Source organism: Rosa chinensis, chromosome 1 (assembly GCF_002994745.2).
Source record: "Rosa chinensis cultivar Old Blush chromosome 1, RchiOBHm-V2, whole genome shotgun sequence".
NCBI lineage: Eukaryota > Viridiplantae > Streptophyta > Magnoliopsida > Rosales > Rosaceae > Rosa > Rosa chinensis.
Window position 1 is genome coordinate 31076446 of NC_037088.1, and position 72089 is coordinate 31148534.

Below are 72089 nucleotides of genomic sequence, written 5' to 3' on the forward strand. Positions count from 1 at the left end.
ATGTAACATCAAGACCAGGACGGACTAGTTTGGCATTGACAGGACCCTGCTTCCTCATCTGGACTTGGATACACGCCCAGAGTATATTCCCTGCAGAAAACCCTCAAATACATTCTTCTGGGGCATATGTTCTCTGCATTGTCTTCTTTAAAGATGAAAACATGTGTGTTTTTGAGATATATCATGCAGATTATTAGTTTCATCCCTCCCATTGTTTCATGTTGTTTCTTCTGGCAGGTTATAGCTTAATGAGGAACTGCTGGTTGGCTCTGAAATCTAGGTTCGGGACAGATGACTTAATTGATATGGTAAGTATTCATATTTACTCTTTGTTTCTTAGAGATTCATGTTTCCTAATCAAAATGCATTTGCAAGAACTTTGATTTAGTTTCTATAGTATCGAACCTTTGAATTAGTTGAGAGTGGGAGTGGCACAAAATATATTTTGTGAGCCCTCAAGTTATGTGGTACTAGAGTTTGATATTATATTCTATTCATGACAGAATCATGTTTACCACATCACTTCACTATGAAGAGGCTCAAAAGCTTCCCACTGAAAAAACAAAATGGCTGCCGGCAACTCTTTCACTCTTTCTAAATTTGATTACTGCCGAGAAAAGTAGCGTGTGACCTTAGAACATTAATATATCTCATGAAATTAGCCGCCATAAATAATTTTGGTTTAGTTGATACTGATGCTGGCTACTAAACTTGATGCCGACTTAACCCATGTAAGTTTACGTTTAAGTTTGCAACATTTTCTGTTGGATGATTTAGTCTTGATCTTATATTATCAAAATTTGGCCAAACTACCTGTGTGTTGGTTGTGTTAATAAATTCTAGTGTGTACTCTTCAGTGATGTTTAGATGTTCTTTTAGAATTGAAGTTCTGGAAAAGGAGCTCTAGCCGGGTTGTTATGTGATTGAATATAAGTTTCACTGGATTCTTTTAATCAAGTTACGTGAGAACTAGTTTAGCACTTCAGTGTTTCTTGCTTTAAGAAATTGTAATGGCAGCCATTCTGGATTATGAACATGCAACGATAGAAACAAATCTGTAGTAGAACAATTTTTCCTGCGGGAAAGAGATTAGGCAATGCTGCAGACATGACTATATATAGGAAACTCACTGAGCTTCGGAGAGAGAGGAACTCCTCCAATGGGCTTGTATATATATCTGGCAACAACATAAGCCACTTCAAAAAAAAGACTAACCTACATGCCTTCACAAAGAGTAGCAGCAAAGCCAGTTGCCCACTTCAAAGGGGCAAACAAAGATCAACAAGCTTGTTCCCACGAACCAAGCCACATCAAGCATCTATTTTCGGTGGCTCCCATTTGGCGAATAAAACCCTTCAGAGTTTCCGGTCCTAAAGTCCTGATCTCTGAGCATTCTATAAGGCAAACCCCGAACAAGAAAGCACTCTGAATCTGAGGCTATATTTTTAAAACCTTGGAGTGAATGTGCAAATGATGCATGCAGAGAGTGAAAAGCAACAATGGACATGGATGGTTTTCATGTCCACTGGTATTGCCCTAAGTTGGAGATTTGGTTTGTCCTCTCTGACCACTTCTAACAACACACATGAATATATCTACCCTTTCTAGTCACTTGAGTTATTAAGTCCTATTCCTGGACAATATTATGATATAACAATCATATTTGTAATGACCACCTAGAAAAGTTTCTAGCTTTGAGCTAAGACGCCATTTTTTTTTTATTATATATGGCTCCATAGTTTTCACAGTTTATAATGAATATATATATATATATATATATATATATATGACTGATTTTTCATGGTATCTTTTAGCTTACTGTGCCATATATATGCAACCTTGTTTCATGCAAATGTATTTGATTCCTTATCATGTTTCAGGATACTTCTTCTGAATTTGCATCTAGTTCCTAATCTCTTCAGTACCTAGTTTGGCTAGCAAATGAGTTCTAGGACATTAATCATTGACAGAACATTCCCTGTTTCGTGTTTGATAATTGAAATGTAGTTGGCAAGAACCTTTTATTTAGTTCATACTAATGTCATCTGACAAAAAGGAAATTTTATATGCCTTTTATGAGTATATGATACTGGAGTTTGAATTGCATTTGGAAACACAGATTTTCATGTACTCTTCTGCTGCTATTCTTCTCTGGTCTCACAAACCATTTCATTTAGGAACCTTTTGCAAGAGGTTGGCCTCTCGGTGAGCCAGAAATTTGGTGACAAGCTTGTCTCTGGGAGGCCAATTCTCTTTGATTATAGGAGCATCTGCAAAAGTCCTTTTCCATTCTGATAACAATGGAAACTCATCTTCTGCTATCACTTTCATGCTAGCTACCTCTTCAAACACATTCTCATATTCTGCAAGCCATCCAAGTGCAATATCTGCAAATCCAATATTCTCTCCCCCAAAGAATTTCTTCCCCTTTAGCTCCTCTTCCAAGTACTTCAAGTTCTCCTTGGCCTTCACAATACCTTCCTCTTGCTCTTTCCCTTCACTGTTGAAGGCTTCCCAAATAGATGGCAATACCTTCATGTAAAATCACAAACCTAATTAGATAATTGAAAAAATTGAATTCTCCATCAAAATTACTCATCTCTTGTATAGAATATTATTGATCTCAAAACTCCATACGATACTAGTGTTCAAGTAAATTCTGATTATGCTAAGAAATAGTAGTAGTTCAGCTGGGTTACCTTTTCATCACCAAATTTTGCCCAAAAGCGTGCAGCGGCTCTTTCGTGAGGATCTTCGGATAGCAAAGGGTTCTGTTTCCATGTTTCTTCAATGTATTCAAGGATCACAAATGATTCAGCAACTGATTTTCCATTGTGCACAAGCACTGGAACCTTCTTATGAACAGGGTTGTATTGAAGAAGCAAAGGGCTTTTGTTTGAGAGATCTTCAAAGATGGTATCATATTGGACAACTTTGAGCTTCAGTGCCCAGACTGTCCTCAAAGCAAAAGGGCTTGACCATGTTCTGAAGAGCTTGACTTCTGCCATTTTCTTGGAATGAGCTTCCATAGCGCAGCTTAAGGCCTTTTTATGCAGAACTTTGACTAGGGAACTTTGCTATTGTCTCCCTATACATCATTGTATTTATTATTCTCACCTTCTATGTTGCTATATATGACTTGGGCCATAGAAATGGGAAATGCTCATATAAAGTTTGATAGTTTAATAGGGAGCCTTATGATTAAGTTCAAAAAAGCACACTTTCGTTGACATCTCCTTTCGTCCTGTGACTTGTTTTCTGTTAATTGTTGTGAAAACACGTATTTAGTTTGGTTAATTTTACTAGCTATTCATAATTTTACAGCACCAGAGAGAAAGAGATAGTTATGAAGCTCCAAAATGATTGACAATTGGGAAATATATGGGGGTGGAAGTGAATTTTGAGAAAATGAAAGGATTAGGGTATGTAAATAGTGTTTGGAACTTTGGATGGTAGGTGCGATGTAACTAGAAGAAGGGTTCTGTTCGTTCCCTTTGAAATTTAAACATCCGTACTGTGCAGGCGGCTCTGGAAGAATGTGTCCCATATTCTCTTGTCAATATCTACAAGGTACTTTTTTTTTTTTTTGGTAATGGGGAATCATTTAAGCTGCCCCAAAGCAAGCCCGAACGGCTGAAAATAGAACAACAACATAAAGTCCGATGGACAAGCCCAATCGAACTAATAATAAAAGGAAACTTAATTTCCACCTATGCTCAAATAAAGAGCTAGTATAAGGAAATTAAACCTTAAAAAACTAAAAACTAGAATAGAGGCCCAATAAGAGGCCCGATACAATACAGAAACCCTAGCTATTGTAATCCATGTGCCGTCAACTGCAAGACGCCTTTGAAATGCCACCGGAAGCAGAAAAGCTTCGAGTACTATACTGATTGTCCGATGCGAATTGAATCCCAAAACATAAACCATGTGACACCCAACATCTAAGGGGAGAAGATCCCTCAAAACAAAATCATTCCCTCCACCACAAAGACACATCTCAAGAAAGAACCATGGCTGCAGAGATGGAACCGAGAACCAACATGTAGAACAAGAATAAGAACAAGGACGATGGAGAATGGGGTGTGGAAAACCCATGCGTGAGCACCCATACTTGCCGAGGTAAGTGACCTGCACTTTATAATCGCAGCCATACGAATCCTCTTGGAGGTTTGAGGTAGAGAGAGATGCCATGTTAGGAGGTCGAATGATCTTAGATCTGGAAACATATGAGAACAGTTGACAATGTGAAAAAAGGAAAAGAAAATTCGAGGAACAAGGTCCTCCTGATCTGGACATAGCCAGAAAATCACCACAAAGGGTACAAAATATCACCACAAGACCACAAGGGTGAGAAAGGATCTGAAAAAGCTTGAAAAATGGAGGTGAAAGGAACCTGTGATAAAGCCTTAACAATAGACCCGCCCCCAACTCTGAAGCCGTCGATCTAAATCCGGGTGGATCAAGATCTGGGCAAGAGAGAAGGGGGAGGGGGAAGTAGTTCTCAGATATGTTTTCTCTCTCTAAAACCTAGAGAGAGAGTGAGGATAAATGTATGTGATATGACGGGATCTACAAGGTACTTCTAGTCGTATAACATATGGTATTGAAAGCCTAAACTACTTGATCGGATAATATCTTTTAGATTTTATTTATTTATTTATTTATTTATTTGCATGAGAGATTGGGTTGGTGATATCTGAATGATCAATGCATACATATTGGTCTTACAAATTAATACACACTAGAAATGATTTTACTGTCCTCGCATAATCTTTTTACTTATAGTCAAGTACTTACATACAATTTCTAGGGTGTCAATGGTAATTGAAAAGTTGTGTTGTCAGAGATGTAATTATTTTCTCAATGAGGAAGATTACACAAGGTACAACCCCAATTACACAATTGAGAAGTAAATTATGTGATTAAGGACACATGCTCTATTTAGTATGAATATTAAAACTTACCATTTGAAGAACACATTTGTCTTCAATTTTGTAAAATAGTTCATAAACTAGTAAATGTTGTCTTAGACCTTGTAATTACAAAAAATAGGACAGTTATTACAATATTTTTGATCATTTGTCCTTACATTCGTAATAATCAATCCAAGAGATGTAACTATTTTCTCAATACGGAACATTACACAAAATACTACCCAGTTACACATTCGAGAACCATATTACGTGAATGAGGACACATGCTCTATTTGGTATGAAATATGAAGATTTACCACTTGTACAACACATTTGTCGTCAATTTTGTAAAATAGTTCATAAACTAGTAAATGTTGTCTTAGACCTTGTAATTACCAAAAATAGGACATTTATTATAATATTTTTTTTATCATTGGTCCTTACATTCGTAATAATCGATGTCAGAGATGTAACTGTTTTCTAAATACGGAACATTACACAAGATACCACCCAATTACACATTCGAGAACTTTATTACATGAATGAGGACATATGCTCTATTTGGTATGAAATATGAAGATTTACCATATGTAGAACACATTTGTCATCAATTTTGTAAAATAGTTCATAAACTAGTAAACGTTGTCTTAGACCTTGTAATTACCAAAAATAGGACAGTTATTACAATATTTTTGATCATTTGTCCTTACATTCGTAATAATCGATCCAAAAGATGTAACTATTTTCTCAATACGGAACATTACACAAAATACTATCCAGTTACACATTCGAGAACCATATTACGTGAATGAGGACACATGCTCTATTTGGTATGAAATATGAAGATTTTACCATATGTAGAACACATTTGTCATCAATTTTGTAAAATAGTTCATAAACTAGTAAATGTTGTCTTAGACCTTGTAATTACCAAAAATAGGACATTTATCACAATATTTTTGATCAATTGTCCTTATATTCATAATAATCAATGTCAAAGATGTAACTATTTTCTCAATAGTGAACATTACACAAGATATCACCCAATGACACATTTGAGAACTCTATTACATGAATGATAACACATGCTCTATTTGGTATGAACTATGAAGATTTACTACTTGTAGAACACATTTGTCGTCAATTTTGTAAAATTGCTCGTAAACTGATAAATGTTGTCTTAAATTGAAACTGAAAATTGATAAATTTGACATTACTCATCTATTTATAGTGTATTAATAGGTACTTAGTAAAAAAAATTTACTAGATCTGCTGTCATTTTGACATCAAACAAAGAGGTCAATCTTTTATATACTTACACTTCCCTAAGGGGAGCTCAACCACTAGAATATAAACTCTTTGAAATTTTTACATTGGTTGATATAGCTCATACCCATGAGAGTGAAAGAGCTGATAGATTGAACAAAAGTAAGTTGCGAAGGACTAGTTATGAGCGTTTTAAGTGGTACTTGGGGTGTGAAGGCCCGGAATTCTCAGTTAAATGTTTTGTAATTTGATGTTTGTTTAATTGTATGATGTATGAATTTTGGACATGATTCGTATGTGGCTGTGTGAGAAATTTGGTTCGAATGAGTTTATTTTTGAAACAAACGTTAATTAGGAGGGGTCACTAAAATCGACTTTTTGTACATATGTAATTTGGGAAAACTTCCTTCACGAAAGTTGTAGAGCTCGTCGATACAAGTTCGTACATATGCGGAACGCAAGAATCGGAGTTAGTATGAAGAAGTTATAGCATTTGGAAAAGTTGCCAAATTGGGTATAAATGGAAAGTTTCCAAATTTAGGGTTTTTGTTTTTGGCAGCCGCACGGTTTCTTCTCTCTCTCCTCTCCCCGAGCCGAAAACAGAGCTTTTCTTCTCCGGCTCTTTTCTTCCTCCTCCGGCCACCAAATCACACCAAAACACTTCTTTTAGCTTCACCTAGACCTTGCGCACCTTTCGGTGGCAGCCTTGTGCCGCCTCGTGGCCTGTAACGGCTGCGGGAGCACGGTTTCGGTTTGAGCCCGTTTTGAGTTCAACGTCGATTTCTCCTTGTACCGGCCACCAAAACTCGAGTTTCTTGGCTTGTTGAACTCATCTCAACCTCCTGATCAAGCTCCAACAAGGACAAAACCTGAAGTGAAGGTTTTCTCGTTCGTCGGAGCTCTCGCCGGTTTCTGTAAAATTTCCGGCCAAACCGGACTGTTTGAGGTATTTTCGACCACTTGCGTTCATTTTCTGACTTCGATCTAGTTATGAAACTTGCTCAAAATGATTAAACAAAGAGGAAAAGCTCGGCCCCGACACCATAGGCGGTGGTCGGCGGCGGCTCTGCCTCTAATTCCGGCTACCATTTCCGGCCACTTCCGGCCACTTCCGGCCATCTTACGGGCATTTTCTGCCCATTTTTGTGTTCTACATGTCGATACGATCATTTCAACATGCAACACTTAAATTTTGGATATCGTATGATTTAGTTATGAATTTTACGATTTCGATCATTTGGTTTGTAATCCGTGAGGATCAGGCCGTCCGATCGACTTGTAGTTCGTAGGACTGTCCCGATGACTTTGAGTGGTCACGGGTGAAGATCCGACCGTTGGATCTTCGTATAAGTGTATTTCTTGAATTGTGCATTAAGTTAAATATCGTTTTGATTAGGTGTTTGACGGATTTGTTAGCGGACGATTGTGAATCGTATTTTTGAGCTGTAAGAAGACGCAGCGGGAGTTTAGAGGTGAGTAAATCTCACGTGATTCATTTACGAACCAAATTTCATTATTTACATTTAATTTCTATGTGTGAAAAATGGTTTTGAGAAAATGAGTTTCTAAATATATAAAAAATGAATTTCACGGTTTTCTGACGTGTGATCCATAGTTGGTATTAGTGGTCATTCCTGAGTGGATGATTACGTATATATATATATATATATTTACGTGAATATATATTGATTGGTGTGACATTGAGGTGTGGAATTGTGATAACATGATTTTAATATGTTGATAAATGATTTTATTATGTTGTTAATATTGTGATAAATGTTGGTGATAAGCATGTTGATTTTGTGAGTTGAGTAGAAGATAGAGAATGTAGGATTCCGAGGATCGAATGGTCCAAGGATCTTTGGTTAATGATAATCGGAGTGTATGTGTTCTGAGGACAGGGAGGTCCAAAGTTCGACCGTTAACTAATAACGGGGATATATTGTTCTGAGGACATGAAATAGTCCAAAGTTCGCGAGTTACTGAGTTAACCTGGAGGTGCCGTTGCTTGACCCTAGGCTAAGGTGTCAAAAGTAACGAGGCGGTTAGAGCTCTAACGTAGTGCCAAAGTGGCGATAGTTGTGATTAGGTGCCAAAGTGGCGAGAGTTGTGATTTGGTGATTGTGGAAATGTGTTCCATGTTGTTTCCTGTGTGTTGGATTGATATTTCTTTGTGATTGTTGAGATTGTTGGATGTTTACTTGAGTTAATTAAAGGACTTGTGATTTATTAAATCAATCGTTCATTTCTTATTTACTCACGAGCTTTGCAAAAAGCTTATCGGGTTTTGTGTTGTTGCAATCCCGGTATACTATTCAAACGGTGTAGCGGATAATCCTGCAGGTCAGGATAATCAGGGTGGAGACACTACTACAAAATTGGGCAAAGGACACCCTCCATTAAGGGTGGTCATTGTTCACAAAAGCCACCAAAATCTTCATTAGCCACTATGCAGCCACCCAAAACTTGAGAGTGCCCTTTGTTCCAGTTTCCTTTGCTCTAAAAGGCACCAATACATTATCGGTGGAAAAACTTTTACCCACCTAACATGGTTATCACATCACCCCCTCACATTACTTGCCACGTCATCTTTTACACCATTTATGTCTTCAATTAGCAACTCTTAGAATGGTGGGAAACGTGCACCAAATATTTTTTTTTAAAAGGTGGTGCCATTTTTTTTTTCTTCATAAAAATGGCCCCACAGTAGAGATTTTCTTCTTTTTCCTTTTATCTTCCTGGTCATCATATTATAGCATTTCACAATACATGGTAATACACACTACTGATAATAACAAAATAATTAACAATAAAATACATTTAATGATTCCAAGTATACTGAACATCTGAAATTAAACATTAAGTTCGAGTACTAACACTTTGCGCTCTATGAAGACCCTCTCTGGTCTTTAGCTCTGTCCAACTTTCGAAGTCCCGCCTGCAAAATCTTAAACACTTAGTAGGCTATATATGGACTTATGTGTGAACATACACAACACCAAGTACAATCCTGTCACCATTTGTCTACATACTAAACCAAATCTTGAAAAGAAAAATATATATCAGTCTAATTCTAAGTGCCCCAAATTACAAAAGCATAATAACTTGTGATAAAGAAGCCACCCCATGTAGAAAAGCATAATAACTTATGGTAAAGAAGCCACCCCATTTTCTACATGATAACTTATGGTAAAGAAGCCACCCCATGTAGGAAAGTATAATAACTCATACGGTCATACCTGCAAGTGCAACCCTTCAAAGCAATTGAGAATTGAATAGGTACCTACAGTTCAGAAAAAAAGAATATCACAGCAATAAAAGTATTAGAGGATGGGGAGTCGATCTCATGAAAGCATTAACAAGTGTATAGAACTACAGTAAGTAATCATTGAAAATCATTTGCGACATTGGCAAAATACATAACCACCCAGGCACACATATCCCAAGTAAAACATTCAAGAACAGAAAACTTAATTCCAAGTAGAATAAGGAATCTGGAAACTCACATCCCAGACTACTTGCAGATTCACTGTGACCCATCAAAGAATGCACCAAGGTACCATCAGGAGCATTCCGTGCACATTCTACAGCTAAAAGGGTACCAGAAAGGAGAAAACATAAAAATGAACACATTAAGTGTGAATTTTACACCAGAGTCAGAAAACAAAGCAAAGATGGATGAAACAATAATCCACAAGTATATTACCTTCAACCAGAATGAACACAATTGCCCAGTGCAAATTGGACCATAAACTAAACGATCGGTCACATGAACAACAATAGGGGGCATATCTGTCAGAAGCAACAATACTTATTAGCTTTCTACATATCCAAGAAAAAAGATCAAAAAGAGAGTTGTGACCTCAGTCAAAAAGCAAATATGATGAAGAACAAAGTTCACAATGTAGAACACTCAAAAAAGAATTTGAAGGAGATGATACTTTTTAGCTATATATGGCCAAATTATAAACAGACAAACCGATCACACACCTGCTGATGACTCCAATAAGGCACATAAGAGAGTAATAAATGGAGTGATCATTAGTTTTCAAGTTTTCTTTCCAATGTACTTTTGGAAGCAACTTTTATGGTATTCATCATAACCTGCAATTTGAAACCACAAAATAGCAAATTTTCATAAGTTGATAAGTATAGACAGATGATACGAAAATCAAGGGAAAAGTACATTACAATAAAAAAAAAATCAAAGTACTTCAATTACTACACTAATATGATTAAAGGACCAGGCACCTTTCACTAGGCATATGAAATAAAAACAACTTATATAAATGCAAGTGTAGTGCATTAGGAAAGAACTACTTCTAAGAAAGAAATCATAGTCAAAACATCTAAAGAGACAAAATCCCAGATAAACAAAGACAATGGTCCAAAAAATTTACTGAGGATTCAAACACAGATTATTGGAAAGAAACCACAATAAGAATTTTTATTTACTACACTGCATTCTTTAATATAAATGTAATGTTTCCTATAGGTGACATGCACTACACCATGATACCTCGATTTCATGACATGTATAGCAACAGCCCCAATTCTGCAGAGTGTACTCCTGAGGTTGCATCCCTAAAAATAAATATGATACCCAATTCTAATGGTAAGCTGAATAACAAGGTTCTCTACCAATCAAAGTTTATAGCATACGTGTCCATAAAAACAACCAAAATTATAACCTAAATCTTCTATAAAACAAGTGCGTACAAATGAAACAAAATTAACCCAATATCATGCACCTTTAGAACACTGATAGGTAACAATGTAATCAAACATTAATGTCTAAATGCTGCCCTAATATATTAATTAAATCACCATTTATACTCCATTACAAATCACTACAACTCCCTCATGCTTAGATTTTCTCAGACATGAAAGCGGATTTCTTTGCCCATGGATAGTTAGAGTACCTTTTGCTATTAAGTGACTCATAGCATCAGAGAACAATAATTTCAAAATAAGTAATCAACCAAATATTTCAGAAATTGAACCAAACGGACATGCAGACCAGTAGACCCAATATAAAGTGATTTTTGCAGGAAAAATAATAAGCAAAATCAGACTTGCATAAAAGACATGTTAACCAAAACTATCTTCCTCCATATTGAGAACAAACATTTGGAAAATTAAAATAAAATTGAGAATTAATATTTTCTGTGAATCTCTAGATTCGGCTGTAGCAAAAACAACAGAAGAAAAAGAAAAGTAATATAACCATGCGGTAGGCTGGCTGGTTATCCCGAATTCATTTTCTATGGAAAAGGACTGATAGCGACACCAAAACAGAGATGAGGTAACCATTGAGCGAGAAAGCCAGAGACTAGGGACCGAGGAGAGTGGGAGATCCGGAGTTTGAGGCGAAGAACTAATCGGCGTCTGACTGATTTTTGAAATTTTTGTAGATCTAGAAAATTTTGGGGCGGGTGGTGAAGAACTTGGGAGGAGAGAGGAGAGAGATGGGAGAGTGTGTGTGTGTTAGACCTAGTCGATGAGAGAATACCAAAGGGAGACAGAGATGGGCACCGATATTTTCTTTTTTGGAATTAAAAAATTATTATAAATTCTTTTTTGGTCATTCTTGGTATTAAAAAATTAATGGGCCCTCTTTTTTTGTCAAATTCCCACCGTCGTCCGTGGCATACCCAAAAAAATAACACCGTTTTCCCCATCAGTGGCACCCAAATCACAAACAGCACTGCTTGAATATCAGTGGCCTCTATGGGTGCCCTTTGGGCAAAATTCTAGTAGTGAGAGCGAGCTGAGTAGGGCAGCACGGTTGACGTCAGCACTTGGTCTATTTTGGTGTGTTTTATAGACTCTTTTGAGCGTAACTTTTATTTATGGTGGTATTGTAATATTTGACTCGAGAGATAGTTTGCTACGAGTTTATATTATGATTTGTGAGACGCTGGTTTAAAAAAAAAATAATTCAGGACGTTATTTGTATTGGTTATTATTCATGTTTCGGATTTGAATTTGTTATTCAAAATTCGGGCGTGACAGTTTGGTATCAGAGCATAAGGTACATATTTGGTGATATGTTAATACCTTCCGAGTGATGGCCCGTCTGCAGCGGATCCCCATCATGTGCTCTTTGGTATTGACAATGTCATTGGGTATGTGGGAGTGTTAGGAGTTGTCTAGGACGTTAGGACGTATTAGGAGTTGAATTAACCTCAGTGTTAGTACCTTGGTTAATATGGACTTGTATTGACTTATGCTGTGTTTTAAGTGTTATACATGTATTAACCAGGCATGCTATGCTCCTTAGGTAATGGATATTGTGGGAGGCAGAGGTAGGGGTCGAGGTAGAGGTAGAGGCTGAGGTAGGGGCGAGATTCCTCGTGTTGAAGTATATGAGGAAGAGATGGAGGCGCCTTTTGTTGAGCAGCCTACCCCACCAGTAGCGGAATTTGTGGATGTTACACACCTGGCAAGAGTGGCCAAAGAGGGGATCTCCAAGCTGGGAGCTGTCCCTTTTAAAGGGGTACAGATCATTTGGAGGCTGATCAGTGGATCAGGAATATGCAGAACTATTTCAGAATGGTCATCTGTACTGATGTTGAGAAAAGGGAGATTACCACCTTCATGTTGCAAGATGAGGCAAGAGTTTGGTGGGAGTATGTTGAGAGGACTGAGGATGTGACTGCCATGTCCTGGGCAGAATTTGAAAGACGTTTCAAAGAGAAGTACTTTCCCAGAGCTGTAATAGAGCAGTTAGAGAAGGAGTTTCTTGATATAACTCAGGGAATGATGACTGTCAGGGACTATGAGGCAGAGTTCTCTCGGTTGTATCACTTTGTGCGACCATGGGACACACAGAGGTTGGCTGTGCATTTTCAACGAGGGCTAAATGATGATCTTTGTATTATTGTGGCATCGTTTGAGTTGCCAACTATGGCTCAGATAGTGGCGAAGGCAATGTTACTGGAGCGGGAGAAACCGCCTCGCCAGACTGTTCAGGCAGTTGAGAGAGATTCCCTGGGAAAGGGAAAGGCCATTGCGGGGAGCAGCAGTTCTAGAGATTATAGAGATGGGTCTTGGAAGCGACGACGGATTCATTTCCAGCCACAGGCTCCAGCTAGGATAACTTATTCTCATCAGGCCCCCGCCAGAACAACACATGCACCTATTAGAGCAACACATACCAGACAGGTAGCGCCAGCTACATTACTGACATGCTACAATTGCGGCGAACCGGGTCATGTTTCTAGGGTGTGCACAAAACCTAAGGGCCGAACGTGCTTCAACTGCGGACAAGCAGGGCACTATTTCAGGGAGTGTACCTGACCACAGGGTAGAGTACAGGGGAACCAGCAGAGACCACTACCACCAGCACCGGCTAGAGTTTTTGCTATTGGCCAGAGAGGCACGGGGGTGGAAGGTACGTTATCTGTTTATAACTACCTTGCTAGAGTATTGTTTGATACGGGAGCTTCCCACTCTTTCATATCTAGTTCTTTGGTAGATGTTTTAAGTTTGATTGCTATACCGCTTACTAGATCTTTGTGTGTTACATCGCCACTTTGCGTCTCTCTGGAGCTTAGTATGTTTTATGATGATTGTCCTATTATAATTTGTGGTAGAGAGTTCATTGCATCTTTGATTGTGATTCCAGATCACACATATGATGTGATTTTAGGTTTGGATTGGTTGAGTCCGAACTATGCAGTGATTGATTGTTTTAGAATGATTGTGTCTTTCCATGCCCCTGGGCAACCAGTGTTTCATTATCGTTGCCTGAGATCTGACGTCGCCATGAGGGCAGGGATCTTGGCACACATCGAATCAGTGGGTAGTACTTCAGAGATTGCAGGGATTCCAATAGTGTCAGAGTATGCTGATGTGTTCCAGGAGACACCAGGATTACCTCCGAAAAGGGTAATGGACTTCTCCATCGATGTGATACCAGGTACTGCACCTGTATCGAGAGCACCTTATCGGATGGCTCCAGCTGAACTTCAGGAGTTGAAGGTTCAAATTGAGGGATTACTTGCACAAAGGTTCATACAGGCTAGTGTTTCTCCTTGGGGCGCACTGTTGCTGTTTGTGAAGAAAAAGGATAATTCGCTTCGTTTATGTGTGGATTATCGGCAGCTGAACAAGGTGTCATCAAGAATAGGTATGCCTTGCCTAGGATTGATGACTTGTTCGATCAACTTAGGGAGGCCACGGTGTTCTCCAAAATTGATTTGAGATCTGGATATCATCAGTTAAGGGTGAAGGATGAGGATATTCCTAAGACGGCATTCAGGACCAGGTATGGCCATTATGAATTTCTTGTCATGCCTTTCGGTCTAACTAATGCACCTGCAGCATTCATGGACTTGATGAACCGCACGTTTAGTCCTTACTTAGATCAGTTTGTGGTGGTGTTCGTTGACGACATCTTGATTTATTCAAAGTCGTCCGACTAGCATGAGAAACATTTACGAATGGTGCTGCAGATTTTGAGAAAGGAAAAGTTGTATGCAAAGTTTGAGAAGTGTGAATTTTGGCAAAGGGAGGTCAAGTTTCTTGGTCATGTAGTTTCGAAGGATGGAGTTTCTGTGGACCCTTCGAAGGTTGAAGCAGTGATGGGTTAGAGTCGCCCTACTACCGTTACAGAGATTCGTAGTTTCCGTGGATTGGCAGGGTACTACAGGCGATTCATTGAGGGGTTTTCTAGTATTGCTTCGGCTTTGACCAAGTTGACAAGGAAGGACACTTAGTTCGTGTGGACTGATGATTGTGAGAAGGTGTTCAATGAGCTGAAGGCTAGATTGACTACAGCTCCAGTGTTGACTATTCCAACTAGTGGCGGTGGTTTAGTTATTTACAGTGATGCTTCGCATCAGGGTTTGGGCTGTGTGTTGATGCAGCATGGTAAGGTTGTTGCTTACGGCTCTAGACAGTTGAAGGTGCATGAGCGAAACTACCCCACTCATGATCTAGAGCTAGCTGCAGTGGTTTTTGCCTTGAAGATTTGGAGGCATTATCTATATGGTGAGAAGTTCGAACTCTTTTCTGATCATAAGAGTTTGAAGTATCTATTCTCTCAGAAGGAGTTGAACATGAGGCAGAGAAGATAGATGGAGCTCATCAAAGATTATGATTTCACCTTGGAGTATCATCCCGGAAAGGCCAATGTAGTGGCGGATGCTTTGAGCAGGAAAACTAGGGGAATTGTAGCATCTCTTATGGTTCAGGAGTGGCTTATGTTGGATACTGTATCTGAGTTTGACCTTAAGCCCACAGGATAAGGACAAGGAATCTTTCTCGGTAGTATCACTCTATAGCCGACTTTGATTTCTAGGATCATTCAGAGTCAGACACATGATGAGTTTGCTCAAATGGTGATTTCTGATATGATTCTTGATGCCAACGAGGAAGGTCCCTCTGAGTGGACAGTTGGAGCTGATGGTGGATTGAGATTTCGATTGAAATTGTATGTTCCAGGCGGTGATAACCTCAAGGATGAGGTCATGCGGGAAGCACATCGATCTCGATATACGGTACACCCAGGGAGTACCAAGATGTATATGGACCTACGAAGACAGTTTTGGTGGATTGGGATGAAGAGGGATGTGGCTGAGTATGTATCTAGGTGCCGTACTTGTCAGCGGGTGAAGGTAGAGCATCAAAGGCCTGCAAGAATGTTGAAACTTTTGCCGATTCCAGTATGGAAATAGGAAGAGATCTCCATGGACTTTGTGACCGGATTGCCTAGATCTAGACAAAGTTATGACTCTATTTGGGTGATTGTTGACCGATTGAAAAAGTCAACACACTTTCTTCCTGTGGCGAAGACTTACTCAGGTGATGCATTGTGTAAGTTGTGTCTTGATGAGATAGTGAAGCTTCATGGTGTGCCTGTAACGATTGTCTCTGATCGGGATGCTCGTTTCACCTCAGAATTTTGGCGTAGATTCCATAAGGCCTTTGGCACATCTTTGGCTATGAGCACTGCATTTCATCCACAAACTGATGGGCAAACAGAGAGAGTGAACCAGGTGATGGAAGATATGCTTAGAGCTTGTGTTTTGGACTTCAAGGGAAGTTGGGTGGATTATCTACCATTGGTAGAGTTTGCCTACAACAACAGCTATCACTCCAGTATCGGTATGGCTCCATATGAGGCTCTTTATGGTAGGCCGTGTAGGACTCCTATATGTTGGGCGGATGTTGGAGAGAAGGAGCTCTTGGGTCCTGCGCTTGTTTGGGAGACTACGGAGAAGGTTACGACCATCCGAGACAGGATCCGTACTACACAGAGTAGACAGAAGAGCTATGCCGATCTGAAGAGAAGACCGTTAGAGTTTGTGGTGGGTGACCATGTGTTCTTGAAAGTCTCACCTATGAAAGGTGTGGTGAGATTTGGCAAGAAGGGTACGTTGGCACCGAGATATGTTGGACCTTTTGAGATTCTAGAAAGGGTCGGAGACTTGGCATACCGGCTTGCTTTACTTGTTAGCATGTCCGGGGTACACAATGTCTTCCATGTATCTATTCTCAGGAAGTACATTCGAGATGAGACCCATGTGATTGATCATGGTGCTATCGAGGTGAATCCGGAGGTGACATTCGTCGTTGAACCTGTTTGTATCTTAGATAGGTCCACGAAGAGGCTTCGTAGGAAGGAGGTTGATTTGGTCAAGATTTTGTGGAGTCACCATGATGAGGGTGATGCTTCTTGGGAGTTGGAATCGGATATGAGATCGAGATATCCACAGTTGTTCGTCGATGAGTGTGCCTGAATTTCGGGACGAAATTCCTTTAAGGAGGGTAGACTGTGAAGACCCAGAATTCTCAGTTAAATGTTTTGTAATTCGATGTTTGTTTAATTGTATGATGTATGAATTTTGGGCATGATTCGTATGTGGTTGTGTGAGAAATTTGGTTTCGAATGAGTTTATTTTCAAAACAAACGTTAATTAGGGGGGGTCACTAAAATCGACTTTTTGTACGTATGTAATTTGGGAAAACTTCCTTCACGAAAGTTGTAGAGCTCATCGATACGAGTTCGTACATATGTGGAACGCAAGAATCAGAGTTAGTATGAAGAACTTATAGCATTTGGAAAAGTTGCCAAATTGGGTATATATATATAAATGGAAAGTTTCCAAATTTAGGGTTTCCGTTTTTGGCAGCCGCACGGTTTCTTCTCTCTCTCCTCTCCCCTAGCCGAAAACAGAGCTTTTCTTCTCTGGCTCTTTTCTTCCTCCTCCAGCCACCAAACCACTTCCTTTAGCTTCGCCTTGACCTTGCACAGCTGCCGGTGGAAGCCTTGTGCCGCCTCGTGGCCTGTAGCGGCAGTGGGAGCACGGTTTCGGTTTGAGCCCGTTTTGAGTTCAACGTCGATTTCTCCTTGTACTGTCCACCAAAACTCGAGTTTCTTGGCTTGTTGAACTCGCCTCAACCTCCTGATCAAGCTCCAAGAAGGACAGCACCTGAAGTGAAGGTTTTCTCGTTCGTCGGAGCTCTCGCCGGTTTTTGGAAAATTTCCGACCAAACCGGACTGTTTGAGGTATTTTCGACCACTTGCGTTCATTTTCTGACTTCGATCTAGTTATGAAAGTTGCTCAAAATGATTAAACGAAGAGGAAAAGCTCGGCCCCGACACCATAGGCGGTGGTCGGCGGCGGCTCTACCTCTAATTTCGGCGACCATTTCCGGCCACTTCCGGCCATCTTAAGGGCATTTTCTGCCCATTTTTGTGTTCTACATGTCGATACGATCATTTCAACATGCAACACTTAAATTTTGGATATCGTATGATTTAGTTATGAATTTTACGATTTCAATCATTTGGTTTGTAATCCGTGAGGATCAGGCCGTCCGATCGACTTGTAGTTCGTAGGACTGTCCCGATGACTTTGAGTGGTCACGGGTGAAGATCCGACCGTTGGATCTTCGTATAAGTGTATTTCTTGAATTGTGCATTAAGTTAAATATCGTTTTGATTAGGTGTTTGACGGATTTGTTAGCGGACGATTGTGAATCGTATTTTTGAGCTGTAAGAAGACGCAGCGGGAGTTTAGAGGTGAGTAAATCTCACGTGATTCATTTACGAACCAAATTTCATTATTTACATTTAATTGCTATGTGTGAAAAATGGTTTTGAGAAAATGAGTTTCTAAATATATAAAAAATGAATTTCACGGTTTTCTGACGTGTGATCTATAGTTGGTATTAGTGGTCATTCCTGAGTGGATGATTACGTATATATATATTTACGTGAATATATATTGATTGGTGTGACATTGAGGTGTGGAATTGTGATAACATGATTTTAATATGTTGATAAATGATTTTATTATGTTGTTAATATTGTGATAAATGTTGGTGATAAGCATGTTGATTTTGTGAGTTGAGTAGAAGATAGAGAATGTAGGATTCCGAGGATCGAATGGTCCAAGGATCTTTGGTTAATGATAACCGGAGTGTATGTCTTCTGAGGACAGGGAGGTCCAAAGTTCGACTGTTAAATAATAACGGGGATATATTGTTCTGAGGACATGAAATAGTCCAAAGTTCGCGGTTACTGAGTTAACCTGGAGGTGCCGTTGCTTGACCCTAGGCCAAGGTGTCAAAAGTAACGAGGCGGTTAGAGCTCTAACGTAGTGCCAAAGTGGCGATAGTTGTGATTAGGTGCCAAAGTGGCGAGAGTTGTGATTTGGTGATTGTGGAAATGTGTTCCATGTTGTTTCCTGTGTGTTGGATTGATATTTCTTTGTGATTGTTGAGATTGTTGGATGTTTACTTGAGTTAATTAAAGGACTTGTGATTTATTAAATCAATCGTTCATTTCTTATTTACTCACGAGCTTTGCAAAAAGCTTATCGGGTTTTGTGTTGTTGCAATCCTGGTACACTATTCAAACGGTGTAGCGGATAATCCTGCAGGTCAGGATAATCAGGGTGGAGAGCGAGCTGAGTAGGGCAGCAGGGTTGACGTCAGCACTTGGTCTATTTTGGTGTGTTTTATAGACTCTTTTGAGCGTAACTTTTATTTATGGTGGTATTGTAATATTTGACTCAAGAGATAGTTTGCTACGAGTTTATATTATGATTTGCGAGACGCTGGTTTAAAAAAAAATAATTCAGGACGTTATTTGTATTGGTTATTATTCATGTTTCGGATTTGAAGTTGTTATTCAAAATTCGGGCGTGACATGGGGTTTAAAGTTGACCCAGTAGATCAAGATCGAAACAACAAAAATATCTAAAATTTTTACCATAATCTTTTCTTCTTATCATGACAACATCTAACGGTCAATTTTGATAAATTCTATTTCCTCCACCTTGTTGCTCATGGAATGTATACTTATTTCATATATCTAATAAACAAGTTGACAATATTAGTAGCCATATAAGGATTTTGTGAAATTCAAAAAACTTAAATTGAAAATCAATAAATTTGATGTTGCCTATCTATATATGCATAAAGCTATGGTATGTTAACATTTCTCATACATCAATTTTTACCCCTTTAAGGACTCATGTTATCACTTTGAGGGCTAATATTACTATTTTTAGGACTCATATGGTAAACTAAGAAAATTTACCACTTTAAGGACTCATGTTACCACTTTGAGGACTAATATTACTATTTTGAGAACTCATGTGGTAACTAAGAAAATTTACCACTTTAAGGACTCATGTTACTACTTTGAGAACTAATATTACTATTTTGAGGACTCATTTTACCACTTTTAAGGCAATTGTATGCATGTCATACGTTAACATATTGTAGAATTTTCCATCTATATATGGCATATTAATAGGTACTATGTAAAAACATTAACTCGATCCGCCGTCGTTTTGACATCAACAAAAGCGGTCAACCCTTTATACACCTATACTTCCCTAAAGAGAGTTGGACCACTATGAGATAAACTTTCCAAAATTTTTACATTGGTTGATATACTTCTGTGAGGGTGATTTTGTGTTTTGGACCTTTTGCAGCAAGACCCTCTTGATTAAGTGAGACTAGGCCCAAAATTGTTCAAAGGTTGGATCTGAGAACAACTTCGTTGCAACCCGCTAGAAGATAACAGCAGCTATTGGACTAGAAGATAACAGCAGCTATTGGACTAGATGATAACAGCAGCTATTGGACTAGATGATAACAGCAGCGATTGGAGTAGATGATAACAGTAGCGATTGGAGTTAATTTCACAAAAATAGAACTTATAGGTAGATATGGTGTGGGAGCTAGATGCCTGAGAGTTTAGCAGAGAGAGAGAGAGAGTTCCAGCAATGGCATGATTTCTGAGTTTTGGGTTAAGGTTGATTGGGAGGAATTGATGGCTAGGGATTCAGAGATAGAGCTTGATCTCTTGCTTGATGTTTCTAGGTCGTTGTGGCTTGGTTTCCAACGGTAATGAACCCGCTTTTTATAGCGGAGATAGGCGGGGAAGATTCATGTTAAGAACCCAGGGTTTTGAAGGGGTATTCTCAATTTTGGTGGGATCATTCTAAAGCATTCAGTTTTTGTTTTCCCCATGAAACCAAAAGGGTGAAAGCTGGGTCTGGCTATGAAAGTGAAGGTCGATGGTGACGATCCCAGATTTTGTGCTACTGTGATCTTTGAGGGATTCTAATCCCTTATTTTCTGCTATTGTAATAACAAAGTTTGAGGGCTATTGGAAATTGAAACGGGATTGCTGGGTATATGAATCAAAGCTTCTCCATAGATTATGGGTTCTTGCCAGAAAAGGTGAATCATTAATCACAGCAGCAATTTTGATAGAACGACATTCTGGTTTGGGGAAGAAGATGGTTTCAACGGGCTTGGGCCAGAGGCTGTTGTAATAGGCTTTTGGTAAGGAGATAATTCTAATGGGCTTTGAGTTTTGCTGGGCCTGCTTTCATCTCTTTACTAGCCTTTGTTAAGATTTTAGCCCCTTAAGCATGAATTTTGGCCCCCAAGCCTAAGATTGTCAACGAGCCTTAACTTAACAATAGGCCTTACAGAATCCGTTACCTTCCACACCACACCCTTCCGTATCCCAAACGTAGCTTGGGTCTACGCGTATCACATGGTAAACTAGCGTGTCGGTTTCTTTTAAAATGCATGTTAGTCATTTGAGAATTTGGGCCTATCGTATCTCTTGCTAACTAGATGGCTTCCTTTGACATGAAGTGGGCTTGCTTGAAGGCCTGATTAGGTCACGAGGTTGATGACTCGTCCCTTTTGCTTGTCACTAGTTAAATTTGAACTTGTGGAAATTTGGATATCAACAACTTCATATCCACAAGAGTGTTAGAGCTGACAGATCAAAAAAAGAAGTTAAGTGCATATTATGAACAATAGTTTGGCACTTCAGTACGTATTTCTTGGTTTAAGAATTTGTAGTGGCAGCCATTCTGGATTATGAACATGCAACGACGGAAACAAATATGTTGTAGAACAATTATGGCGGGAAAGATATTAGGCAATGCTGCAGACATGACTATATATAGGAAACCCACTTAGCTTCAGAGAGAGATGACCTCCTCCATTGGGCTTGTGTGTGTGTGTGTGTCTTTATATATATATCTGACAACTACATAAGCCACTTCAAAAAAAAAAAAAAAAAAAAAAAAAAAAAAAAAAAACTAACCTACATACTTTCACAAAGAGTAGCAGCACAGCCAGTTGCCCACTTCCAAGTGGCAAACAAAGATAGGGCCGATCTTGAGGTTTTTGAAGCCCCGGGCAAAAAAAAATTTGGTGCCTAACTACCCATAGATAGAGATATAATTTTTTTTTCTTTCACATGTGAAACAGTAAAACTTTCAATGATAAACATTAGAGCGTAGAAAACCATGACTGCGACGTAGCAATTGTAAAGACGTATGCATCAACATATCAACCGGCAACTTCTGACTTCCAATTAATGCATCTGAAGATGCTATGTTTGTAGAGAGAGAGAGAGGGGGGGGGGGGGGGGGGGATTCCATTGTAGGGGAAAAGAAAAGTCTTCTAGTGTTCAGTATAGATTGAACCTGTGATTAATTGATTAAGGATGTTGAAAGCTGGAAATTGAAATCAGCAGTGACAGTACAATCGAGATTTTAGATTACAGCCATAAAAATTTACAATAGTTGTTAAAATAATAAAAAAATACCACAAAATGCCAGTAATAGAACTTCTAATGTCTAGAATTTCAACGAATTTAAAAATTGAAGAATACACACCATAAAAAAAAAAAAAAAAAATTTAAAGAACACCCAATTTAATTACACCTAATTTGATCTCTATTGCAGTCTGAATTGATGGAATGCCAAAAATTGTGTCTGATCATCATAGAAGAAGAGAAAAATATAGGAGAGAAAGATTGAGAGGAGGTGACAGATGATGAAAATAAATTGCTTCATTGAATAACCATTGAAACCTCAATATTTAAAGAGAAAATTTGTTTGTTTTTAAAGTTTTAGAGAGTTAAGAGATTCTTGAAATTCGTTTGCTATAATTGTGTGTACAATTCTCAAAGTGAGAAGAAGAGAAAACGATTTCAAAGTGGGGAGAGGAAAAAAGAAGACATTGCGATTTCAATGTGGGAACAAAGCAATTTTTTTTTTTTCGTTTACCGTCGACATATACTATATATAATTTTTTTTTGTATATATATAACCTTATATAAAAAAAATTAAAAAATAAATTGTGCTCCCCCTCACTTGGGCCCTGGCCCTGTCGCCAAGCCCGCCCTTAGGCAGGGCCGGGCCTGAACAAAGATTAACAAGTTATTTCCCATGAACCAAACCACCTCAAGCATCCAACTTTTGGTGGCTCCCACTTGGCGAATAAAACCCAGCAAAGTTTCCGGACCTAAAGACCTGAACTCTGAGCATTATAAGGCAAACCCCAGACAAGAAAGCACTCTGAATCTGAGGCTATATTCTCAAAAACCTTGGAGTGAATGTGCAAATGATGCATTGAGAGAGTGAAAAGCAACAATGGACGTGGACGGTTTTCATGTCCATTGGTATTGCCCTGAGTTGGAGATGGTTCTCTGACCACTTCTAATTGGTTTCTAGTCGCTTAAGTTATTAAGTCCTATTCCAGGACACTAGTGATAAAACATTCATATTTGTAATGGCCACCTGGAAAAGTTTCTAGCTTTGAGCTAAGACGCCATTTTTTCTTTATATTTCTGGCACCATAGTTTTCACAGTTTATAATGAATATATGACTAATTATACATGGTGTCTTAGCTTTTAGCTTACTGTGCCATATATATGCAACCTTGTTTTATGCAAATGTATTCGATTGCTTACCATGTTTCAGGATATACTTGTTCTGAATTTGCATCTGGTTCCAAATCTCTAAGTACCTAGTAGTTTGGCTAGTAAATGAGTTCAAGGACATTGATCATTGACAATCTCTGTTAAAGGATTTGATAATTGAAATGTAGTTGGCAAGAACTAATTATTTAGTTCATAGTAATGTCATCTGACAAAAGAAGAAATTTTATATCCCTTTTGAATATTTGATTCTGGAGTTTGAATTGCATTTCACCCAAGAAAATTCCACTTTCCAAAAGAAAATACAAATTTTCATGTACTCTTCTGCTGTTATCCATCTATGGTCTCACAAACCATTTCATTTAGGTACCTTTTTCAAGAGGTTGGCCTCTCGGAGAGCCTGAAATTTGGTGACAAGTTTGTCTCTGGGAGGCCAATTCTCTTTGATTATAGGAGCATCTGCAAAAGTCCTTTTCCATTCTGATAACAATGGAAACTCATCTTCTGCAATCACTTTCATGCTAGTTACCTCTTCAAACACATTCTCATATTCTGCAAGCCATCCAAGTGCAATATCTGCAAATCCAATATGCTCTCCCCCAAAGAATTTCTTCCCCTTTAGCTCCTCTTCCAAGTACTTCAAGTTCTCCTTGGCCTTCACAATACCTTCCTCTTGCTCTTTCCCTTCACTGTTAAAGGCTTCCCAAATAGATGGCAGAACCTTCATGTAAAATCACAAACCTAATTAGATAATGAATTTTCCATCAAAATTACTCATCTCTTGTATAGAATATCATTGATGTCAAAACTCCATACGATACTAGTGTTCAAGTAAATTCAGATTATGCTAAGAAATAGTAGTAGTTCAGCTGGGTTACCTTTTCATCACCAAATTTTGCCCAAAAGCGTGCAGCGGCTCTTTCGTGAGGATCTTCGGATAGCAAAGGGTTCTCTTTCCATGACTCTTCAATGTATTCAAGCAGGGACGTAGCCAAGATTCCTTGGAGGGTTGGGCTAATTTTAGTCTAATAAATATTTTGCGTAGAACTCTTTTTCAAGGATGTTCCAGATGACATTCTCAGTGCATGGAGGAGAAGAGAGAGAGCCAAAATATCGATCTCCAATATATTTGCGGTTTTTTATTTTTTTATCAAACTCCTTCATGTCTATATTTTCGGGAGGAATGTGAGCATCCTTATGTCTTCTACATACCTCCTCGGCCAATTCCGCTAGCTTGTCCTTGATATACAAAATCATAATGTAATTTTTGAATAATCCATTGAATCCTTGAGCAAATTTGGCATGAGGTTTGGTGCATTGGAATTAAGTTTGTCATGGAATCATCTGCATTCATGTGGAAAGGTATTCAATCATTTGATTAGTACATGATTTGTATTTGATGGTTTTATCTTTCATTTATGTGGAATCTGGACACCCAACAACCCTTGCCAAAAAAAAAAAAAATCACCAAAATCCCAATTATGTGGAATCTGGACACCAAACATCAAACACCACATCACCATTCATCAACCGATTCAACCCATTCCCAAATATCAACAATTCAAGTATTAAACATCAACCCATTCCCAATTATCGACATCAACCCATTACCCATTCCCAATTATCAATATCAAGTCATCATTCATCAACCCATTCGGCCATTCCCAATTCCCAATTACGACCTCAACCTAAACACCAAACATCACAAATTCACGATTCAAACATCATCAGCAAGATAGCAATTCAGCATGGGCATTGGGTATACGGTGTTTACCTGAGAATTTAAGATTCAGGGATTGAAGATTTGAAGCCTTCAAGAGTTCGAGGAGCAAGAGTCGCACTGTCACAGAGAATCCAGAGATGCAGACCGCAGTGGAGGTGGCTCGGTGAACGGTGGCGGAGGGGGTAGCTCAGGCGGACTGAAACTCTGAATAGGGAGGTGGCTCGATGTTGGAGCCTGGAACTCTGGAAGGTGGAATCAAAATCGATCTAAACTCAAGGAGAGAGTGAGCCTAGGCTCGGGACCAACAGCAGCAACCTAGCAATTGCAAAGCATAAGTATTTTTTTTTTTTTTTTTTAATTTGGGCTATACCCCTACTTGACAATTTTTGGCCCAATTTTTCCCTTGGGCTACAGCCCAGACAGCCCTTGTAGTGGCTCCGTCCCTGTATTCAAGGATCACAAATGATTCAGCAACTGATTTTCCATTGTGTACAATCACTGGAACCTTCTTATGAACAGGGTTGTATTGAAGAAGCAAGGAGCTTTTGTTTGAGAGATCTTCAAAGATGGTATCATATTGGACATCTTTGAGCTTCAGTGCCCAGACTATTCTCAAAGCAAAAGGGCTTGACCATGTTCTGAAGAGCTTGACTACTTCCATTTTCTTGGAATGAGCTTCTATAGCAGCTTTAGGCCTTTTTATGCAGAACTTTGACTAGGGAACTTTGATGTTGTCTCCCTATATATCATTGTATTTATTATTCTGACCTTCTATGTTGCTATATACGACTTGGGCCATAAAATTGGAAATGCTCATATAAAGTTTGATAGCTTAATGTAGAAATAACATGCGCGCTAAGAAAAGAGTTCAACTTCTATAACTATATATATAAAGGTTAAAGGTAAACTTTTAGTCGGGTTAAGCTCGGCAGAGGGTTGATAGGGACTCTTTAAGATTCAGTTGAGAAAAGCACACCTTGATTGACATCTCCTTCCCTCCGGTTGGATACATACTTGTTCTCTGTTAGTTGTTGTGAAACCTGTATTTAGTTTAGTTTTTACTAGCTATTCATAATTTTACAGCAGCAGAGAGAGAGAAATAATTAAAAGCTCCAAAATGATTGACAATTGGGAATATATGGGGGTGAAACTGAGTTTTGAGAAAATGAAGGGATTAGGGAATGTAAATACTGTTAGGATTGTCATCTAAGGTGTGATGTAATTAGAAGAAGGGTTCTGTTTGTTCTCTTTGGAATTTAGACATATTGTGCCGGCGGCTTTGGAAGGAAGTGTCCCATATTCTCTTGTTAATATCTACAAGGTACTTCTACTCTCATAACGTATGGTATCGAAAGGTTAGAGTCGTTAAACTACTTGATAGGAATATATCTTTTAGATTTTTTTTTATTTTTAATTTTTTTTATTTTATAAGAATTTGAGATGGTGATATCTAAATGATCAATGCATACATATTGGTCTTACTAATTAATACACCAGAAATGATTTTACTGTCCTCGCATAATCTTTTCACTTATAGTCAAGTACTTGCATACAATTTCTAAGGTGTCAATAGTAACTGAAAAGTTAATGAATTTCTAGTTTATATTTCTCATTTAGATAGCATATTATGAATACCATACTAATTAAGATTAAGTTTAAGGAATTTGGATCCAAATTAGTGTATATAATCTACATCAATTACAATTCAGTAGTTACTATCCTAAGATTAGGCTATTAGCATAAATCTGATATCTAGAATAAATGATATATGTAGACATCTAATATGAATATACAACTACCTCAAAAAATACCGCTACTTTTGCTTCCCCCCCCCCCCCCCCCCTCTCTCTCTCTCTCTCTCTTGCTTTGCTAGGGTTAGGGTTTGAGTTTTTTCAAGTTGTGTGGCGTCCCTTTCATGGTTGTTGCTATCACATCCATGACTGCCAAGCTAGCGAGCAACTAAACTGTTGCTCAGAGAAGGAGAAGAACCGGTGGACCTAGGGAATCTTAAGGTTCCAGGGAAGGAATTTTTGGCGCACAATTTCTATCTTGTGGGACGGCTAAACACTTAAAGGGTGGTGGTTCATTCCCAAGTGCTGTGAGATCAATGTAGAGGTTGTCGGGGACCGTGAAGGTCCAACCAAGGGGTGAACGTTTTCTGTTTACGTTCACTCATGAAAGAGATGTTGCTCGTGTGAAGAAGGGTGGTCCTTGGGGTTTTCAGCGAGCCATGATCTAGTGTTTAGGGTGCTTCTCGGACATCTCCGCCATGAAGTTGGATTTTGTTTGGATCTGGGTTACGTTGTAGGGCATTCCTCCAGCCTTGTTGAAGGAACCTACTGTCCGGCTGGTTGGTGGGACTATTGGAGAGGTTCTGGAGATGGACCGGCCGACGATACGAAGGGGAGAGGCTCGTGTCCGGCTTGTTCTTTCCATCAACGATCTGGTTTGCCTTGATCATAGGGTTAGGGTTTCTCCTGCTGATGTTTTAACCCTTCGATTCAGGTATGAAAGGCTCCTAGGGCGTTGCCATTCTTGTGCTATGCTGAATCATGGCAGCCAACGCTGCCCTAGAGAGGCTGAATCTAAGACTGACAAGGTGGTGGAGGGGGGTTCACAGCCGGTGGTAGGACCAATTATTCCAGCCCTTGTTTTTAGGGCAAACGTCCAGCCTTCTATTTCTTCTTCGCTTCTTTCTGCTTTCAGGGTTCCCAACATGTTGAAGAAGAAGACTGTGCAGATCCGATCACTCCCAGAACTGGTGAATCTTCTGGAACTAAAGATACCTCTGCTCAAACACTGGTGGTAGGGGTGTGTCGTCCCAGAGAGGAGGACCTTCCTGAAGATGGTAAGCACGCCAAACACAGCTTGGCTCTTGTTCTGGGCAACTTGTAGCCAGAAAACCTTGGTCTGGAGTTTTCTTCTGAGGGTCTAGTTGAGGTGAAGGTGACTCAGGCTCGCAAGGTCTACAAGAAGAAGAGTAGACCTCGGGGTCAGCGAAACAAAGTCAAGAAATCGCCGCAGAATCCACTGGTGGAGGTTCTGAATCTATGGAGGCAGGGTCCCCTGACGGAGGAGGTGTTAGTGTGCATGGGATGCATGTTGGACTAGCCTTTATGGAGCCCGTCTCCTAGTCTTGGTTGGAGTTGAAATCCTACGTCTGCTAGGGTGCAATGTGTCTTGCTTGATGATGGCGACATACACCAGAAGGGTCTTAGGCATCAAAATGATCGAGGAAGTGTCTTATGCAAAAAAAGCTACTAAAATTCTCAACTTTCAAGCTGCAAATTGTTCAAAAACTACAACACTGAGCAAAACTAAATAGGGTTTTTGTCCATTTACCCTAATTTTAGGGTTATTTATCCCACTTACACTATTAAGTTTTTTTTAATTCCCTCTTACCCATAAAGACTCTAATAAGGTATTCCCTAATACCCAATTAAGTTTTTTTTTTTTTTAGACTATTTTACCCTCACCCCTTTGTTACATAGAGAGAGAGAGAGAGAGAGAGAGAGAGAGAGAGAGAGAGAATGGAAGAGAGAAAAGCCATAGAAGACTTCACCAGATTCTGGCCGACAATGGCCGGTTGCCGGGTTCGGGTCACCGACCGTCGGAATCAGGTCACCGGCCCTGTCACTGGCCACTGGAATCCAGTCACCGGTCGCCGCCCATAGGACTTTTCTGAAAACCTCACCGAAGGTCCCCAAAGAGTTCGCCAGAGATCTCATAGGTCGTTAGAAATGTTTATTGCCCCCCAATAGATCTCTATTGAGAGACGATGAAATTTTATGAAAGCTCGCCGGAAGTCCCCAAAGAGGTCGGAGATCTCACATGGGGCCGAAATGGGAACTAATCTGCTTAAAATTAGATAAATAAAACTTTGATTAAGGAAAAAAAAGAGGAGATTACATCAATTCAAAACATTTATCGCCTCCAAATAGACGTCTATTGCCCCCTAATAGACCTTTAACAGATCTCTATTGCCCCTTAATAGCTCTTTATTGCCCCCCGATAAAACTTTTTTTTTCTTTCCTTCTGGGCTTCTGCCCCCCATTTTGAAAAAAAAAAAATGATTTCAGCACCCAGAATTGATTTGCATCATCGCTTTCCAGTACCATCGCTTTCCAGAATTGATGTTGGTGATGGATCATAGAGATATTAGGGTATGCAGAAGCCTTTCTCAGCCTATAATCGTCTTCTTCTTCTTCTCTTATTCATTATCATGATCATGGAAATGGATGAATGGGATGACATCACCTTGGGCTTGTGCTTAGACTCAGAACCAGCGCTCTTTGCCTCCATCATCTGCACATCGGCTTCATCAAATTCACCACCTATTTTTCAGATGTTGTAGTAGTTAGACCCCGTAATCAACTCGACCACAACTCCCAATTCAACAACGGTGACGACCCATGCACTGATAGCCACCGACTAGGTTCCTTACCTTGCCCAGTGAGCTTGTCCTACCTGAACTGACCGCTGACAACCCAATCTGAGCAGGACTATTAGACTGATATCAACAAGCACTATTCCTTCGCTGGCAGCCCTAATCCGGCCTATGATCCCTTGTTGCTAGGGGAGAGAGAGAGAGAGAGAGAGAGAGAGAGAGAGAGAGATGTTAAGTGGCATGATAGTAGTTTGTTAATTAGTTTAAAGGCAAAATGGTCATTCAAGGTTAAATTGGGTTAGTGGGAACAAAAATCTATTAATGGGATAAGTGGGATAATTTTGATTTATTTTGGTGCTATTGGTCAATGACCCATCTAAATATAAAGCTGAAATCTTTTGTTACAATGACAACCCAATCCCTAAAATCAATCCATAGACATTTCTAAGATTAGGCCTCATCAAAAAACCAGCGGATCAAGTGGGCTGGTGGAGGCCCACCGGCCCTGAGGGCTAAAGCCTTGCTCGGTCTGTTAAAAAGCCCGCAAATGCCCACCTCAGTGGGTAGTGGGCCAGCCCGCAAAAACCCGGCCCGGCCAGTAAAATATTATATATGTGTGTGTGTGTGTTTATATATATATATATATATATATATATATATATATTTGTGTGTGACTGTGTGTTTATATATATATATAGAGATATATATATATATATATATATGTGTGTGTGTGTGTGTGTGTGGAAATTCTTATACTTCTATATAGAATATGTGCATTAGTGTATATATATATATTCTACATATCGGTTGACTAATTCGATCGGATTCGAAAATATGGTGAAATTGGCTAAATTTTTTACTACACTCATAATTTATTGTAATAAACTCATCCAATGGTCGGTTTTCCCATTTTCTTTGAATTGATAGGGGTTGCTCTTTGGAGTGTATGATATATAAACATAGGTTTATAAGAGTAACTAAGTTTGACCTAATTGATCGAATTCGAAACGAGAACCAAATTGGCTGAATTTTCTACAACCACCATAAAACTTTACAATCTCTCCATTGAGCGGTTGGTTTCTCCGAATTCATTTTCCACTTCATGGTTGTTTTAGAATGAACCTCAGCAATTTAAATGCAATATATATAAGTCATACAACTTTAGGAGGAAAATTGGTATAGGCCAATGTGTTTGTAATTATTATTATTTTTTTTATCTTATGTCCACGCACATCCATCGATAAAATATTTACAAACGTGATGTGAAAAAATAAGTATGTTTTGCGGTCGTCATGCCATCGGTCAACTAAGAAGACATACAAGTGACGACGGTTGACCAATTCAATCGGATTTGAAAATATAGTGAAATTGTAATAATGTCATTCAACGGTCCATTTTTCCATTTTCTTTGAATTTATAGGGGTTGCTCTTTGGAGTGTATGATATATAGATAAAGGTTTATAAGAGTAACTAAATTTGACCTAGTTGATTGAATTCAAAACGAGAATCAAATTAGCTGAATTTTTTACAATCACCATAAAACATTACAATCTCTCTATTGACGATGTGGTGTTAGCTCAGTGGTTAGAGCACCCACTACCTATGTACAAAGTCATGGGTTCGAGTCACCATGGGGGTAGGAGTGAAATCCTTTGATCCTCTTTAATTAACAAATAAAATAGTATCATATTATAAAAAAAAAAAATACAATCTCTCTATCGAGCAATTGATTTCTCTAAATTTATTTTCCACTTCATGGTTGCTTTAGAATGAACCTCAACAATTTAAATGCAATATACAAGTCATACAACTTTAGGAGGCAAATTAATATAGACCAACATCTTTGTAATTAAAATTGAAATTTTTATCTTATGTCCACTCACATCCATTGATGAAATATTTACAGACGTGATGTGAAAAAAATAAGCACGTTTCGTGGTCGTCATGCCATCGGTCAACCAAGAAAACATACAAGTGACGACGGTTGACTAATTCGATCGGATTCGAAAATATGGTGAAATTGGCTAAATTTTTTTACCACACTCATAATTTATTGTAATAATGTCATCCAACGGTCTATTTTTCCATTTTCTTTGAATTGATAGGGGTTGCTTTTTGGAGTGTATGATATATAGATATAGGTTTAAAAGAGTAACTAAATTTGACCTAATTGATCAAATTCTAAACGAGAATCAAATTAGCTGAATTTTTTACAATCACCATAAAACATTACAATCTCTCAATCGAGCGGTTGATTTCTCTAAATTTATTTTTCACTTCATGGTTGCTTTAGAATGAACCTCAACAATTTAAATGCAATATACAAGTTATACAACTTTAGGAGGCAAATTAATATGGGCCAACATCTTTGCAATTAAAATTGAAATTTTTATTTTGTGTCCACGCACATCCATCGATGAAATATTTACAGACATGATGTGAAAAAATAAGCACGTTTCACAGTCGTCATGCCATCGGTCAACCAAGAAAACATACAAGTGACGACGGTTGACCAATTCGATCGGATTCGAAAATATGGTGAAATTGGCTAAATTTTTTACCACACTCATAATTTATTATAATAATCTCATCCAACGGTCGGTTTTCCCATTTTATTTAAGTTGATAGAGGTTTTTCTTTGGAGTGTATGATGTATAAATATAAGTTTATAAAAAATATTATCTTTAAAGATTTATTTGTAAATAAAGCCTGCAAGGCCCGCCCCGAAAAAGCCCGCAAGGCTTAGCCCAACCCAGTCCGAAAAAGCCTGTGAGGCTGGCAGTAAATGGATGGGTTTGGATCCTTCAATTTACAATAAAGCCCGGCCCGGCCCGCTACTATTTAAAAATGGAGTAAGGCCCGGCCCAAGCCCGCTACCAATGGACCGGGCTCGGCTCGTTAATGAGGCCTATTTAAGATCAAATCGGCTTAAAGCCCGGCTTCACAAGTCCACCAAAATCCTATGGCCAATAGAAACCAAGCACAAACATCAAATTAATCTCATTCAAACTAGCCTGTACCAACTATATGGTCAAGCACTGCTAAAAAATTATAATAAGAATGGCATCAATCAGCCTGTGATCATGAGAATATAACAGAGAATTCTCATGAGCATCTAAAACTTCTTTCTCATATGGACAGATATCAAAACAAGGGCTTCACTCCGAGACGACAAAGTATGATAGTCAAAATTGGGTAAACTAATTGCTTGAAAACTAAATACAGAATTGGGTAAACTATTGATTTCATTCAAATCTTTAAAGCAGATTTGTACCTCAGGGGTGGCCTTTAAAAGAGCTTCAAGCTTTGCTTCAACCTTAGCAAGCTAGATTTAAACCTGCCCTTGCTTTATCCACAAACTTACGAGCTCCCACTTTGTTTTTTTTTTTTTTTGAAAGAGGGCTTGCACAGCTGCCCTTAGGCCTTGATCATTAATGAAACGTTAGAATACATGGGGGAGGGGGGGGGGGGGACATGATACCTGAACCCCAAATTACAATAAGCATAAAAAGAATAACTCGAGTTAATAACGAGAGTCTCCACAAAGGTGTGTATTCTAAACAGGCACCAACTAGCGAAGAGTGCACGTCTGGCTACTCTATTCGCTTTACAAATATGACGACATACCGGAAAGTAAATTCTTACTCGAAGCCATAATATAATACTAAGATCAGCTTTCCCATTATGTTGCGACCGGAAAACTAGTCCGATGACACTTAGTTTTATCCTGCCACTAGGAGGTTGCGACCATTTGGAAACTCGCCACCGAACTAGAGCAGACCAAGCACACAAAAGGTGCAGTCCAGGACAGAGCCCACGTCGCCCTACCACTACTCGGTAGGGACTTATTACCGGCATATAGCCACCATTAATTAATAAAAGCCAAAAACAATAAAACATAAAATAAAGGTAAAATGGGCCCATAGCCCAAGCCTAGGCCCAATCCCCACTTGGCCCAATCAAAGAGGCCGCCTGACTGCAAGTAGCTCGCCACTGATCTGTGAGAGGAAGAAGCACCGTCCACCCACCGGCGTCCAATCTACTGGACGAAATAGCCTCTGGCTGTCCCTCCCGCTCTCCGCCCTCTTCACCAGGCTGGCACGCGTCGCCGCCATCCCCAAACCACAGCGCGACTCCAAACGACCCAAACCACCTCGGGTTAACCCGATTCAATCTGGATCCCTCAGATTCCAACATCGCACCACCCACTACTGTCAACTGCGGTTGCCCGCCTACCGCGCGCCGTGAGATCGATCCCTACCCCACCCCTTACCACTGAACCTGCTCTGATCCTCCTCGACAGAGCCTCCTCTCCTTTTCAACAGCAAAAGCACCAAGCAGCCACCCTTCCTACTGAGATTATTCCAGGACCACTCAAAACCGGATACTAGATCCACTCTCATCCAATCCGACAACGCCGCCACGAGGGCGTGCCACCGGAGGGTTCTCTCTTTTTTCCTTTTCACGAGCTCCCACTTTGTATTCCTCCTTAAATCTACACTCATATTAACTTAAATATTAGCATTTATACTAAATATTATTGATGTGCATAGTGACTTCAGGTTACCTAATACCTAACCTGTCAAATTGCAGCCATTCTTTCTCCATCTTGAGAGTAGACTTAATAGAAAAAGAAATGATTCTCAATTAATCAAAAGGGAAGAAAGACGGAAATGGTCAAACATGGATGTGCTTCCATGTGAAACAAGAACAACGAAATAAAATTAGTGAATCAATGACGAGAATCTCAAAGGGAAATTAATCGGAATGCCAGGGCCTCAATATTTCAAGGCAGTAAGATCATAAGCTCTGGCTGCAGCCTCTTCATCATCATACGTGCCTGCAAATTACATATGCTATTCAAGGATCAACTCGACATATACATAATAACAGCAAAGAAACAAATATCAATTTAATTACAGTATTATCCAAAAGCAATATGAAGTTCTGTTTTCAATTTAGAAATCGACAAGGCTAAAGAAAATAACAACTCAAACAAGAAAACAAACCATAATCGCATAAAACACAATGAAAATCCTCCCTATTTCAGAACTAAAACCCTAGCCCAATGAATGTAGAACTATGACCTTCAAAACTAATCCTAGATAGTCCTTGGATTAGTTCAGTACTCAAACTTGACCTCATATATTTTCGGCCAAGAGAAATTTTTAGGAAAAAAAAAAATTATTAGAGCTTGTTCGAGTGTATAGGGCCGAACCGAGCTTAGTCCTTATGGGCTCAAATGAGCCGGAATTCATTTCTATAGCCCTTACCCTACTCTATTTGAAAAAGAGTCAGGCCGACTGCCCTAATGTAAAGGCTAGGCCAAGCTTCAGCCTTACGGGCCGGGCGGGCGGGCTTGAAATGCGCTTAGAGTGTAACTTACGCTGCGTAAGGGCTAATTGATGACTCCTAATTGCAAGTGGCCAGCTGTTAGGGCTAATTGATGACTCCTATTTGCATGTGGCCAGCTGTTAATTCATTAGACTTATCTCTCATGCATATTATATTACACAATACGTATGATGTCAGAGTTTATAAAATTCAACGTGAATTGGTCGTCTCCACCACTCCATTCATTACTGTATACTATATTCTACAGTAAGACAGAGTTTTTGTTATTTGCAATGTTCACACTGGTATGGTGGACAACTCCAAACAATGGAATCATCTCTCCAGGGAAAGAACAGCGACGTAGGTTGAGCTAATACAGCTGTCAGATTGGTGCCGTTGACCTAATGGGCCGATCATAAACTCTGTTAAACTATCTCCGAGATCAATAGACCTGCGCTTCCTTGTGAAGCCTAGGTGCCGTTGTCCTAATGAGCCGATCTACAGCTTGCTAAGCAGAAGTGGTGGTTTGCCTTGCCTCTGAGGTCGAATGGGATTCTAGCTAGTTCCGGTAAGTTTCAAGCTTGGCACTTTTAGTTTCTAGCTAATTTGATCTGCTATTTCTATTGTATGTATCAAGATCCTGGATTCCTGGTTTCTTCTTTTATTTTAGTTCCGTATAAAGCTGAATTTGGTTTTCCTTGCCCATGGGTACATATCTCGCAGGTTTACCTGTATTTTTGTTTATCTGCTCTGATTCGGAGCGTTCATATTGATGTAATTTCCGGACCAGAGAGAGAGAGAGAGAAGAAGAAGAAGAAGAAGAAGAAAAAAATAGAAGAAAAATAAAAAAGAGAATAGCGCTATGGCGGAATCAATTTTAGCTGTGGTGGAAAAGCTCACAAACTTGCTAGCTGAAGAAACCCGTCTTCTGAAGGGGGTGAAGGACAAAGTGGAGACCCTCGTAAAGCAATTGAATCTGATCGAAGGTGTGGTGAAGGATGCAGATGCCAAGCAAGGTGGAAATGAAGCATACAACCGTTGGTTATCTCAAATACGAGATCTGGGCTACCAAGCTGTAGATGTAATTGAAACTTACCGCAATGACTCAGAATCCCCAGGTTTTTTTAGTTTGAAGGTATTCCGTCTTCACAATCTCAATGGGGAGGTTGATAAAATTCAATCTAGTCTTAAGGAGCTTTTTGAAGCGAAAGCCGGATTTGGCATTGCCCCAAACAATCCAGAGAGGGATGAAGCCAATGAAAGGCGGCTGCGATCATGGAGAGAACCACCAGCAATAATGAAGGAGGATGACTACATTGATCTTGTAGAAGACACAAAGGTGTTGATAGCACTACTATCTAGTATGGACCCGAGGTATGGTGTGGTGTCTATTGTCGGTATGGGTGGTTTGGGCAAAACCACTCTTGCAAATAAGTTGTACAGTCACACCAAGCTCAAATTTGATTGTAAAGTATTCATTTCTGTATCTAAAGATTACAGGAAAAAAGAGATCCTGTACGGAATCCTTGAAGGTATATGTGCTAAGAAAATTGACCGTTCAGAGAAGGAAGAAGAGAAGGATTTGATAATTAAGGTGCACGACTTGCTAAAAGAGAAGACTTATCTTGTGATACTAGATGATCTATGGGAAAAGGAGGATTGGGATAATTTGAAAGAAGCATTTCCTGGTGGAATGATGGGAAGCAAGGTGATGCTTACTACCCGAAACAGGGAGGTTGCCAAACATGCAGGGTGCATTAACCCCCATGAGCCACGATTGCTAACGGAAGATGAAAGCTTAGAATTGTTGCGCAAGAAAGCACTCCCACAACATGCTCAATTTCCTCTCGAGTTGGAAAAACTTGGAAGAGAGATGGTAGACAAATGTCGTGGTTTGCCGTTGGCAGTGGTGGTGCTTGGAGGATTAATGTCCGGGAAAAGCATGGAGGAATGGGAGATTTTGTCTAGAAATAGCAGGTGGAGCATCATGAATGATGTAGATCGTGTTTCTACAATTTTAGCCCTGAGTTACAATCATTTGCCCTTCCACTTGAAGTTATGTTTTCAACATTTGGGCCTTTTCCCAGAGGATTTTTGCATACCGAAAAATGAGTTGATACGCTTGTGGGTTGCTGAAAGATTCTTACCTCAACAAGGAGAAGACACAGAAGAAGGCGTCGCAGAAAAATGCATATATGAGTTGATAAATAGGTCCATGGTCCTGGTGGGAATGAGAACCTCTAGAGGGAGAGTTAAAGCCATCCGTATCCACGATGTTCTCAGAGACTTCTCTATCTCAAAGGCTAAGGAGGGCAATTTCCTTGAAATATACTCTGGGAAAGGAGTTGGATCAACATCCCGGTCATTCAAATCCCGAAGGCTTGCCGTCCATGGTACATACAATGACTATGCATTCCTAGAAAAGCACACCCCCCACTTACGATCCCTTCATTTTTTCAATAAAGTCGATCGGAAAATAGATTTTGTTTACAAGAATTCCAAGTTACTTAATGTCCTAGAAGTAACTGGCACTGAATATCATGGTAAGCAAGATTATAAGGCACTAGAGAACTTAACTCAGCTGAGGTATCTTGGATTTAGGGGAAGAACAGATATGCTCTACATGCCATCATCGATTGGAAAATTGATGAACTTACAGACATTAGATTTGAGACATTGTGTAATTACAAGTGCGATCCCTGATGTTCTTTGGAAGATAAGACGTTTGAGACATCTGCTTTTTAACTCCATGAGTGTATCAGGGAATTTAAAATTGGACAGCTTGACCCAATTACAGACCCTAAAAGGTGTAAGTAGTGGAAGATGGGCAAGGGGTTTAGTTAGGATGAGTTATATGCGACGACTGGGAATACGCTTACAATCAAGATCAAGTCCAGAAATGTTGATCATTTTCAACTCAGTGACTACACTGCGCAACCTTCAATCATTGTCGCTCAGGAAGCCATATGCGCCTCACGAAATTGCTGAACCCTTCCCTCCATTGGAGCAACTTTCTGGTTGTGTCAATCTTCAGAAGCTTCATTTAATCGGGAAAATAAAGAAGCTACCTAGGGCAGACGAATTCCCGCCAAACCTCGAGAAGCTAGTTTTGGAGGACTCCATGCTGCAGAAAGATTCAATAGCTACTCTGGAGAAATTGCCAAAATTAAAGATGCTTGAGTTGGATGATGGATCATACGTGTCTAGTGAACTGGTTTGCTCTCCAGAAGGGTTTCCACAGCTAGAAGTTTTACACTTAAAATATTTATCTTTGAAGGAATGGACAGTTGAACAAGGGGCAATAATGAATCTCAAGCATCTGATGGTACATGATTGTAAGGAATTGAAACAGGTCTCAGAAGGATTCAAGTCATTGATTACTCTCCAAGACTTGGAGATTTCTAGGTCACCTGATTTTGAACACCTGATTCGAACTGATCAAGACCTTGTGGAGTTCACAGAAAAGAATTCGATCAAATTTGTCCAGCGGTAATTCAATCAAGATGTGGTGACCCCTGCCCTTTGTTTCAGGTAAAGTTTTAGACTTATCCCTTCAATTCAGAAGTTTCATTACTTATTGTACTTTGTTTTCCACTTTTAGCTTATTTGTTTCTCACCTTTGATGTATGGATGGGCTCTTTGAGTATTCATACGCTCCAATGACTCCAATGAGAAACAAATAAGCCATTCATATCCTTTTTGCTTTCTGGAATGCAATACATGGTACATACCTTGATTATATTCTTCAAATAAGCCATACGATTTCTTTGTTTAGTACGGGTAACAAGACTATTAGACACGTGTTCAGATCAATGACTAATTATTGTTTTATTGAAACTGCAGCATTACAATGAGGCAGCAGGATCATATGAAGAAAGGTGATCAGATTGTGAACCCGAGCGAAAGTACTGCTATTGTTTTACTTCTTTGCTTTTCATTGTTAATCTTGAATAAGTGGTCAATGGGTTGATCATAAGCTTGCAGAGTTTTTCGAATGTTTCTGATTGTAATAAAGGCGTGAGGGAACGGCCTCTCAATTAAACCGAGTTCCAACCCTCAAAAAAAGAAAGTTTAATTTACTTTTCAGTTGTATTTGAACTAATAAATTTGATTAACGTAAACAGTTGTTGGTTGCTTAACTGCCAAGTTTGGCAACACCTTTTGTTCTTCAACTCGTTTGATTACTCCACAGATTTTTCCTTGAGAGAGAGCGTTTTTTCTAGGGTTTTCTAGAGAGAGAGGTTAATGTGAACTTAGACTAAAATTATTAAATGCTCTTAGACAGTTTCATTAATTAAGGCTTGTGGGCAGCCGCACCGGCCCTTTAAAAAAAAAAAACACTTTATTTAGTGACTACAAATCGAAAATAAAAAAATAAACATAAAATTGCGCTCATCTTCCCAAATTGAATACAAACAAAATCGTTTAAGAGCATAAAATTTCTATCTTAATCACCGTATCTCTGTAATACCCTGTAAATTTGTGACATAAACTATATAATTAGTTACAATTAGTTAATTTATGTAAGCCTAGGAAAATTAAAAGAGTTAAGATGAAGCTTTTGAGATTAGTTTTATTATCTCGATAATTATTAATCATGCACATGACAAATTTTTCTGATATTTTGATGAGTGATAATGTCCAATTTGAGGACTTAGGGGGGGTGTATTGTATTTGGATTTATGCAGACTTTTTTAAATGACAGACTTTTTAAAAAGTCCACAGACTCTTTAAAAAGTTGATAGACTGTTATTGATTTCTTAAAACCATTGATTTTCAACAGACTTTTTATTGATTCTTGAAAATCTATATACTTTATTATGAATGACTTCTATAGATTTTCTAGTAAATAAAAATAAAAATAAAAAACAAAAAACACAACCAATGTAGTCCAAATGCAAAGCAAGATAATAACTCGTTGCCTCTTCAATGGTCAAGTATCTTCTAGTAGAACTTGACTCAAATGAATGATTATTACTTTGTCTAGCTACTTTGTTCTCATTTCTAATCTCCCAATCAACTTAAAGATACAATATAGATTACTTGATGTTTATGGTATTAATTATTCTCATCAATTTTGTTTTCACCTATTAACATATATCATAAAAATATTGATAAATGTCTTGATCTATAATCAATCAATCGAAATTCAATTATTCAAGCTTTCCTTGAACCATGATATAAATTCAAATAGATGAGAATAATTAATAAGACAAAACCCAGTATTTCAAAGCAACACTATTCAAGGTTTTAGGGGTAGACCACAATATTTGGGTCTTAGGGTTTCACAAATTATTTTTTATTGCTATTAGGGTTCCAAGTATCACAATTGAACAAACAAAAAAATTCACATTCTACAATTAACATGTTGGGTATCAAAAAATATTGATATCATGAAAGATTAGAGAAAAGATAAGAAGAAACAAAAAAGAGAGATAATAGATAACCAACCTCTTTGCGCGTAGAGAGAAAACTTTGATAGATTAAAGAAAAAAAAAAAAGAAATCTTTGATAGACTTTTTGAAATCTTTGGTTTGGTGGCTAGAAAATTATTGGAATTTGGTATGTATAGTTAACACTACAAAGTCCATGACTATCCTTGATTTTCTAATTCTATAAGTATGAATGAAATTTTGAATACCTCTGAACTTTTATTCATTTTTAAAAGTCCTAAATGAATACACCTAGATTTTGGTGGAATTCATAAAGTCTTTAAAAATCCTAATCGAATACCTCAAGACTTTCATGGACTGCTGAAAGTCTATATTGAATACACCTAGATTTTTAAATTCCATAGATTTCTTAAAAAGTTCCACTAATTCCATATACAATACACCCCCCTTAGTAAGTCAATATTAAAGTCTGTATCGAGACAAGTCTATGAAAATTTATGTGAAATTTTTAGATGCTTAAGCTATTCATTATGATTTTTTTAAAAAAAAATTTGAGAATTAAGAAAATTTATTTGAAATAAAGAAAATCTAAGTGGCTGAATTTGGATTGTTGTTTACCACCCCTTCATCTTGGCCATTGAATATGTCTATATAAGTTTAGACCAGCTAGGAGAGAAGGGGGGAGATTCTCTTGCTGTATCTAGAACTCTCTCCTCTCCTCTCGCTATTGTCGAACCGATTCCAGTGTTCTAAAACTGGTGAGCGATATCAGCTAAGTTTCTAAGGATTTATTGTTCAATGATGTGATCCTATCACTCTCTGTTTCTGAGGTCACCGATTATGATCACTAGGCCAATAACCTCAATATACAACACTTTTTACACAACGAAAAAAAAAAGATGTTGTGTGATGATGGAAAGTCAATCATACAACACAATTAAGAACCTTACGTTGTATAAGGCCATAAAAATTTTGAAGTTTTTATGTAGAAGGTGATTGCACAACACTTACAAGAATAGTTCGTTGTGTGGATGAAAAAAAAAATAGCGGCAAATTTCCCTCCTAACTTGGCTCCAAATTGGTACTACATAACACAACAGAATAGTTAAATCTGTTGTAGGAGTAACTTGCAAAATATCACACAACAGTTTGTTATTTTGTGTTGTGTATATGAGGAAGATAAATTGGGATGGATGTGCCCCAAAATGCCACGCATCCCTCCCCTCTCCCCCCCCCCCCCCAAAAGAGCAAATTTTTATTAATGTACTGGACAGAATAGCGCCGTTTCCACACTTGGACAAAATAGGGGCTTTTCTTCGAGTCTTTTCAGTTTTCACTCCTCTCCTCGAAGTCTCACTCTTTCCAGAAACCTGGACTCCCCTTCAACATCAGGAATCTCTCTCTCTCAAGCTTTCATTGTCCCCAATTTCACTTTTCTCTCTGCAAATCAACCCTAACTCCACTTAATGGCTCCGACACCTTCTTCCACCAAATCCAATCAAAACCCCAGCGAACACCCCACAATCTGGGCATCGTCCCAGTTCTTAAAAGCCACCTGTCTCTAAACTACAATTTCAGTTCTTCATTCGAATCCGTGACTACACAGAATCCAATAGAAAGCCCGTAACACCCACGAAAGCAGAACATTTGGTTCTCGGCGTCACTAGGAACCTTTCTCTTCGATCTGTTCATTCTTAGATTTCTAAATCTGTATTAAGTTTTGGGGTTTTTGAAAAGGTTATTATGTGCTTGATTTTATGTGAATTTGATTTCTAAATCAACCTTGACAGAACTCGACGGCGGCACTGCCTCTCCCCATGACTTATCCAGATAAGTCTCCGGTGACGCCGGAAGTGCTTGGCCAAAGGATCTGGTGCGACCCTGTAGTTGAGCGACGGCGACTCCGTTACAAGTTCGATCCTCATCCAAGACCCGAGATTTTCCACCCTAGACTCCATTACCTTCGTCGCCTTCGCCTTCACAACTCGAGGTTAGGGTTTGTTCTTTGTAGAATTTTTTTTTTTTTTTTTTTTTTGTGTATGTGAATTTCTGTTTGAATGGCTCTGCAGTATTTTTTCATCTATTGATTCTTGTATGATTTTGAGTCTTGTGAGAGGTTTTTAGTATCTTTAAAGTATGAATTTCATTCTTGATTTTCGTTTTTCATTTTTTACTGTGATTTTGATTGGTAACTGACCCTGTTGTGGAAATTTTAACTAAAGCGGTCGCGGCATGGATGATGAATATACCTTCAATACCTGTTTGGCTTCATTTCATACATATCTTGGCGGTATACATTAGTTCTATTCGTTTTTGTTTTTGTATAGTTTCTGGTTCACAATTTTGATGCTTATTTGCTTAGTAATATGGTTCATAGTTTTGATGCTTATTTGCTTGGATCTATGTCGATTTTATTCTAGCACTGGATTCTATTCTCCTCTTGCGAAATTAGATCCGCCTCATCTGATCTGAAGAGAGTCTAGTATATCTTATCTTTGGCCCTTATACTTGTTTAGTTTGGTTACAATTGTACCTGATAGCTTTGGCTTGTATCTATTTGTACTCATGTTTGTTCATTGAAATATATAAATCAAGCTTACAAAGGGTACGCCTTATGAATTTCAATCTCAATTCTTTGATTACTTTCTATTGATTTGCAGCTCTTCATATTCAAATACACGTCTGGATATCTTTTAGCCTCTCTTTGATTAAGCTCTGTTCTTATAGAAGCCTATTGGAATAAGCTTTTAGTTCTGTAATGTTATTAACTCATACTCTGTTTCAATTTTATATTTCCAAATAGCTTGAGTTTTGACAAACTGAACTGATACATGATCTTTGATAGTTTGTCTTTCAGTTCTCACTTTTCTTTAAAACTATATATGAGTTTGGTTGTACTTATCAAATTGGACTATCACTTATATAAATTATTTCAGAAACTACAGTTAAGACATATGAGAGGAAAATCAGAAACTACAGTTATATAAACTGTTTCTGTAAAACTGTAATTTTCTGTTAATAATTTGAAGTTATTTTCTCCTGAGAATTTGTAGTGGACTTGTTACAGAATATTTGAGACTTGGAATCTCCTAAAAATGATTTTTCTATAATTAGTTATGATTTTTCAAAGTTACAGGTCTGTTGCAGGATTTTCTGAAAACAGTATCACTATCATGTTCTTTATGTTTCCTTTTGCATCTATTTGTTCTTTCTCATAGTGATAAAGATCTCAACTTCTTTATTTATTAGTTTAGTTTGATCATTCTCTTTTCAGTTTGTGCAAGTTGTTTGTGGGTGATTAGTTTTCAAGTCTTTATCTCTGAAGACAATGCAAGAACCTGTTAGAGTTAGTTTTTGCTTGATTTGAATTGGTTTTGAGTTTGAAGTTGAGCTTATGAAGTAAGATTAATTTCACTAGAAAAAGATAGCAAATCAGTTTTTCATTTATGTCTTATTTTAGTTGCTGCAACAACCGCTAAATCTTATAAACTAGATAATAATAACTTTGACTGACATTTAGGTGAGGTTCTTGCTGAGATCTGGAAGGAAATATGAGCAAGCTTTCAAAGCTAGTTGCATTTGTGGAAGTCGTTCAGTTTGATTTATTGGCATAAAACCAAAAGCCAGATTCTCCTTCAGGTATTTCACTTATACAGGTTGTGTGCATTCTGTATTTGGTTTAGGCACTTTAGATACTTATATGTTATCTGCTGCTATACAATTTGCTGATGGTCTTGATCTAATTACAATTGCACAATTGTATCCATTTTTTTTATGGCTGCTAAACATTGTTAGCTGTAGGAGTAAGTGATTTGATTGTTTGTGAACTCTTACATTTATCTTTGGGGTGATTTTGGCTGATGATTTTGATTTGCAGGTCTCTCTCTCAAAACTGACTAGCCTGGAATTTAGGCCACATGCTATTAAGAGTTGTTATCTGTCAAAATATCAGGTTGTTTATATCTGCTGATTTCATGTTATGCGTGTTTGTTTGTTTGATCAATTGAAACTTTTAGCTATGATAGAGTAAGTGGGTTGTTTACATATGCTGATTTCATGTTATATATGCTTATTTGTTTGTTTGATCAAATTGTATTATTTGTTTGTTATGCTTACACATATATTATAGCTTTGCTTCTCTTAGTGTACAAGGCTTGGTAATGTTACCTTGCAATGTTTTCTTCTATTTTAGCTTTAATTAGTTTGAATCATTCCTTCATAACCTTGAATTTTGCTTATTCTGTTTGCAGGTTTGGGAATATCTAGTGAAATGTTGCCTAAAGAGTCACTAAGTGATCAAGCATGGAATACCAAGCAATGAAGCAAAATATATTTTCTTTCATCATGTAAATTCAGCTAGCTAGGAAACTTTATAGCAATGACATGTTACTTGGATTCAATATTTGGTGGATATATTGGAATTTTATTGATGTATCACATTGCTTTTGGCGTAAATATTAATCATTGTTCATTGGATAATGATTTCAAGCACTAATATAGTAAACTTCACACAATTAGTCACTGTTCATTAGGTAAAATGGAGCATTATTATCAATGCACAAAATCTAGAAAATACGATTATCACACAACATAATTTCTAATGTTAATAATGTTGTCTGAAGTAACAATTTGGATGTTCACACAATGAATCCTTATATAACATGCAACGGTTCTAACAAACATACGTTGTCTGATTTACAATCACATAACTGTAATAACTAGAATACGTTATCTAAAACTAACACACAACAATAAAATTTCCAAAAGTGAAGTGTGAGGATAACTCATACAACAGAGAAAATAAAATGCTATTGTCTGATTGCCTTTCATACAACGGCTCAGAAATAACTTTCGTTGTGTGAATGATGCCAATGACATGGGCAGCATGACTGCGCGGCAAATGTGGCTGCCATCTGCCGAGAGAAGGCACAACGGTTTTAACCAAATAAGTGTTGTTTGTTTGTAATTCACACAACGGGTTTCCACCGTTGTGCGATTTTTAATCACACAACGCTCCGATACACAACGGAGATCGTCCAAATCACACAACGAATTTGGTCCGTTGTCTATTTGCTTTTTTGGCCTAGTGGATGAAAGCGAAGTCAGTGGGTCTGGTGATTACACGCATTTTTATGCATGTAATTATATCTAAAACACGATAAATTAGTTAGTCCTAAAGTCAATTACAATGTAATTAATCCATTTTTATTTACTTGTAGAAAATAAGCGGAGTTGCGGAAATTGAAAGAAAATGACTCAAAAATTGAGTAAAATTGGAATTTCTGACAAAATGATGAAATTGTCAATGCGGGTCAACTGTGGTCAACGCCATCAAGGGAGCGGAATCCAATTACCTCTGGTAGTATTTGCAGAAGTGCATTGAGAAGAGAGAAGAAAGAAGAAAGAAGAAGAAGAAGGAATAAAAGAAAATTTAATTAATCAAATGATTAATTGCTTATTATTATAACTATACTAAAGTGCAAACGGAGTGACAACAAACGAAATGAACAGTTCTATGACTATTCTGCCCCTGCCTCATGTCTACTATTACCGAATTGCCCCAACACCTGTACGTTTTCTATGTCACCGAGTCGTCGCCAGCTGTTTGCTTCTCCTGCCACCGATTACTGTTGCGTGGCTGTGCGTCCTTGCTCTACAGAAATATAGAGGTAGACATTGATTGATGGTGAGATATAGGGTCTACTTCTTTCCTCTGCACAAAGAGAGAGAGAGAGAGAGCGAAGGGACTAGAGGAAGAAGAAGTGACTCAGCAGTAAGTTCCTGCTCCCGGGCGTTGTTATTCATCAATAGGTATGGACTTTTGCCGCTGCAACTCACCGGGTATATCAATAGGTATGGATTTTCAACTACTATTATTCCAACACTTCATGGGTGTAGTACTTCCGATTTGTAGTTCTCTATATTTGCAGTTGTTTCCGGTTTGATTTGTGGTTTGGGTGAGTGGTTTTGTGATTGGTGTGTTGTTTTTCTATTTCTGTTATTCTTGCAACTTTGCAAGCTCTTTCTCACCATTTTTTTTTCTGGGGGTTTTGTAATTCTTTTTTGGCATCAGACGGAGCTTTGTTGCTTGCGATTTGCGAATTTGGATTTTGATCATGGTAATTGTGGTCAGATCATTAGTGCTTTACTTTTGTTCCTTTTCTTCAGCTGCTTTTGATTAGGGTAATTAGGTGGGTGGGTTCTGGGTTTTTACTTGATGCATGTTCTTTTTTTGTGCAAAAATAGATTCAGCAAAGAAGACCTTCTTTGGTAATTGTTCTTGATGTCTAGACTTTTGTTGAATTTAGCATGAGAATTGTCGGCGAAATCATGCCCAATTTTAAATCTTTAGAGATTTTTTGACAAGGATTCTTTTTATGAGATCTCTAGACGATTAAGTTCTTTGAAGTTGTAAGTTATGAAACAGGGTTTTGGTTAGATTTCTCTATGGTCTCTTATTGCTGCATCTCACCAGGAAAATGCAAGTATATCAATTGGTATAGATTTTCAACTGCTATTATTTTTGTTGTTGAAGAAAGAGAAGTTGATTTGTACCAATTATGGCAGACATTCTGATTTTGTTCATAGTTTTCTGTCCTGAAGCTTATTGATTTATGTATCTGCTATGATTCTCATATTGGTATGGTGATTTTGTACTTTGCACAAAGTGTTTTGAAAATGGAAACTATGGGAAGAACAAATTGAAGTTAGATTTCAAGTATAACAACCAGTACGTTGAAAAGAGTGGTAATACTGGAGTTGAGTGGACTGAATCAGAAACTTCCTTTAACTCCTAGAAAACTTTACTTCTATCCCAAATTTGTGTGTGATATTATTTGCTTTCTAGGACATAGTCAGAAAACCCTAGAATTGGAATTTGAAGTTTTTTGATTGATTGTGTTCCCTTGGGGTTCAATTCTCCAGGTGGTTTTGGATGCCACACCTAAATTGAAGAAATTTTTGCTTTCATTTTCTTTATGGCATTGATATTCGAATAATTGTTGATTTGCTTTTTGTGTTGTTTCTGGGAATTCTGATTAGTGTGTTATTGTTTAGGGTTTGATCTTGGAATTTCAAGATGCTGGCCAATTTTGTTCATAGAATGAATGGACCAACACCTTTGTGAGTGTAGTACTCTTGCTGCCTGCCAGGTTTGTTTATATTAGTATGTTCTTTCTGATTTAGAGTGGCATGTTGTTTATATTAGAATGAATGGACCAACACTTTGTGGGTGTAGTACTCTTCCTTTATACTAGTGGAAAGGATGAATTTGTTAAGTAGCATTCTTCTTGCTCTGTGACTGCTTCTGCAGTTAAATTCTTTAGATTAGTTTTAACTATCTTAGTTTAGATCGTTTTATTGGACATGGTAGCTACTGTGTTTGGAGTCCACTGCACATATATGGATTATTTCCTAGCTAATATGCCTAAGAGATATTAGAGGTTAATGTTATGAAAAGTTGTAGATAAAGTAGAATCCTGAAATCCTGTTGTAATTAGCAATTTTTAATCTGACCATTTTCTCTTCTTCTCATTAATGTATTGGCTTGATTGCGCCTATAAAATTGATCCATCTTAAATGTTCGCTGATTGTGTAGGACTCCACCATGCTTAAGCAAATTCTAAGCAAATTCACCTCGCAAGCCAAAATCTGTCACTACATTCCACTGGGAGTGATTCTGGCAACAATAGTCCTAATTTGGGCAGTGGTTTCCAATGAACAATTGGTGGGAGTTCTCTTGCAAGCAAATTAAATGTTGTCAAACGGGTGTCTTCAGTTGTTTTCCCAGCAAGCATTTCAGTTGGAGCAGAGGTAGTGGAGCCTCATCTGTCTTTCAAAGAGGTTTCAAATTCACAGAAGCAGAATCTGTTTATCAGTAAGTTGAAAGTTTGCTGCGAGATCATTGATTCTATCGATCTAGTTAAGCAAGATCTTAAGCGTGAAACATTGATTGAGCTGCAGGTATTCTTTTTTTCCTTTTTTTTTTTCTCTTTCTTTTTGTAGTCTATTGAATGTGACTTTTTAATCGTGTTCATACCAAGAGTTGACGATTGAGAAGGCGGTGCATAATTGACTTGCATAGACTCATAAGCTAATTTACCCAATATCTCCTTCTGGTAGATTGAAATCTCAGATACCCTTTGATCTTTGTAGGTCGCACCATATAAGGGAAGGAAGGGTGAGTCAAATTGGGGTCTTAACACATCTAGAGAATTACAAGTACTCAATCATATCTGCAATCTTGAAGAACAGCATGCATCTAATATATCATTGGTAAAAGCACCGAAACGGATCATTCTAAGGCTATAATTCAAGAGTTGGTGCATGAAAAGCAATGGGATAGGCAAGAAATGGATGACTTGACGAAGCAAGTTTTAGACAAAAGCCGACTCAAAACTGCTGTTTAGTTGGTCAGGGAGTGAGCTAGAAGGTGAAAGGAAATTGAGAAAGCATCCGGATTTTTGGGACAAGTAAAACAATGTATAATGAAGTTTTAATGTATAATTTAGAAATCTGGCCAAGTACAACATTGTATAATGTAGTTTTACTATATGTAATATATCTATAACATAGTTTCGGTGAATTTAGAAAGCATCCGGATTTTTGGGACAAGTAAAACAATGTATAATGAAGTTTTAATGTAAAATTTCGAAATCTGGCCAAGTACAACATTATACAATGTAGTTTTACTATATGTAATATATCTATAACATAGTTTCGATGTAAATTCACCGATATCAATAGTATACCCGCAGCACCGCGCGGGCTTTTTGCCTAGTCTAATTGAATGATTAATTAAGCAATTGCACTTTGATTAATTAAGCAATTGCACTTTGATTAATTAAACAATTGCATGTGCAGCTTTGCCCATCACGTGTAGGTGTAAGGCAGGTGGAACAGAAGAAAAAAAAAGAAAAAGAAAAAAAAGAAAGAAAGAAGGCTTGGAATGCTGCACACGTGTTGGCCTATCAATTAAGCAATTGGTCATTTGCTTAATTATGCCTTGCTAACCAATTTCGATCCATGCTCTTCCTTTCATGTAGTGCCACGTACCCTCTTCTTATCTCCATTTTTCTTCAGACAAGGAAAGGCACCTAATATTCTCTCTCTCTTGTCAACGGTAGGCTGGAGACCAGCATATATATTGATTCAAACCCTACTCTCTCTCACAGCAGCTACAGCGCCGCACCAAGACTACCCCATTACCCTCTCTCTCTCTCTCTCTCTCTCTCTCTCTCTCTTCTTCTCCAACATACCATTTCTTCTCCTCACCAAGATTTATTTTCCTCATCACCAAGATCTATTTTCTTCCTCACTAAGATTCACCTCACCAAAAATTCTATCAAATCCTCATCAATTTCTCAAAAGGATTTCAAGGAGCTTCAAGGGATCTTATCTACATCAAGACTTAAGATTGGGTATAGTGGGAAGCCATAAATCAAGGTTTGTCATAATTGCTTCATAGCAATTTGTGACTTGTTCTTGTTACTTTTCACTCTTCTTCACCTTTGCCTATTTAATTGATGAATATTGTTGTTGATTTGTGGATGGGCTGTGAGTAGTCTATTTAGGAAGCTAGGGTTTGAGCCCTAGCATGGATTTAATGTAATAAATATGTTTTGATTTAATGGTTTTCAATTTCGTGTTTGGCATATGTTCTATTATATAATATTTGGCTTAGATGCATGCTTAGGAGCTTGATTAACTCTTGAATGTGTAGATGAGCATGTCTAGAACAAGTTAGGGGGACCCAATCACTTCTCTAATTTATGGCTAGAACACTTGTTTAGAACATGGTTAGTTACAATACCAATTTCGATTGCTGTATTGGCTAGCTTGGGAACCTTGATTCTAGGACTCTTCGCCTTTTGGTGCAACTAGAGGCCCTAACAAGGCTCTAGATTGTCCCAATTGAGTTTCTACGACCCTTGATCCTGAGTAGGAATACCCTTTAAGGAATCTAATGACCCATGAGCCTTGAAAAGCCTTGGGTACGGTTCTTGATGCCACTATGAATTGAATGACCATTGTCGAAATATATTTGTGCATTAAACTTGGCTAGGAGGATACCCTAGTGACCTAATTTCTATTTCTTGATTAGTTTCTATTATCTCAATTTTTATTAGCTACTTTAATTTTCAATTCTCAATTTATTTTTCAAAATCAAAAATCAAATTTCACAAACCACTTCCATTGTCCATACCATTTGGTTGTGGGGTTCCGCATTCACTTGTGGTTTTCTTGACCAATTTTAGGCTTGGTTATTCCGTGCCAGGCATAAAAATAGTTTGGTGCTATTTTTAGGTTTTGTTTGTTAAATTGTTTGTGACTTAGTAATCGGCATAACCAAGGATTGTAGTTGGCTTTTCAATTCCCGTGGTACGATAATTTCGGGTTCAAATATTTCCCACTTCTTTGATGACCGTGCCCTTATTGCGTGTAACTTGCATTCAAGCACACAAATCATCTGGTCATTTCCAATGTTTCTTGTACTTTTCAATTGACTCAGGTATCTTGTTCAAACTAGACGACAAGATCTATATGATGATGTGGTTTAATTTCATTTTGACATTTTGTTTGAATGAATATGGTTTTTAGGTGAAATATCCCAATTCACCCTCAATCTGGATTCGTTTCGATTAATCTGGGTTGGGATGTTACAATCTCCTCATTAGGTGTTGGAAGATGGTGTTGAAGGTCATGTGGTTTTGATTTGAGAGTCGTCTCCCTTGGGACATTGAACTTTCAATCAAATATCCTAAATTATTTGAGAGTATTGGTATAGCTCAAGTTAAGTAGGCATCAGTTGCTGCATCTATGCCCCAAAACAAACTCACTATTTCACTGCCCTATAAAGCACTGTTGGCCACGCAGGACTATGGCTCTCATCTCACTGGTTGTAATTTTATTAGAGCAAGTGCAGCGGTGTGGTATTGCCCAGCTGCCATGTCATTTTGATGATGTGTTGACAGGCTAGAATGAAAAAATTGCTTCCATCGGGCCAAGCTTGACCAGCCAAGCTTTGGCTTTGCATGACCCAGGTTAAAAAAAAGGGCAAGCCCGTGACTATTTTCCTACCTAGTCAAGTTTGCTACCAGCTCGTCTCGAGCTCCCCACATGGCTGACGTCAGCCACTGACGCCCAGAGAGAGACGTGAAGGACGAGAGTGTGGAACACACGCAAGACGCAGGTGAAGCCGTAACGCGTGTGTGGCAGTTTTTGTCGTGTAGCAACAGAGAAGGGGTCGAGGCTTGGACACGTGCACAGGAGCTGTTGGCTGAACATAATTTTTGAATCCAACGGTCCTTTAATCTGGGTCATTGGTTTCAATTAAGAAGAGCATCCAACGGCAAACAATTAATATGTATTTATGGGGTTTTAACGGTAAGAAAAAAAATTGTAAAAATTTCTCTATAAATACCTACAATTTTTTCTAACATCTCACACCCAAAAAAATTGTTTTCAATGAACAGTTAAAAAATAAAATAATGAACAGTATTGATTGGTAAACTGAATGGGTGGAAACTCATATTCAGTGACAGTGAACAGTTTCTTGACTGGTCGACCCCTCGATTTTTCGACCTTGACATTTCTTGACTACGGATGAACTTGCTCTTAGGATTCCTGGTTATGAGTTGGTCTACAGTAGTACTTTAAGGACTCGCTTAGTACCCAACATTATTCTGAGTGGCTCTATTATTAATATATGGATGAGCTTCTAATGAGTAAGACAATTTCAGTCATGTTTGGAGATGTAGGACAAGGTAAGGTTGCACTAAGAAGTAAGAAGCAAAACCCAAAACAAGATTTCAAGAAAAAGAATGCATGGTTGGCCCATTTCGGCCTTGAAATGAACATTTGTGGGCTTGTATATCTTTTGTTTGCGGGTTTTGCCCATAATTACATTATATCAGATTGCTTGCCGAATATCTTCAATTCTATGTTGAACTGATTTTACTTTTGGTGCTTGGGACACATATTTTCGCAAATTGTGCTAATTTTACTGGAATAACTCTATCCCTCCTATTTTGCCAAAAGAAGAAGTTGCTGGCAAGTCTCAAGCTCCCAGCTTGGGTCTACAGAATTTGAATTATCCTACTTCATATAATTGGTAAAGTTAGTATAAGTGATAACTCTTTTATTGTATCTAGAATTTTTTTAATCATAATATATTTAATTTTTATATAAAAAAATTGTCATAGAATATTAAAAAAAATAAAAAAATAAAAAGGAAAAGAGGCGATACATTTTGTTGTGCCGACCTAATAAATGCGTAGTTTGAAATTTGAAATAGCAAATTACCATTAGATACACATTTTGAAAAAAAATTTGCCCGTGAGAAAGCCGTGTTTTGTTTTCCATGCGGTCATTCAATTAAACCATGCAATCAAACTCTGTTTCTCTTCAAGTTAGTCTGTCAATAGTATTTTATAAAAATACCCTTCTAATTGTAGTCAAACACTTTGGTCAGTTTCCTTTTGTTTCTTCTTAGTTCAAGATAATATCTGCATCTGACATTTGATTCTTTATCAAATCAGTTCAACATAAATTCATAATAATCAATTTTTTAGTTTATATTGTGAAGAATTTTTGTCTTTTGTCCGGGTGTTTTTGGTTTATAAGCATATCTATTTTGAGGTATATATACATATAAAGATTTGAAGTGATAGGTGAATAAATTATGTACCTAGAAATGCTGAAATTGGCGTGAAATAATTTTTTCAAGTCTATTGTATCACAATAACATTAGAACCTAGTATTTTTGCATAAGGATGATAATGAGTCTGAGCAATTCAGATACTGTAAAACACAACTTGCATTTCATCTAATCTTTCATAGTTAATGTGGAAGAAATATTAATAGTTCTTGCACATTCTTTTATAATTTTTTCACATCATTCTTCTATACAATTTCATATTCACCTTTGTTGCAAAATGAATCTCTGCGTAATAAACAACACACAAAGTTAAATTTATGTCTTCAAGTTGAATTGTGCTAACATATGATAATGCATGCTACTAAGAAACAGTGAGTTATCGGATAAACTTACCAGGCAATTTCTTTGGTTTTCTTAGGGGAACAAACTTTGCTCAAATTGCCAATGCAACTGGAAGACCAAAATTTCATAACTTCAATTCCTGGAATAAACAAGAATCATGTCATTATTAAATGATAGTAGCACACTAATAGTAAGGATAAATCCTCAAAAGCAGCTACTGATCCAGATGGTATAAGATAAGTATCTCACATCCACAAAAACAAAGAAATTGGAAATCAAGTCTCATCAATTTCCATAAATGATAAAGGTACTGATCCTCCATCAAGTTCCATTAGAAGAAACAAGCACATCTCATAGTATAAAGCCACTAACCCTCGATAAACTTAGTAAAAAAAGAGAACTACTCCAATATGCATGCATATTACATTTATACTGTATGTAATCCGGTCTCTATGCTCTTATGTTCTTTGTCCCAATCGGTACATCCTCTTAGTCTATTGCAGCAGCCATCCTCTTAGCCATTGCGATTAATCTGTGTATTATGAGAAATGAAAATATATGAGTAATGACCCTTAGTAGTTTGTTGACCCTTAGTAGTGTACTGATTACATGCATTTTTATGCGCGTAATTGCATTCTAAACACTAGAATTATGATAATCTCCAGACTAATTATTATGTAATTAATCCAATTTTATTTGTTTGTAGGGAACAAGCAGAGTTGCGAAAACTGAAAGAAAATTGTACAAAAATGGAGCCAATTAGAGTTTTCTATAAAAGGGTGAAAGTTTCGATGTTGTCAATTATAGTCAACGCCAACAAAGAAAGAAAAGACTTAATTAGATGGAGGAAAGAAAAGTTAATTAAATTTACCAAGAGGTGGTCACGTGGGTTCTGTAGGGAATCAAAAAGAAGATAGCAATGAATTATTGATTAATATGTCAACTCCACCATTGACTACGTGGCACATGGCAACCCATTCTCTTCCTTCCTCTTAAACAACCACAACCCACCGTTATTCTTTCTTTGCTCTCTCGGTTCAGTACACACACTCTTCTCTCACGTGCTCACCCACTCCTCATTATCCCCTCACACATGCGCAGCCAACCCTATTCTATAAAACCCACTATATTAATCCACATTCTTCTACCCTACAGTGCCGCACACTAATATACATCACCAGATCCATTACTCTCTTTCTCTGCGCAACACGCCCACCCCACCATCTTCCCATTATTTTCCTCACTTCCTCTCATCAAACCCTCATCAATTTATCAAGGGAAATCAAGATTTGAGATTGGGTAAAAGTGGGAAGGCGTAAATCAAGGCTTGCCATATTTTCTCTATAGCAATTGTGACTTGTTCTTGTTACTTCTCACTCTTCTTCACCTTTATCTCTTTAATTGATGTATATTGTTGTTGATTTGTTGATGAGTTGTGAGTAGTCTATTTAGGAAAATAGGGTTTGAGCCCTAGCATAGATTTAATGTAATAAATATGTTTTGATTTAATGGTTCTCAATTTTGTATTCGGCATATGTTCTAATCTATATTATTTAGCTTAGATGCATGCTTAGGAGCTTGATTAACTCTTGAATGTGTAGATGAGCATGTCTAGAACAAATTAGGGGACCTAATCACTTCTCTAATTTATGGCTAGGACACTATTTAGAACATGGTTAGTTGCAATACCAATTTTGATTGTCGTATTGACTAGCTTAGGAACCTTGATTCTAGGACTCTTTGCCTTTTGGTGCAACTAGAGGCCCTAGCAAGGCTCTAGATTGTCCCAATTGAGTTTCTATGACCCTTGATCCGGAATAGGAATACCCTTTAAGGAATCTAATGACCCATGAGCCTTGAAAAGCCTTGGATACGGTTCTTGATACCATTATAAATTGAGTGACCATTGTCGGAGCATATATATGCATTAAATTTGGCTAGGAGGCTTGATTAGTTTTTATTATCTTTATCTTTAGTTGCAATTTTAATTTTCAATTGTCAATTTTATTTTTCGCAATCAAAATGAAATTTCATAAACCACTTTCATGGTCAATACCACTTGGTTGTGTGTTTCCGCATTCACTTGTGGTTCTTGACCATTTTAGACTTGATTGTTCCGAGATGGACATGTAAATAGCTTGGCGCTATCTCTTAGGTTTTGTTTGTTAAATTGTTACTGACCTAGTAATTGACATGACCAAGGATTGGAGTTAGCTTTTCAATCCCCGTGGTACGATAATTTCGGGTTCAAATATTTTCCATTTCTTTGATGACCGTGCCCGTATTGCGCGTAAGTTGCATTTAAGTATCAAATCATGTATGGACCCTCAATAGTTTACTGACCCTCAATTTGATTAAGAAAATATCAACAGAGCAATATTAACAGCAATAATAAGATTTGAGTTGAAATCTGTCTAAAAATGCAAGCTCAACTGAACCGATAATAGATTTGAGTTGAATACCTCATGCAGTCAAGCGAATGCACTCATGAAGCTAAAGCTATTGATCCTCATAAATAAACATCAAATGAGGTTGCAATACACATAGGGTTACTAACCCTCAATAGCATACTAACCCTCAATAGCAATACACATGGTTCTTAACTTCAGTTACACCATTCACAATCTCAGACCTCTTAAATCAACCATCACATACAGAAAGACACATATGTCATCATTGCATATTAGAAACTTAAAGATGTTACTCAAAGAATGGTCTTGACATGTTAATAAAGTAATCATTATGGAACATAAACTCTATACAATTTGACACCATTATGTATCCAAACATTTTAAGACCTATAAAGTAACACTATACTAACTTACAACAACATTCTCCAACAGAGCATGTCAATTATGAAGATCACAAAAAAATAGAATGAATCAGTAGCCTCTCTATTCTACAAAGCTCCAGCAATATCATCATACCAATTTGAAACACTCAATTACTAAAACCAGAACCAACAACTATTCTTCTAACACAAGTTTGAGGACAATAAAAATAGGGTTAGTGAAATCATGAAGCTAAGGCTACTGACACTCAGAAACTAAAGCTCATACAATTCATTTTGTACTATTGAGTCACAAAACTCATCATTTTCCATCAGAACAAGCAAATCTCAGAAACTATAGCTACTGACTCTCAGAAACTAAAGTTAATGATCTTTAGAGGTTCCATATAATCATATACTGCACATATTGCAGCATTTTAGTGCTACTGACTCTCAATAATCTTAGATCGCACATATTGCAAGTATTTTAATGGTACTGACTCTCAATAAGCTCATACAATTCATCATCAGTCACATAACATCAAGTTTCCCTTTGCCTAGCAACTCATCTTAATTGATACTGACCTCGCTCTTCGGTGGATTTGCAGGCCGAGAACAAACCCTAGCTTCTCCCCATTCCTTGTCGGTAGATTTGCAGGCCAAGACCAAACAATAGCTTCTTCGTCTTGCTTCTCCACCTAGTTTCACCATGTCACTTCACCGCCTCGCTTCTTTGGTCACTTCACCACATAGCTTCGTCGAAGACCTAGATTTATCTATTTAGAGAGGATTTTGATTTGGGACGGTTTTGATTTTGGGAGAAATGGCTAACACTGGTGTTAGTGGCATGTTGCGTAATTTGTTTAAACTTCGAGTACTCTTTCTCTCATTAGGTTTACGATGGGCTAACAGCTTGTTAGTATTTTTGGCTGCACGAGCTTCTGGAACACGGAGCCTGCTCTTGGTAAAATATAGCGATTATTTGTAGTTATTAGTGTTTTGCTCGAGGCCCATTTCAGATTTTCAGATCCTAGAGATGGATTTAGCTTCAGTTCACCACACCACGACAGAAAAATTCTCAAAGTTTTCCTCTTTCTTATCATTCTTCTTCGATCAATTAAACGCACAAAAGCTAGGATTTCTGTCAAGAATTGAATCTTGATTATTTTCGATATTGATTCTAGGGTTAACTCTTTTTTTTGCAAATGAATTGGAAAGGGCAAATTGTTGTCCGCCGTGGTGGGCTTCATCTCTGGGATGGCTTCAAATGATGGGTTCTCGTGTTTGCTGCCCCTTGCCCATTTGAAAAACAAACCTTCTAACATGTAAGAATGGGGTTCACTCTGTTGTTATCAATTTCTGATATAATCTGGATTAGACCCTTTGATTTGTCTCTACTTGATGTTCGTTAGGCATATCCTAATGATGAAAATTTTAGTAATCCGAGAGACATGCATGAATTTACAATCAAATTATTGGTGCTGCCTCCTGCAAATCTTTTGTTGGGGTTGAGGAACCATTTTTCATTGTCTGTGCTATCCAGGTGGAAAATCAGGCATTTCATTGATGAGGGATTTGTTTTTTCAAATTTATGCGATCTTCCTTTCTTCTTTGGTGTCGGCATTGTAGCCTTGATACCCAGTGACCCTGACCCAAGAATTAAATGGTGGAATTACATCATTGAATAACAATTGTTCTAAAGTAACAATTGTGTCAAGGCTATCAATTGATCTCTAAACATAAGGGTATCTGACTTAAGAGAGAGGTCCCAAATTTTTTAATGCAGTGAACTTGGAAAGAGTAGTCGGATTGGTCCTTCGAAAAGGTTGCTGCTGAGATTAAAAGCAATATGCAAAGATGTTGACATGCATGAAATTACAATCAAAAGATTGGTGCTCCCTCTTTTTTTGGGGTTGAGGAACCAATTTTGATTGTGTTCATGCTGTCCAGGCATAAATTAGGCATTCCTGAGGGATTTCTTTTGAAATTATGCCATGAGGCTATAGCGTTGCGGATGGAATGTATGAGATTATTGCCTTGAAAGTTCATGATTGTACAACTTTGAAACTGGAGTTGGTATTGAACCATTCAATTGATGTTGCCCAAGCTAGAGTTCCAACAGAGAACTTGATGAGATCTCATTGAGGCTATATTGTTGGGCATGGAACCTGTGAGATTGTTGCCTTGAAAGTTCATGATTCTGCAGTTTGAAACTGGAGTTGGTATTGAACCATTCTGATCATTCCAGCTTATATTTAGAACGGTTAATTATAATGAAAAATTTAGTAATCTGAGAGACGTGCATGAAATTACAATTGAAAGATTGGTGCTCCCTTGTGCAAAGCTTATTGCCATAAATTTTTTGGGGTTAAGGAACCATTTTTGATTGCATTCATGTTGTCCAGGTGGAATTCCGGCATTCCTGAGGGTTTTATTCATCAATTTCCCCTCCTCTTGTGATTGTAATTTCAGAAATCATATGGATACTAGCTAGTGGTTCTTATGTTGATACCAATATCAAGACTCCTAGTAGTTGTGGAGGGCATGGACCCTGGATGCTGATGTCTTATAAGAACAAAAAACTGCCTGCTCCTAAAACTGATAACAATAAAGTGCAGACTCATTCAGGTTCTAGATATGCTTTACTTCAAAATTTCACTGATGGGGTGAAGATGGTTTGAAAAAGGACTTGACTACTATTACTGAAGAACATACTAAGAAAAATGTAGAAGTTCCAGCTGCTAAGATTTGGAAGCTGGTTATTGAAAAAGCCAAGAAGTATGTTGGCTCTAGCTCTGCATCTCCTTCTGATGTTAAAACCATTAAGACTTTGAAGAAGCCCCTCACTGACATTACCAATGACCAGTCTAATTCCATGCTACCTCCCTTGAAATCTAGTGTTTCTGGTACTTCTATAGTCACTTTTGGCAGGACTTATCAAACTAGAAGAAGAACCCTTGCCAGTACTGATCCATTTATCAAGCCCTAATTTCCAACTTTAAGCTCTTTGGTCAACAACGTCCAACATACGTCCACAACGGTCAATAAATCTACTTTGTGTTTAAGGATGTTGTATTCTAATGTGCCTCTTCAAACTAGGGTTTATTTTCCAGAGTTGTAATAGGAGAAGGCTCTAGATTTTCTAGTTATATTAAGATTCTATTACCTTGTATGTACCTTGTAATCCCCTATATAAAGGGCTCCTATTATCAATAAGAAAACACACAATTTCTCTCAAATCATATTCTCCTACAACACGTTATCAGCATGAGCCCTAAAAACCAAAACCCTAAAACTCTCCTCACCAAAAATCTGCCGCAAGCCCTAGCAAACCTAACCACAAACTGCCACAAGTTCCTAGCCCTAACTAGCAATACCGTGCACTGCCGTTGCAGCCCCTGCGCACCCGTGTGCCGCCGCTGCCGCTACTGCAGTTTCCTACTACTGTTGCTGCTGCTGTTTTCTGCCACTGCTGTCCTGCTATCCTGCTGTTTTGCTGTTGCCCTATTGCCGCTGTATCAATACGTGTGTGTTCTCAAGCCCCGAATCAACAAGTAAGTCTTTAAGATTAAGGTTCCTGCTTTTTTGTCTTTTAAATTTCTTTATTTTATTCGGGGATTTGCAGCCTTTTTTCTCTTCCATCCCACCTTTCTATAGCGTGGGTTCGATTATTTAATAAGCGGAATTGTGGGGATTCAGGCTGTATACGAATTAAGAGAGTTCATGATCGTAGGACTAAGAGCGTCCTAAAGCATCGATCTTTGACCATATTAAACATCATTGTTTCGATCTAATCCAAATAAACTTGGAAATTGATTTCTTGGTAGCATAGCTTGGAAGTCTTATTTTTAGTGATCGTGGAAGTTTTTACTCCGATACTAATCTATTTCTTCTTCTTATTTTCAGGATATCAAATGAACCAAGACTCGACTTTTCCATGCTTGACTCAATGGGTTCGGAATACCATAGCTAGGTGACCGACGTTGAGAACCACCTCACTTCTTTGGGAATATTACCTACAATCCGGCCACCAAATTCGGAACTCGTTTTCGAGCCTACAGCCACTAAGCATGCTCGAACAGTCATCTTGATATGACGACACATGGATAAATCACTTCATTTGGAGTACATGTTGATTAGAGATGCAAGAGAATTATGGGTAGCGCTAGAAGAGAGTTTTGGCAATGTCCAAGATTCCCTCCTCCCTGATTTAAAGGTCCAATGGAGCAATCTACGTGTTGCGGACTTCAAAACTGTTGCTGAATATAATTTAGAAGATCTTTGCCTTAAATCCATGTTAATGTTTTGTGGACATTCTGTCACAGAGCAAGAGCTAATTGAGAAAAATCTCTTCACCTTCCCTATCTTAGCAATCTTTGTGTAAAAGCAATATCAAAACGAATGCAATACTGGACGGATCACGAGGTTTAATTAGCTTATCAATGTTATGTCTGTAGCTGAGAAACATGATAACATACTCGTGAAGAATTATAATTCAAGGCCCGTTCGAACTAAGAGCTTTCATAAGGCGAATTATAGTGCACCCAAAGGAGGTTGCAAAGAGCGGAACCCTAAGAATAAGGGACATGATGGACGTGTGGGTCCATATAACGGCCCTAACAAGGAAGGAAACGGCCAATTTGGAGCGGATACACGTGGTGGCAAAGCCACATGTGGGAGAGGTGGCCGTGGCGCCGCCGGCCATGGTGGTAGCGTCAACCCCCCTAGGGGACGTCCACAATGTGCACCTTAATTAAAGGGAGGCAACCACAATGACGTGTGTCATCGATGTGAATCAAGTGAGCATTATTCAAGCAATGCAAAGCAAGCAATCAACTGGCTGCACGCTACAAGGAGTATAGGGACCTGAGGGAGCAAGAAGTCTATCTTGCCGAAGAAGAAGATGGTGAAGATGTCAATCTCACCATAGAGGATTTCAAAGCTGGAGATGAAGTGCACAAGGATGCCGCAGACTTTGATTAGAATAGTCCTTTTACTTTCCAAGTATTATGTAATGGCAATTATGCCTTAGTCAATAAACGACATTTTGTTTGAACTCTTTCTCACTAGGCTCACCTAATTAAATATGATGTCTAGGAAACTAAGTAGAGATTAGTGGTACTTAAGCGTGCTTTTCTCCACTGACATCTTTTCTTACTTTCCTGGTCATGTCTAATTGGAGTTACCAAAATGATTGAATGACTACAATTTGTCTAAGTTTGATTTCTATTTTGGATTAGACTTTGGTTAAGAAATTTGATGTAATCATTGGCTATTTTTATTAATAAAGTATCATTAATTTATTATTGAATGTCTTGGACATATTTTAATTCCGAACTTTATTATTTTTCCTGGAGAGCTTGAATGCCTCGTAGATAGTGGCACCACACATACTATATTGCGACATAGGTAATTATTCCTATGGATGACGCCTAGTCGATCTTAAGTGACTACGATGGCAGGACCATCACAATTGATTCATGGTCGAGGACCAGCTCAATTTATGTTGCCAAATGGCACAAGTATTAATGTCACTGAAGCTCTATATGCTCCTAGGGCCGGAAGAACCCTATTGAGTTTTAAAGATATAAGAGCCAATGGTCTTTATGTGGAAACACATTGTGAGAATGGACAAGAGTTCCTTTGCATAAGCTCTAATGACTATGGACATAAACGAGTATTAGAGAAACATATGTGTCACTCTAGTGGGTTATATGAAACCACTATTTGAATTATTGAATCCAACCATGTCATGAGAGATGACTTATGGGATTCTGATACATATAGGCTTTGGCATGACCGTTTGGGACACCCAGGTAGTGATATGATGATCCGTATACTAAAGACTTCACACGGACATTCATTTTTCAAAATGAAAAGAAGTCAAACTCGAAATTCGGTCCAATGAAGGGCACTGGAGCCACATGGCACCATTCCTATGCACAACCGGCCATCATTGGCCGAAGCCGCCTACCCCCTGTGGCCTAAAGTTTGCTTTGACGCTAACACTACCTCCTTGACCCAATTTTTTGCTTCTAAAGCTTATCTTTCATTTTGCAAAGCCTGCTCTTTAGCAAAGTTAGGATCTAAACCATCCTATGTAAAGGACACCAAAGAAAATATCCCATTCTTACAAAGAATCCAAGGTGATATTTCACTAGGCCAATAATCTCAATATACAACACTTTTTACACAACGAAAAAAAAAATTCCGCTGTGTGTTGATGGGAATTACTTCATACAACACATTTAAGAAACTTTCGTTGTACAAAGATGCTACAGTTCAATAAATTTCAGATAGAGCAATATTACACAACAATTATAAAGAATGTTATGTTGTCTGAATGAAAAAAAAAATAGCAGGACATTTTCCCCCTACCTTTACTCATATAATTTGGCTCCAATTTCTGACTCAAATGCACTACCAAAGTACTACTTTACACAACAGGATACTTATATGTGTTGTAGGATCGAAACTTGGAAATTGTCACACAACATGTATATTCATTGTGTTGTCCAATTGAGGGAGATAACATTGAAAAGATTAATGTGCCCCAAAATGAGTTTCATTCCCCCCAAAATGACCAAATTTTGGCAAATGATTTGCAAGCTCCTACAACGGAATGACTTTTTTCTGTTGTGTGAATGAGAAAGCCATCCGAGCGCCAAAAATGAGCTTGTTACACATAGTAGGCGGGAGTTTTCATTTTGTGTCCCTCAGCTGAAAGTTTAAAGTGTAGACAATCACACAACACACCATCATTTTTGTGTTGTCTGATTTTATTATAAAAAATAGAAGACAAACCATGTCTCGCATCAGGGCAAACTCAATACACCTTGCCATTTTGTAAGACCATGTCTCCCACAGTCTTCTTCTCTCCCCGAAACACAAGTCACTGATTACCTCTTCGTCCACAGCCAATCTTCGCGTCTGACTCAAAAGCTAATTTAGCATCCAATCGAAGTACCCAGCTCCTAGCCTGAGCGTCCAGTGGATTTCACCTTCTCTCTACTGAAACTTGCATCCCTCACATCCCTAATCATCAAACTCTCAACTCCTGCCCCCTACAATTTCTTCAATCATCGAAACCCTAACTCGCTCTCTTTAACTCATTCACGACCCCCTCGTACTCCACCATACTCTGAAGCTCGTCTCTGACCTGGCATCAGGACAGCCCACCTCTCCGGCCTCGTCTTCGCCTCTGTTCGCTCTGACTCAGTGAGTGAGCTTCTCAGAGATCGATTCAAACTCTCCACTATCTCTATTGATGAAGCCGAAGGTCTTACCGCAAATTCACTAATTAATTAACTTCGATTTCGTTTATGGTTTTCTCAGTTTTCAATTCTCGTTCTCCTAGCAGTGAAGAGAAGCAGCTTCTTGGGCTATGAAGCCTCGAGTTGGGGAACGATTCCGAATCGGCCGGAAGAACAGTAGTATATCCAAGCTGTGGCATGAGGGCTTTGAGCTGGGGTCCGATTACGGCAGTCAGGGCTTTGAGCCTAGAAAGGTCGTTACGAGAGCTTGATTATTCACTTGTTTCAGTGGAGCTCGCGCCCTTCTGCAACGAAGCCCAGTTTGATTGGCTCGTCGCTGAGGCTCAACAGCTCCAGCAGTTGTTCGTCATCATTTGGTGCATTTCTGGATCTTAATGGTTTTTTCAATTTAGTTTTGGGTTTTTCATTTGTGATTAGAAATGATGTTCTTCATTGCAATTTTGTGTGGAATCAGAATGGTTGAATGATTCTATGCTTTCCTTTTATATTATGCAGGGCAAGCATTACTCCTAGAATTATCTTCATTATTTTGGCTGGAAGCTTCAAAAGCAATGAAATTATCCTTTTCAAGGACATAAATTACAGTAAAGGAACAAGGACAATAAGGTCAGTGAACCAAATTCAGATGTGAGGGAAGTGGGAGTTTCAAAATTGAAGTTGATGCACCAGAGGATAAGGGGTTAAGGCACACCATGGATAACACTTAGGTTCTACTCCTGGATGTAAGCTTGGATTTTTAAAGAAAATTGAGGTTCTTAATGCTTTGGTTTTGTTTAGTATGCTCACTGTTTAGGTCTGATATAGTACTGTGAATGAAGTATTGTTGAGAGGTGTTTCGTAATGTTTTGAAATTTGACCATTCAGGTGTGCACATTTTGCAATTCATGATGAGCATAGGAGGTTCATTAGCAGCAGAATATGCTAAGAAGGATTTGGATAAATATCTACTTTCAGTTGCATTATCATGTGAGTTGGTTTGTTTACTTGGTTTGATTTCATGTATATACTAGGCAGCCAAGAAAGCCATTATGCATGGTACAAATTTATTATGCAAATTTACAACTTTGCAAGATATGTCTTTTCATTGTATACCGCATCCATTTTGGATTGCTTCTTAGTAGGTGAATGTATTTGAGTTTTGATTCCAGGGGTTATGACTGGTTACTTCTTATGTAGCAAGCCTAAAGCATTTTTAGTGGAGAAATAAGTGGATCATGCACTTCAGCAAGTCAGGTAATTGTCTATCTGTTTCTATATCTGTCTATGTTTTTTTTTATTCCCTTCTCTAATTTTAAACTTTTGCACCTGACTTTGTAAACTTTTGGCAACAAGTAAAATAACCTTTGCAATATTAGGTGCTTTAGGCGTTTTTTTTTGTTTTTGGTTTTTTGTTTTTTTTTTTTTTTTTTTATGTAGCTAACTTGTTAAGTCACTTTGATAGCATTTTATTAGTGTCATAAGCTGCAACAAGTTCTTTTCTTAACTCTGGAGGTTTATAGTTATACTGCTAGACGGTGAAGTTTTCATAGAAAAATTGACAGCATGAAGGAAAATTTATATGAGAAAATGAAATATCTCCTCTTAATGGCTAGATTCAGTTTTTGATTTTGAGATTCCACTTATGTTTGAACAATTTTCTTATTCCTGTAAACTGCATTTTCTTTTACTTTGGCAATCCTTACCAAATACTTTACAGTACAGTAAGGATACTTTTTTTGGGTCATCATGTCCAATTTGATAACTTCATGCGCCATTTCATTTGAACAGAGTCATGCAGTCCAATGTTGTTAAAATACTTTAAATTCTGGTCTGCACCCTGTAATCTATTCAACCATGAGAGTTCAGCTTACATACTTTTATTGTCTTGTTACTGCATGTTCTTATCACATCAATTATCAGTCTTTTCATTATTTTCTATAGGTTTGATAAAATTCTAAATGAGATGTTAAGTCACGTGGAGCACCAGCCTAGGAACAAGGAGCGTTGTGTTGCATGGCTTCGTTACGTAGAGCCGCTTTTTAATGGTGTTGGTCTGGTGTTACTAGCTCATTTCAGGCGCATTTTCCCTCTTTTCTTTAAGTGGATGCAAGCTGATGACGATGAGACTGTTTTACTAGTGAGCATATGTCCTTCTGTTTGTGTGTTGAGACTTTGTAATTTTAATAAGTATTAACGTTCATATTTTTGCAAGTTCTCAAACAGATTGAAACAGTTATAAAGCTAACATGGATTAGGAATACACCATATGTGGAAAGGTAAACAACACAATCATGATTTGGGCCTCGCATTTATTTTCTAGATGGTTGTTGTGGCATGTGGGAAGTAATTATTTTTACTAGCCTCCAAATGAAATAGGCAATTACGACTACTAACTTATAAAGTCTCCCTTATAATAGGTATTATTTAATTCATCGCTTCGCTTCATGAGGTTGGTGGATGAACTTGCTACTTTGCACAAAGAAGCAGCATTGAGAAGATCTCGTGAAGAAATTCGAAATCTTGTTATTCGTAAACTGATCTTGCTCCATCAGTAAGGATTATACATTCTACTCATATATGAACCTTCTTTGTGATTACCAATTCTGTATCTCAAATACATATTTTAATTCCTAGATGCAAGGGTCTGCAGTTCGAAGTAGCCTGGGGCAAGCACAGGGATGATCCAAACTTGGCAACAATTGCTCCCTCTTTAAGTGAAAGAAGATCAACAATGGTAAGAATTAACCTTATTGCTGCTTTTACCATATAAAGTCACCGCACCAGTTAGATATAGGCCCAAAGTCATGGGAGAACTTGACAAGATAGCCATGTCTCTTGGGGCTTCCTATTTGCTGATTACGGTGAGTAGTTAGTGTTCCATTTTGTATTGGAATGATATTCTTTTTGTTTTGATTTTGGTGGATTCAAGTCTAATCATTTTTTTAAAAACTTTGTTTCTGTTTTTGTCGTTCATTCTCTTCCCGTTACTGTTGCTGCTTTCTGGTTTTGTTGTTCGCTCTGCATGCATTGATTGGCTCTTCTTTGCCTATTTGGGTGAGTTGCTTTCTAATTTTTTTTTTTTACTCTTGAATTTGTTTTTAGCTTTTTTAGTTCTTCTTATTTTTTGTTTGAAACCTTTTGAGTTTGGTTATTTGCATAAGGAGTTTGTGTTACATGCATATGGTGCATGTTTGAGCTGAAAATAAATTAGAAGGTCATAATGTACAGCTAGCGCATAATCTGCATATATATATTACAAATCTGTGGAGATGTTGAACCCCCTATATATGTATACATATGATTGGTAAGCTAGAATTACAAACCATCTTGCTATATAATATGGTAAATATGTGGGTGGAATGAAGACATATATTACATATGTCAAATCGAGTAGGCAAAGACACCCGGATTAGATGAGCTGAGTTATGACTTTGTAACTTTCGGCGATGCTTATGATGCATATGGTGCACAAACCACAAATTGCAGAATGCCTATTTGAAATTGCAGAATGGTTGAATCATTTGTTAATTGATGTTTTAGTTCCCATGCCTTTTTAGTTCCATATTCTGGTTGTGGATGATAGCATCATACATAGGAAGGTTATTGAAAAGCTATATAATATTTATTGCTCTAAATGTAGCTAGATGTCTGTGAATGAGTCACTGAAAGAATAATAGGATTTTGTTTTGTAGTGATTGCTTATGACAGTGGAATCGGGGCTTTAAGATAATGGGTGAGTGTTTTTGCTATTAGTTGTGTTTCTGTTGCACCTATTTTTTATCTATTGAGGATATTGCAGTGCAGCTGTTGTTTAGTCTCTTGAAATTGGGGTTCGTCTGATTCTTTGTGTGGTTGTAGTCTTTGTTGTTGATAGGTTTCGAAGTTTGGTTGTCTTCCATGTTCACAACATATTTACCATATTTCAATTTTGGTAAACAATTGCATGTTTTGGGAAGCCTTGCTTGAGAAATTTGACTTCTTTTGGTAAACAAGTGTAGTTTATAAATGTAGTCTGTTTAACTTTGTTTATATTGACTCTTTTATGTCTATGCCTCACTTTCATATAATAAATTGATTCAGTGGGAGAGGAGAGGCAACAATCAAGATACCCAAGCAGATATAGATATATATGATGCAAAATGAATGGGCAAAGTATGTCATGAAGGCATATGTGTAGGAGCTAAAGGAAAGCATAAGAGGAAGTAGGTTGTTGCTGAAGGAAAGCATCATTTTTGTGCTTCTCTGCTGGTACAATATTCATGCACTGTGTGGCATGTTTTGTAACAAATAGTTTGTATTTGTATCAGCTTTTGATGTCCCAAGTAGATGGGCATGTAGTTGAATGCTTTTGTTCTTTCAATGTTGGCTTGGATGATTGGGAAATCCTCCCTTTTAACATTTGAATGCTTTTCTTCAAATAGTATGAGTTGGATTACTCATTTCATAGATTCCAGTGTCTTTTCTTTACAATTAGTCACTGTTTATTAGGTAAAATGGAGCATTATTATCAATGCACAAAATCCAGAAAAGACGATTATCACACAACAGAATTTCTAATGTTAATAATGTTGTCTGAAATAACAATTTGGATGTTCACACAATGAATCCTTATATAACCATGCAACGGTTCTAACAAACATGCGTTGTCTTATTTACAATCACACAACTGTAATAACTAGAATACGTTATCTAAAAACTAACACACAACAATAAAATATCCAAAAGTGAAGTGTGAGGATAACTCATACAACAAAAAAATAAAATGTTGTTGTCTGATTCGCCTTTCATACAACGTCTCGAAAACAACTTTCGTTGTGTGAATGATGCCAATGACATGTGCAGCATGACTGCACGACAACTTTGGCTGCCATCTGCCAAGAGAAGGCACAACAGTTTTAACAAATAAGTGTTGACTGTTTGTGATTCACACAACGGGTTTCCACCGTTGTGCCATTTTTCATCACACAATGCTCCGATACACAACGGAGATCGTCCAAATCACACAACGAATTTGGTCCGTTGTCTGTTAGCTTTTTTGGCCTAGTGTTTGTGGACCTATTCAACCATCGTGCGGACTATTTAGATATTTTATGGTGTTGGTTGATGCATCGAAACGCTGGTCACAAAATTTCTCTCAAATCATATTCTCCTACAACACTTTGTTTGGTCACTGCCCACCAGAAAATAATATTGCTGATAGCTCCAATGGCAATGGTTAGGTTTCATCTGACATTGGTGATGATAAATCCAATGATGTTGTGTCTGTTGACAACAATAATGTTGATGTGTCTATTGACAATAATCACCACATATCCTCCGATGCTCAGGATATGGTGGATGTTTAATCTGAGTGTTTTTCTATCCATTTAATCCTCTTTAATGATGAAAGTCCTATTCTAGAATGCAAGAGGTGCAAGAAGTGACAACTTTAAAAATGCTATTGCTGATTCAGTTATGTTCCATTATGTTTAAGTGGTCTCAAGAGGAGTCTGATCCAACTAAACACGGGTTGTACCGGTCTGTCACTACCACTATCGGTCTCGCTTATCTGCAAAACAGACGAAGGTCAGAGGGAAGACCGGGTGTGCCGGCCTTCAATGCTTCGATGCCTAAGTCAGTATCGAGTAAGATAATGATAATGGAAAGTGATAGTAAACAGTTATCTCTTTAGGCTGTTGGAGATGACCTTAATGTAGCAGGTTTATGGGAGCTTGGTTTCATTTCTTTCAGTATGGGACGCTTGGAAGCCCGATATCGCCCTGATGGGTATTGGAACCCTCGACTGGGAGCTTACCTTGCTTGTGTATTAGCGATACGAGTCTTGTGCTTCCGATACTTGTGCTTAGGAGGTATGTACATACCAACAAGTCCCCCATGTCCCCGGTCAGGAGTTCTCTTGGGTGGGGAGTTTTTCCTTGGTAAAAGAATAGGAAGTACAAGGCAAGTTTTATGCCATGCGGCTTCCGTACAGCCATTACCCCCAAGTCCCCACTTAAGAGGAGTCTCGGCTGGGGTGAGTAGGTCGTGTTGGCATTCGACGTTGTGTCGCTACCACGAATTGGTGGTGGGGTTGCATGTGGATTTTGGCGCATAGGCAATGCCCTTGTGACACGTGTGGTGATCTTATTTGCTTTCGTGTGCGGGAAGATCGGTGTACTGGAGTCTGTAACGTGTAATAATGGTGTAGTGGGGATGTAAGACCTCGGAAATTTGTTATTAATTTCTAAATTTTTCCTGGGATTAATAAAGTGTTAGTTTGTACGATTTCGGGGTTTGAGGGTGGAGTGGAATTATTTCCGGATGAATAATTATTCGAAGTGCACGTTTTAGGGGGTTACGAAGTTTGACTTTTTATACGTTTAGATTTTGTGAGAACTTCCTTCACAAAAGTTGTAGATCGCGTTGATACGAGTTTGTAGACATATGGAACGCGAAAATCGGAGTTCGTATGAAGTATTTATGGCTATTGGAAAAAGTTTCCATTTTGGTTAAATAGGAAAAAAATCTGAAAAAATCAGAAAATACCAACTTTCCATTTTCAGAAAGTTTTCTCTCTCCTCTCTCCCTACCCCAGTTCCGCCCTCTCCCTTCGCCTGCCGATTTCTTCGCCGACCAATTTCTTCATCTATTTCTCCACCAATTGACGAGATTCTTGAGGGGTTTTTGCTTGCCTCATCCTCCTCTAGATGTCTATGTAAGGATTGCAGCCTGGGTCGAGCTGTGGACGGCACTACAGGGTCGGAAAGATAGGCAGCGACGCTGTAAATCCCCCAGATCGGAGCTGACGATTCCGGCCACCATAGCCGGTGTTTCTTGAGGGCTTTTGGAGCCCAAAGGACGTAGATGCTTCTCCTAAGATGGCTTGCAACGATTCAAAGTGTGGAGGTCGAATTTTGAAGATTGGGATTCTAGGGTTCATTGAGTTTCAAAGATTGCGAGGTAAATTCCGGCCATATGGCTTCGATTCTGACTTTGTGCTAGTAATGAAAGTTGTAATTGGAGTTGAGATGAAGATCTTTTTTGTTGGAAGTTTTGTCAAATTTTGACTTTGGCTTCGATTTTGCCTATGCACCGCCGCCACTGTGGTGGTGTTTTCCAGCGGTTTCCGGCCACCCCAGGGACAGTTTCTATTCCTGATTGCAATCTACTCGTCGATACGAGCATTTCGATATATAGTTTGTAATTTTTGGAAATCGTATGAGCAAGTTATGAACTTTCAAAGTTTAGGGTTTTCGGTTCAATCGATGTTCGAACCGTGGGGATCCGGTCGTTAGATTGACTTGTAGTTTTGATTTATTGATTGTAGAAGTGTTCTGAAGAAGTTGGATGGTCTCGGATGAGGATCCGGTTTTTGGATAGTCGTGTAATTGTGTTTTGTGAATTGTGTGATCTGTGTTGTGTTGAGTGTGACCTTGATGTGATTTGGTGATTGACAAAATTGTGTGAGCGGAGTTTGGACTATTTGTGCTTGTCTTGGTTTGTATGAAGACGCAACATGATTTGGAGGTGAGTAAATCTCACGTGGTTCATTTACGAACGGATTTATTTATTACTCGGAATTACTTGTTTAATTGTTAAATCATTTTCGAAACAAATTATTTGTTTTAAAATATATAAACTTGATCGACAACGGTTCATGGGTAAGTTAAACCAATGTTTTGATATAAAATGATTTTTGTGAAGAATAATTTATAAAACTATAGTTGGTATTAGTGGTCATTCCTGCGTGAATGATTACGTATATATATATATATATATATATATTTACGTGGAATATATATATGGATGGCGTGACATTGTGATGTGCGTATGAACTGTGAATTATTCAAAATGTGGTTTTGTGCGTTCACTCTTAGTGGAAATATGTTATATCATGGGATTGTTGATTTGTCGTGTTGAAAGAGAAATGGAGTTGGGGTAACATTTTGAGTCATGTGGGATTCTTTGTAAATGTGTTTCTGATCTTCGGATCTAGTGTCACAGTGGTGACAGTTTTCTGATCTTTGGATCTGGTGTTTATTGGGAGTTGATGGGTGATCATCTACTTTAGTTGAAGTTGATGGGTGATCATCGACTATCGACTTTAGTTTGGAGTTGATGGGTGATCATTGACTTTAGTGTAAGTTGTTTGACTTCTTCATTGATTTTCCTTTTCCTTCTAATTGTTGAATTTTAGTGTAAGCTCCTGAACTAAGTTATATGCAGGAGTTGCTATGATTTGAATTGTGTGATTTTAGGTGATCTCCTGAACTAAGTTATATGCAGGGATTACTGCCTTTTGTATTGTTTGTTTTAATGTAATCTCCTGAACTAAGTTATATGCAGGAATTGCTATGATTTGAATTGTGTGATTTTAGGTGATCTCCTGAACTAATTTCTATGCAGGGATTACTAATTTTTATCTAGTGTGATTGGATGTTTGGTTGTGTTTGTGGAGTTAAATGTTGTTGCTTTAATTTATCTCACGAGTTGAGAAATTATAAGCATGAGTGACGTGAGTCATTTTAATTGAGTTTACTCATACGGGCTTAAAAAGCTTACCGAGTTTGTTGTTCGCAATCCTGGTCACTATTCCATGGTGTAGGGGTTATTCTGCAAGTCAGTGTAATCATCATCGAAGTTGAGGTTTTGTTGCTGTCGTAGCTTAGACATAGTATGGTATTTTGGTTCTAGTCTTCCACTGTGTTGTGAGTGTGGAGGGTGCATTTACTTATTGAATTGTTATTCGGTTTAATTTGTAAACACTTGATGATGTAATATGTGACTCTAAAGAACGAGTTGGTATTGATATTGTGAGCTCAGTATGTTTTGTTGCTTAATTAAAA

The 72089-nt window shown here is 38.1% G+C and overlaps 4 protein-coding genes and 1 long non-coding RNA gene across 7 annotated transcripts; 3 read left to right on the plus strand and 2 right to left on the minus strand.

Annotated features, from left to right (window-relative positions):
- Positions 1–1988: 1988 nt before the first annotated feature.
- On the minus strand, positions 1989–3064 carry LOC112173019 (probable glutathione S-transferase). Its single transcript, XM_024310566.2, has 2 exons — positions 2700–3064; positions 1989–2532 (listed from the first exon to the last, which is right to left on the minus strand). The coding sequence occupies exons 1-2, from the start codon at positions 3027–3029 to the stop codon at positions 2170–2172; spliced, it is 693 nt and encodes a 230-aa protein (XP_024166334.1). The 5' UTR covers positions 3030–3064; the 3' UTR covers positions 1989–2169.
- A 9673-nt stretch (positions 3065–12737) lies between these two features.
- LOC112165018 lies at positions 12738–14611 on the plus strand. The gene is made up of 4 exons (XM_024301395.1): positions 12738–13349; positions 13491–13578; positions 13837–14300; positions 14408–14611. The coding sequence occupies exons 1-4, from the start codon at positions 12738–12740 to the stop codon at positions 14609–14611; spliced, it is 1368 nt and encodes a 455-aa protein (XP_024157163.1).
- An 8989-nt stretch (positions 14612–23600) lies between these two features.
- Positions 23601–24661, minus strand: LOC112173028 (probable glutathione S-transferase). The gene is made up of 3 exons (XM_040505971.1): positions 24617–24661; positions 24283–24429; positions 23601–24125 (listed from the first exon to the last, which is right to left on the minus strand). Exons 1-3 carry the CDS (start codon positions 24659–24661, stop codon positions 23763–23765), a joined length of 555 nt encoding a protein of 184 aa, XP_040361905.1. The 3' UTR covers positions 23601–23762.
- Positions 24662–35140: 10479 nt separating this feature from the next.
- Positions 35141–39003, plus strand: LOC112193397 (probable disease resistance protein At1g58602). The gene is made up of 3 exons (XM_024333545.2): positions 35141–35416; positions 35572–38379; positions 38692–39003. Exon 2 carries the CDS (start codon positions 35711–35713, stop codon positions 38339–38341), a length of 2631 nt encoding a protein of 876 aa, XP_024189313.1. The 5' UTR covers positions 35141–35416; positions 35572–35710; the 3' UTR covers positions 38342–38379; positions 38692–39003.
- Positions 39004–45916: 6913 nt separating this feature from the next.
- LOC112178552 lies at positions 45917–48663 on the plus strand. Of its 3 annotated transcripts, none has more exons than XR_002927467.2 (4): positions 45917–46094; positions 47298–47392; positions 47839–48203; positions 48396–48662. It is a non-coding gene; the product is annotated as an uncharacterized LOC112178552 (long non-coding RNA). The 3 variants fall into 3 exon arrangements; XR_002927468.2 differs by lacking the exon at positions 45917–46094 and adding an exon at positions 46753–46999 and having other exon boundaries at positions 48396–48663; XR_002927469.2 differs by lacking the exon at positions 45917–46094 and adding an exon at positions 46753–46988 and having other exon boundaries at positions 48396–48663.
- Positions 48664–72089: the final 23426 nt, after the last annotated feature.

What these genes read in the sequence shown, in the direction of transcription:
- LOC112173019 (XM_024310566.2), bottom strand. Translation starts at nt 3,029, where the DNA reads ATGGAAGCTCATTCCAAGAAAATGGCAGAAGTCAAGCTCTTCAGAACA. An exon ending in CAAAATTTGGTGATGAAAAG is followed by an intron (nt 2,533 to 2,699) that starts GTAACCCAGCTG and finishes TTTTACATGAAG; the next exon opens with GTATTGCCATCTATTTGGGA.
- LOC112165018 (XM_024301395.1), top strand. Translation starts at nt 12,738, where the DNA reads ATGGTCATCTGTACTGATGTTGAGAAAAGGGAGATTACCACCTTCATG. An exon ending in GAGCAACACATACCAGACAG is followed by an intron (nt 13,350 to 13,490) that starts GTAGCGCCAGCT and finishes ACCTGACCACAG; the next exon opens with GGTAGAGTACAGGGGAACCA. An exon ending in GAGAGGCACGGGGGTGGAAG is followed by an intron (nt 13,579 to 13,836) that starts GTACGTTATCTG and finishes ATGTGATTTTAG; the next exon opens with GTTTGGATTGGTTGAGTCCG.
- LOC112193397 (XM_024333545.2), top strand. Translation starts at nt 35,711, where the DNA reads ATGGCGGAATCAATTTTAGCTGTGGTGGAAAAGCTCACAAACTTGCTA.
- LOC112173028 (XM_040505971.1), bottom strand. Translation starts at nt 24,661, where the DNA reads ATGATTTTGTATATCAAGGACAAGCTAGCGGAATTGGCCGAGGAG. An exon ending in TAGCGGAATTGGCCGAGGAG is followed by an intron (nt 24,430 to 24,616) that starts GTATGTAGAAGA and finishes AATATTTATTAG; the next exon opens with ACTAAAATTAGCCCAACCCT. An exon ending in CAAAATTTGGTGATGAAAAG is followed by an intron (nt 24,126 to 24,282) that starts GTAACCCAGCTG and finishes TTTTACATGAAG; the next exon opens with GTTCTGCCATCTATTTGGGA.